The 68830-nt window shown below is 39.3% G+C and overlaps 7 protein-coding genes across 23 annotated transcripts in view; 2 read left to right on the top strand and 5 right to left on the bottom strand.

The window, feature by feature from the left end:
* Window positions 1-11164: 11164 nt before the first annotated feature.
* Window positions 11165-16454, bottom strand: mat2al (methionine adenosyltransferase II, alpha-like). Of its 2 annotated transcripts, XM_015058079.1 has the most exons (10): window positions 16285-16454; window positions 16047-16124; window positions 15042-15119; window positions 14469-14591; window positions 14261-14373; window positions 13302-13445; window positions 13004-13222; window positions 12743-12925; window positions 11961-12094; window positions 11165-11869 (listed from the first exon to the last, which is right to left on the bottom strand). In XM_015058079.1, the coding sequence occupies exons 2-10, from the start codon at window positions 16120-16122 to the stop codon at window positions 11767-11769; spliced, it is 1173 nt and encodes a 390-aa protein (XP_014913565.1). In that variant the 5' UTR covers window positions 16123-16124; window positions 16285-16454; the 3' UTR covers window positions 11165-11766. The 2 variants fall into 2 exon arrangements, with proteins under 2 accessions (XP_014913565.1, XP_014913564.1); XM_015058078.1 differs by having other exon boundaries at window positions 16047-16453.
* Window positions 15907-25496, top strand: LOC106963267 (vesicle-associated membrane protein 8). Its single transcript, XM_015058085.1, has 4 exons — window positions 15907-16033; window positions 18309-18495; window positions 19280-19450; window positions 24434-25496. The coding sequence occupies exons 2-4, from the start codon at window positions 18361-18363 to the stop codon at window positions 24569-24571; spliced, it is 444 nt and encodes a 147-aa protein (XP_014913571.1). The 5' UTR covers window positions 15907-16033; window positions 18309-18360; the 3' UTR covers window positions 24572-25496.
* Window positions 24858-29971, bottom strand: hnrnpd (heterogeneous nuclear ribonucleoprotein D). Of its 5 annotated transcripts, XR_001428160.1 has the most exons (9): window positions 29474-29971; window positions 28825-28993; window positions 28168-28329; window positions 27951-28082; window positions 27743-27842; window positions 26876-27031; window positions 26701-26795; window positions 26164-26265; window positions 24858-25306 (listed from the first exon to the last, which is right to left on the bottom strand). XR_001428160.1 is itself a non-coding variant. In XM_015058084.1 (8 exons), the coding sequence occupies exons 1-7, from the start codon at window positions 29638-29640 to the stop codon at window positions 26728-26730; spliced, it is 954 nt and encodes a 317-aa protein (XP_014913570.1). In that variant the 5' UTR covers window positions 29641-29971; the 3' UTR covers window positions 24858-25306; window positions 26705-26727. The 5 variants fall into 5 exon arrangements, 4 of the variants coding, with proteins under 4 accessions (XP_014913570.1, XP_014913567.1, XP_014913568.1 ...); XM_015058084.1 differs by lacking the exon at window positions 26164-26265 and having other exon boundaries at window positions 26705-26795; XM_015058081.1 differs by lacking the exon at window positions 26164-26265 and having other exon boundaries at window positions 24865-25306.
* Window positions 29972-30800: 829 nt separating this feature from the next.
* Window positions 30801-34405, top strand: enoph1 (enolase-phosphatase 1). Its single transcript, XM_015058099.1, has 6 exons — window positions 30801-31190; window positions 31635-31736; window positions 31870-32072; window positions 32219-32351; window positions 32453-32576; window positions 33366-34405. Exons 1-6 carry the CDS (start codon window positions 31107-31109, stop codon window positions 33503-33505), a joined length of 786 nt encoding a protein of 261 aa, XP_014913585.1. The 5' UTR covers window positions 30801-31106; the 3' UTR covers window positions 33506-34405.
* tmem150c (transmembrane protein 150C) lies at window positions 33928-42722 on the bottom strand. 3 transcript variants are annotated; one of them, XM_015058102.1, is made up of 9 exons: window positions 42551-42722; window positions 40471-40554; window positions 39407-39460; window positions 39279-39314; window positions 39123-39190; window positions 38380-38507; window positions 38124-38307; window positions 36381-36621; window positions 33928-36242 (listed from the first exon to the last, which is right to left on the bottom strand). In XM_015058102.1, exons 2-8 carry the CDS (start codon window positions 40542-40544, stop codon window positions 36419-36421), a joined length of 747 nt encoding a protein of 248 aa, XP_014913588.1. In that variant the 5' UTR covers window positions 40545-40554; window positions 42551-42722; the 3' UTR covers window positions 33928-36242; window positions 36381-36418. The 3 variants fall into 3 exon arrangements, with proteins under 3 accessions (XP_014913588.1, XP_014913586.1, XP_014913587.1); XM_015058100.1 differs by having other exon boundaries at window positions 33928-36621; window positions 42551-42721; XM_015058101.1 differs by lacking the exon at window positions 42551-42722 and adding an exon at window positions 41309-42492 and having other exon boundaries at window positions 33928-36621.
* A 1535-nt stretch (window positions 42723-44257) lies between these two features.
* On the bottom strand, window positions 44258-64388 carry sec31a (SEC31 homolog A, COPII coat complex component). 8 transcript variants are annotated; one of them, XM_015058090.1, is made up of 28 exons: window positions 64160-64387; window positions 62730-62809; window positions 62380-62503; window positions 62071-62269; window positions 61056-61151; window positions 60403-60543; window positions 59720-59862; window positions 58967-59066; window positions 58707-58868; window positions 58326-58478; window positions 58012-58236; window positions 57854-57928; window positions 57725-57766; window positions 56570-56842; window positions 55165-55276; window positions 54468-54646; window positions 54249-54375; window positions 54015-54160; window positions 52931-53104; window positions 52224-52448; window positions 51305-51403; window positions 50832-50934; window positions 49335-49742; window positions 47681-47736; window positions 47019-47264; window positions 46237-46356; window positions 46077-46148; window positions 44258-45069 (listed from the first exon to the last, which is right to left on the bottom strand). In XM_015058090.1, exons 2-28 carry the CDS (start codon window positions 62806-62808, stop codon window positions 44890-44892), a joined length of 4059 nt encoding a protein of 1352 aa, XP_014913576.1. In that variant the 5' UTR covers window position 62809; window positions 64160-64387; the 3' UTR covers window positions 44258-44889. The 8 variants fall into 8 exon arrangements, with proteins under 8 accessions (XP_014913576.1, XP_014913578.1, XP_014913581.1 ...); XM_015058092.1 differs by having other exon boundaries at window positions 49386-49742; XM_015058087.1 differs by having other exon boundaries at window positions 44890-45069; window positions 47019-47267.
* A 2887-nt stretch (window positions 64389-67275) lies between these two features.
* The window catches only part of lin54 (lin-54 DREAM MuvB core complex component), a 16751-nt gene continuing 15196 nt past the window's right edge, over window positions 67276-68830 (bottom strand). For all 3 annotated transcript variants that reach the window (XM_015058097.1, XM_015058096.1, XM_015058098.1), the window contains exon 14: window positions 67276-68830. This exon is cut by the window's right edge and continues 419 nt beyond it. The gene's annotated coding sequence lies outside the window, so the exon portion shown is untranslated.

Raw genomic sequence — 68830 nt, 5'->3', positions numbered from 1 at the left:
TTGAAGAAAAAAAAAAAAGACATTAACAATCAAACTCTTTTTTTTAAATCAAGCAACTGTAAAGGTTTAATATGTTCTGGACTCAAAACAGAAATCACAGAAGTTGTGGTTTCTCAGTTTTGTTTTCCCTCTTTCTGCAGGTTTAGAGACAGACTACAAGGATGTTCTCTTTATCCTTTGCTCATTTCAAACCTTTTCTCATCTCTGTATCCATTTTATTTGAAATAATCCCACAGAGACTTAATGTTTCTTTTACATATTTTTCTTGCTAAGTGTCGACTACGCTGCACACAGACGCGATGCCATAGCAACCGACTGACAACAGCTCCACTAGTGAATCGGGATTTAGCAACAAAATTAAAAACGCAAACATTTCCCACACAAACAATGCAACATTCAGTCCGTTACAGTTTTATTTTTCCAGCGTTTTGCAATTATTAATAAGTGATGGTCAGAATACTAGCTGTGGTTGATTAGCTAATTTAAACACCTGCTCTACTTATGATCCGTCAGAAAAGTTAGCGTGTGGATCCCCCTTCTTCCTTTTTTTTTTTTCTTAAACTGAACCGAGACACACCGAACTCTGCAGCACATCTACATGTTAAGATTGTCAGAGTCAAGCTAGCATAACTGACCTACTTCCCTCTCCCTCGTTATGCTTTCTAGCAATTCATTTAAAAAAAATAAATGGTAACACTTTATTTGAAGGGGGTTGAATAAGACTGACATGACACTGTCATAAACATGAATAAGCCTTCATGAATATTTATGACTGTTGTCATAAAGCGTCATTCGGTAAATTATGACTTTTAATACAAAGTTGACATTATTCAAAATGTCTTTGTTATGACAACTTGACATTAACCAAGAAATCATTACTGATATAAATTTGTTATAAAAGTATTACTGATTGCACTTTAAAAATGAGGTAACTATGTTATTAAAGGTAAAGTTTAAACAGTAATGATTTCTTGGTTAATGTCAAGTTGTCATAACAAAGACATTTTGAATGTCAACTTTGTATTAAAAGTGTCATAATTTACCGAATGACACTTTATGACAACAGTCATAAATATTCATGATGACTTATTCATGTTCATGACAGGTGTTTATGACATGTTTATGAAAGTGTCATGACAGTCTTATTCAGCCCCCTTCAAATAAAGTGTTACCAAATAAATAAATAAAACTGTTTCCTAACCTAGTTTTCTAGTTGTTGTACTGTTGACAATTAGTAGCAAACCACTGCATACTTTTCTCTTTTATATACCACGTGCAAATTTTAAATTTATATTGACATCTTGACATCTAAATCCAATGGTGGCCGTCATCGGCGAGCAGCTTTCTGCCCTCCAGCAGGAAGCTGGGCGGGTTTTGGCCATGTGACGTCATGCTACAACGTGTCTGTAGTAATTATCGTGACATTCTCAGCGTCTTCAATCCAGACTCGGCGCTGAACACACATTCCTCCAAATGTTCAGAGTCTCTTGCACACAGAAATGGCTTTGAAGGGCATTGATGACAGACTTCCTGGCTGCTCTATCAAGCCAAGATTGGCTTTATTGAGTCTTTTCCTGTCCATGTAGAAATCCAAAGGCCACACTGTTCTGCAAACATGAACCACAAATCAGGACAAGACTGATTTTTGACGCCCATTTTGTTGCCTGTCTCTGATATCATTTGTTCTATGAAACTTGACCTTCATATTGAAAATGGTTCTGAATGTCACTCAAAATAATGCAGAAGATTTTGCACAAACTTCAGGTTGCTGCAAATGTAGCTAAATTTGAGGAGTAAACTTCCTTTCTGACAAGGTAGCAGATTTTCCACTACAAAACATTTTAAAAACAAAGAAAGAAAAGAGTCCCAAACACAAATTTCCTTACTTTAGTTCACATCTTCAGCCACAAAAATTGTACATTGCAGAGATGGGAACTAAAATGTGAGATTTAGGCTTGACCTGCGTCAGCAGCCTCAGCCAACGTTTGTTATCAAAACAATGGATACTAAACATTGCAGCGTGACAGATTTATTATTATCAATAAAGAAGTAACAGCATGAAACAAATTTCCCCAAGGCAACAGATGTTAACTTTGAGAACTTGATTCTTTGGCACAAGCTTCGCAGTACAGCTCTGTGATTTTAATGCTGGTTCATATCCTCAGTTAAAAAATAAAAACAGTTTGTTTGTACATGAAATGGCTTAAAACCAGAAGCTAGCTGAAGTTGAAGACAGATTACTAATATGAAATGTATTTTCTGTAACTTTCTTTTTTCCAATTATATATGTACAGTACATTCGTATTTTTATACGAATGTATTCGTATTCGTATAAAAATACGTATTTTTATACGAATGTATTCGTATAAAAATACGAATGTACTGTACATACATGTATAAAGTGACCTTTAAATGAAGAGGTCGGTTAAAGGTCACTTTCTGAAGAGTATAACATGCCCACACACACATTAAATACATCTCTTTATCTCATGCCCCAGTCCATCCATTTTCTATACACTCTTGTCCCTTGGTGGGTTTCAGGAGGTGCTGATGCCTCTCCAGCTAACATTCTGGGCGAGAGGCGGGGTACACCGGGGGACAGACAGGTCGCCAGTCTGTCGCAGGGCAACACAGAGACAGACAGGACACACAACCATGCGCACACACTCTCACACCTAGGGAGAATTTAGAGAGACCAATTAACCTGACAGTCATGTTTTTGGACTGTGGGAGGAAGTCGGAGAACCCACCATGCACAGGGAGAACACGCAAACTCCATGCAGAAAGACTGGGGCCAGGAATCAAACCCAGAACCTTCTTGCTGCAAGGCAACAGCTCTACCAACTGCACCACTGTGCAGCCTGTCCCGGTCCTTAAACCGTATTTAAAATTGACCCGCCAAAAACCTGATAAAGCTGCGTTTACATTACAATTGTCCGCACAACTTTATCAATATTCTGCTAACGTCAAAAAAACACAATTTCGCAATTATGGCGTTTCCATTAAATGAGAAATGCACTTCAAATCATGCGATAAGTCATAAAAATAAAATGCCGTGATCCTCCATCAGCTTCCTGTTTTCTTCTTCTTCGTGGTTTGCGCCAGCAGCAACATCTGGCTGTTGATCATGAGACTTGTGTGATGTCCAAAAAAGCTTTTCCATTGCAGATTTGCGAAGTAAACCAATTTCGATACGGCCAAGAAAGACATCTTAGTGCCAAAACTGTTTAAAGAAAAAATTGCCGTGTTTCCATTGAGCAAATTTATTTTCAAAAATGTCAAATTGCGCAATTATATGGTCAGTGAAAACACAGCTACTGTGAGTTTCATAGGTTTTGAGTGCTGAGACACTATAAGTATACAGAAATCAAATGTAGACCCAGATTCTCTGAAGTCTGTCAGACGCTGCAGAGACAGATTTATGTCTTCAGATCATAACTAACACACACAGCCGGTGATCTCATCTACATTTCGGCTGCTGTGGAGTTGACACATTTCTTCCAGCGTTTGACCCTCCTTTGTCCTCACAGCTAAACAGAGGCGCACGTGTGTGCGTGTGTGTGTGTGTGTGTGTGTGTGTGTGTGTGTGTGCGTGTGTGTGTGTGTGTGTGTGTGTGTGTGTGTGTGTGTGTGTGTGTGTGTGTGTGTGAAGGGGTGTAATATAAACTCCATCTGCATTTTCATAAATCAGACAGGCAGGTTTGTTGTCACCCAGCTGAGGGCGCCTCAGAGGAAGGCCCCGGGGTCTGTGGGGATTATGTGAGTGTGTGTGTGTGCGTATGTGTGTGTCATAGCATAGCACATTCTCAGTAACAGCATCAACAGCTCATCATAGCTGCAGCGTTCTTAATGTTTAAAACACATTTCCTTGTTTTTCTCTCTCTGTGTCTCCATTCTTATTTCCGTCCTTTCCTTTAAGAATCTCGTTGTCCTTTCAGTACACAAGGTCACCATGCCCATTACTTTAAGCTAAAAGAAAACTGTTATCTGAGATATCAAAGCCCTAATATCCATTTTATTATTTATTGATTCCAGAATTAAATTTGTTTCCTGCTGTATAAAAGAAAATAATGTCTTGCTCTCCTTTAGTAAGACTCACTGGAAGAGTTCTTGAAGATACCAAGACGTTCATTAGTTCTTAATGAACATAGTTCTTGTTCTATTTTATGAAAGTGTTGTTTCAAATGTTCAAATAAAGTACAGCAGCGTACAAGGAAGAGAGTAACTAGGTAAAAAAAAAACAGAAAGAAAAAAAAGACTAAAGAGAGACTTTCATCTTGGGAAAGATGGTCCCACTACCTGCGTTTCCATTACAAATGTGCGCAAAACTTTGTCAGTATTCCACTAAAACAATTTAAAACACAATTTCATAATTGCGGTGTTTTCATTAAATAAGAAATGCAACTAAAATTAGATGTGAAAAAGTTTCTTCACACAATGTCATTGAAACATTAATTGTTCATTCTATTAAAAGGGTATTATTATGTGAAATTACAAACTTTTTGGAGCTTTAAATCATGTTATAATGTTATCCTGTCATCAAAAACATTCCTGGAGTGTTGCCTTGATTCTTTCATGCATGTTTGAGAAATCCTTTAATCTCCCATGGCAACCATTTGGCTATTCAAAATGCCTGGGTGGACCGAGCCCCGTCTTCGAAACAAAGCTCCTCCTCAGATCTACAATTTCCAAGCTTCCTAGCTCCCGCCTCACAGAGTGTGACTCCTCCACTCAGCTCCTTCAGACTAGCCTGCATCAATTAGCAAACACCTGGTGGAACTGCACATCTGCTACTTCTCAGTGAAATGCTGGTAAAAACGTTGTTAGAAATATTAATAAAGGAGTGCTGTGATGACTTCCTGAAGGCAGAGTTTCAGAAAGGGCAGGAGTTTCTTAAAGAGACAGAGGCCCAATTTCAAGGCAAATTGACAAATCAAATTTCTTCTAAATCATATTTGACATCTATAGCATTTTTATAACAACTGAAGGCAACATAAATATAAAATGGCACTATGTTTGTGGCTAGAAAAACACATAATGTTCTCCCTTTAAAATTTAAAGGTGGAGTGGAAGGTGGGGGAACTTTCTAGATTTATCTATAGCTCCTCTAACTTTTGTTTCATTTCTTTATTTATATTGTAGGTGAAACAGGGACAGAGGAGGAGAATGAATGAGGGAGGGGGAAAAAAACACACTGACCCAGAACCTCTGGGCATGTCACACAAGCAATTTAAATTAATTTGAGACTCTGAAACGTCTCCAAGCCCATCATTTAGCGCACGTCGTCGCGCTTTGTTCCTCCCCAATTACACAAAGGGAGTTTTAAACTGTTATTAATCCGCAACCTCTTCTCCTAAAAGTTTGGTTCCCAGTGCGAAGGGACCCCCCTCCTCCATTCCTCCCACTTCTTGCCAAAGATAGCGATGGCGTTTTAAGAGTACGAGTCCCATTTGATCTGATCCAGAGGATTTGCGGTGGTGAAACTGATCCCCGCGGTAGATGCGGCGACAGGCCCGGGGAGCCAGCAGCCGAATGAATTAGGCAGGGATGGGAGGGGAGAAGAAGATGACTTTCTGTTTGGTCTAGCCTCTAAATAATACAGCACGATGACAGCCAGCAAACAAAAGCGTTTGTGTTGTGGCTGAGCGATACCGTGTACAAGATCCACGGAGGAATGGTTGAATTACAGCTGGGGATGGAAACATCTTTTTTTATGCTTTGTTGGCTCTTAAAGATTGATGGGAAGGGGAAAGGAGAGAGCAGCGCCGTGTGTGTGTGCTTGTGACCGTCTCAAACGAAGCTAAGCTAAAGCTAAGGAAGCGCTCGAGCTGAGAAGACACTTGTCTCACTTCTTCTTCTCTTGTTTTTTCAGCGCAGCTTCAGGGCGTAAGACAACAAATGACTTTCAAGTAATAGTATCCATATTGCCCCCCGAATGTGATTAAACATAAATGTGGGAAGTCTCGGCTCTGAGATTTGGCCCTGAATTATTGACAAGGCTGTATTATTACGCTCGCGCGCAAAGTATTCCGTCTTAGAATGCTCATTTCACCCCGCGTGCGTTTTTTTTTTTTTTTAAAATTTTCGTCTCTTAAAAATAATTGAAACGCCTGTGAGCTGCTGAATATTTAATTCACCTCCACCACTTTTTTTGTGTAAATTTCACAGGCTGAATAATGACTTTATGCATCTCCTCCCCCCCCCAAAAAAAGAGATGAATTTTTTAGGCATTTTAAATAATTAAGCCCGAAGTGTTTGGAGGGCGACTGAGTCTTGATAAACTAATCTGAGATTGGTGGGGGCGGAAGGGAGCGAGGGAAAATGGGGTCTGAGAGGGACATTAGAAATGAATTATTTTATCAGGTTCTATTTATTATTAACACCGAGAGATTCCATTAGCATTCATAGACAAAGGGGCTCATGGGAGGGGGCCCTGTGGATTTCAAGGTGATACATTAAAACAGAAAAGTTAAAGAAGGGGCGCAGGAGGGTATCCATGGCGGTCCATGATCTGCATACGAGCAAATATCTTTTAGTCAGTGAAGTCAGCAGGGTTTCTTAAGGTGGATTTTCTTATAATAAGAAATAACGTCCTTTTCCAAACTTTCAAGGTTCTACTGTAAGAGTAGTTCACATCCGGTTCTCTTTTCAACTGTTAAGATCAGGCCAAAACATACAAACGCCACTTTGTCTGCATGTTTGAGGGAAATTTGCTTCTGAGAGATTAAAGCCATGTCACAAAAAAAAAATTTGATTTATAATTTTACAGACCGATATTCATAACTGGGTAACATTCATTGAACTGCTGCTAAGCTTAGAAGCAGATATTTAAACGTCTGAATCTGCTACTGTGTTTTTGTACATTTTTTCTTATTATATTCATCAACGTTATCCCTAATGATCCAAATTTTAGCAATAATATTCATTGCTATTTTGATTTCTGATTCATCTTATCCACTTAGACAAAAAGTGGGCTGTGGAGGTAGGCACCAAACATCCTGGTAGGTAGGAATTAGACGTGTGCATGTCGTCTCGATTCCTGTGACACCGGCGGATTTTTTTTTTTGACACCGGTGAAGAAACAATATCGCGATATCAAATAGTGACGTCACTGTGTGGTCCACAAAGGGCGCTGTGATTACTCTCAAATATTCCTGTAGAAAAAAAAAAAAAAAAGAAAGTTGCAGTTGCGGGACATATTTTGATGTTGAGTTTTTAGCACTTTTAAAAGCTATATTTCCTTTCATATTAAAACAAGATTCTAGGTTTGTATTTAATGTTTAAATTCTTTTTTTTTTTAAATCACCAGGAGGAAATACTTAAAATCTTGTAAAACTACTGTTCAACTGAACTACTGCAGTACTTATTCATGTATTAAAGTACTTTTATTTACACTTGGAGGCTGATTTCAGACTGCTTTTTGTTTGCCAATATTTGCTTACATTCATATTTAAATATTTGATATTTTCTTTGACTCACTACACATACAGTGTGATTATTTTTTTGGTCCATTTATGAAAATATATTTATTCTGGTGACTGTAAAAGGAAAGTACAAATTTGAACAAATTTTAAAATATATATATATATATAAATTGAACCATAATTAGTATGTAAAGCTACTGGACGTTCATTTTGTACCTGAAATATTTGAGTATGAAACAATAAAATCTGAAAAAAGTATAAAATGGCAAAGGGTTGGAATGACCAACAACTGACTCTCTGACTCTATCGTCTGTAGTTCAGTAAGTTAAGTATTTATAACTGTGGAGAAATCTTAGAGGAAAGAACAAAAAGGGGAAAAAAAGATCCAATCTCCGTCTGTTTGATGAGTGAGGGCCTGATATCCTGAGCTGAGGAGTCACATCCCTTTTTCCTTCAGATCTAATAAAAAACCTAAAAAAAAAAATACATATAGTTCCGATCTCATTTCCATCTCAGCCAACAGCAGCCTGCACACACACACACACACACGCACACACACACACACACACACACACACACACACGCTGGCCCTTTTATGAAAATATCCTAAAGTCAATCAGGTTCTGCAAATTTTATGAGCAGGCCGTCGCCCTCCTGAATTTCTTAACAGGTTGTCAAAGTAATCAAGGGGCTCTGAGCGCTGAATCAGAAAATCAGCTCCTCCAGCCTGTTATTAACAGACCGTTCCCTCGTCTCAGCCCTTCACCGCTGCTGTCCTCCTCCTCCTCCTGCAGCAGGCCTGTGTGGTCGCTCCAACAGCCTCATTACCAACAAAATTCACGGGTGAAATGCAAGAATGTTCCTTATTACACACACCGAGAGAACTTTAAAGGAGGAACAGAATAAGATCAAATCTTCCTGCTGCCGCAGCCCCATCTGCTCCGAGCAGAGCCGCATTCACAAAGATGTGCGTCACAGTTTTGGTGCCATAGAGAAAAATGATTTTACTTATGGAAATTTCAATATCGGCAAGTGTGAATTAGTGCGCTGTAGGTCTAATGTGTCCCCTGGCCAACGGCTCCATGTCGTTTCCAAAGAAACCTACTGCAACTTTGAAATTTTCAAATATTTAAATATTGTCTATATTCATTAAAATCCTGAGCTATTAACATGACTCGCCTGGGATCAGACTATGAGTTTTACAAAAATAACAGTAGAATAATGTTTGTAAAACAGCGTTTACCTAAAAAGAGAAACATTTTTGTGTCCACCCCCCCAAAAAATTGAGGCGCTGAGCTACTGCCCTTTTATTGTTGTCTGTCACCTCAAAACAGCCTGCTCATTTTCCTCTGACCTCAAAGGTGGTTGAAAAATCACCAGTATATTGGCAGCTTCTGAAATACTAAGATTACCACATCTATGTACCAAGTGAACCCTGTTCTGTGTGTGGTGTTTGTATTTTATTTATAAGAAAATATCATACTTTTAGTCTTTCATTTTCAAAGGAATGTCAAATTTGAAGTTGTAGAATCACGTGACGTCCTGTTCCAGATGCAAATCTTCCAACAGTCACCTTACTTTAATTTCCTTTGTTTTTGTAAAAAAAAAAAAAAAATTACGTTTGATCACATATGGAAATGAATATTTATGTCATTGTCATAACTATAGAAGGGCCCGAGCACATAGATCCAAAAATGATTAATGTAACGGAGAAGCAATAATCAGTTTTAATACTCCTCTAATCTAGAACAAACTTCCAGTAAACTGTAGAGCAGCTGAAACACTGACTTCCTTTAAATCAAGGCTAAAACTCCACCAGCTTAGAGCTGCCTTAACTGGAACTCTGATCGATATAGTTGATGGATATTTGCTTTTGATGACGTTTGACAAAATGTAAGGTTTGTTTCATAACAGGTTGCTTTATTATGTTTTTATATGATTCACTTTGAACCACATTGTTGCTGAAATGTGCTACACAAATAAACTTAATTGATTTATTTAATAAGAATATGACAAAAATAAAATTACAAATTGTTACAAAAAATAGAAATCTGGAGGCACAAGGAGCACTACATGGGACCACAAGTTGGGTAAAACTAAAATCCAGCAAGTAGTGACTGAAAATGAGGAGCTTAAATACTAAGTAGCTTGATTACTGGAATAGAGAACCGATGGCTGATGAGCTGCAGCTGTGAGATATGAGACCAGACATGTAGACGGAAGAAAGAGAGGAGCAGGAAGTAAACATGAAACAGGAAACAGAAAAAAGACATTTAACAGGGACAAAAATTAAGTAAATATAAAGAATAACGAGCTAAAGTGAGATCCAATCACAAGTAAATAAGCAGCAAAGAATAAGAAAAATCTAAATAAACGCAAAAGAAAAGAACTAATCACAGGATGAACAGAACACAAAAAATCCAGGAATAAAAAAACATCAAACAGAATTATGTCACTTTATTAGAATATCTCCAATAAAATTAATCCATTTTGCCTGCCAAGTGGAGCATCAGCATTCAATATGGCTGCCTGAAAAACATAAACTGGGGTTTTAGTCTAGTTTATGTATCTGGGGGAAATAAATAAAAACAAACCAAACCCATCTGAGAAATACTGAGGCTGAGTTGGGGTTTGCCAGCGAAATGTCACCATGACAACAAGGAGGGCTCTTCATTGGATGAAACACAGGCAAAATAAAAGGAGGCTGAATTTCTTGGAAATTTGCAATTGTAATTCCAGATACTTTGAAAAAACATTAACCGAGGATTTTCCTGAGCTCCTCTCTGGATTTCCTTAGAATCACTTTTTTTGTTGTTTTTCCAATCTCCAGGCTCCTTCTGTTCAGCCGTGGAGGTTGCCGGGTAATATCGGGGGATGTGTGAGTGCCTGGAGTGGTGCAGCTCCTCTGTGACCAAATATTCATCTCCTCTCTGCACCCAAAAGAACCCATTAATATTTCCAATTAATGCAAATAACCTTAAATGATGAATAATTGTCCCCGTATCAAGATTCAATTACCTTTAAACACCGTCGAATTGCTGATTGAAAATTAGTAATAATTTTTTTTGACAGAGGGATTCTAGAAAAAAAAGTGTCTCCAGTAATCAGGAGAGAGAGGTAAAAGATTTCACCGCAGCATCCTGTTGGCACCAGTACTCTGGCTCTACAACATCACGAGGTTATTATGGTTAACTAAAACTAAAATAACAAAAACGGAAGAAGAAAAAAAAAACATTTTTGTTCACCGAAACAATTAAAAATGAATATTTTTACCTTCACAGTTAAACCTTTCAGAGGAATAGCCTCAACATCCTCACCAGTGTTCACGATTGCTTCCATTTTATTTCAGTCTCACCACATATCACAGAGTTCAGTCCTCTGATAGCTTTACAGCATCCTCTTGTTACTCCTAACAGCCTGCTGGATAAATTACGCAATGCTCTCAGAGGTGTGGTTGGTTTTCTCCCACTCGGAAAAACAGATAATATTCGCTGTGTGCAAGGTGAACTCAGCATGACGTCACATTGCAAGTCACGGTTTCTTGGAAGCAGCTGATCTAACTGTTTGGTCAGTGTGCATCAGTGTCTTTAAACACAACAGCTACGAATGACTAACCGGTGACTGAAAAGAGCTTCGAGGCCAAAGGTTCAACGTATCCCGCATGTGTGAAGCAACAGCACCATCTACAGGCGGAGGATATACAGATCAGAACGTGCAAGAAATAAAAGTCTTCCCATGTGTGCAATTTACTCAGTAAAATGAAGGTTTATTAGAAAAAAAATACATGGAGCTCAAAGAGGAGGGCGGACGGGTCGGGGAGAAGTTTAAAACAAGAATTAGGTCACAATTGAATATATTCAAAGTTAAAAAAAAGAGAGAGAGAAAATCTCACGGAGAATCATTAAATCCATTTACAGGATGTGAAATGAGGTCATAGGTTCATTACCATTTCCTATTTTATTAGCAGGTAGTTAGCGTTAGCCTCAATCGCCTCCAGCCACAGAATGAAAGGACGTCTGCGTGCGATGCAAATGTTTGCCTGACAGAAAAGTCTCACGAGAAAATTACACTACATGGAATACAAAATTTCAGACCTGTGATTAACAAATTTAGGACCTACTTACATTTTCTAAAATGAATTGAAGACCTTTGTTTTAGATACATGAATTTAAGACTTTTTAAGAATATGCTAAACATACGGATCTTCATAGGGTGTCTACGACTGTATATTAAACGGCTTACATAAATCTTCATCTGTGATTTCATTAATGAACAAAGAAATAAATCAACAACACAAACATATTTTGCTAATGATCTTGGGCATATCTGCTAATATCTTGAGTTAAAGCACAAGTTTCTTGGGTTGTTCCCATGGAAACTCTTTTCTTCCAAAGTGACCGTAGCAGGCCGTCGCCTGGTAAATCGGCTGCTTTAGTCCCAGCTCTCTGTAAATGACAGGAAACAGCGTCACACGCACAGCTTTTATTTCAGGGCTCATACATGAGGGGGCGGGAGGGTGGGAGGGACTTCACGTACCTCACAATGACTCCAGGTCGGAGGTCAAAGTTCTTCTTCACTATCTGCAGCAGCTCGTCTTCGTCCCTGTCCGACGTGCCGTAGTGGAACACGGTGATGGAGAGCGGGTGACTCACGCCGATGGCGTACGAGATCTGAGAGGAATACCGCGGAAAGCATCACGAGCTGCGTTTCCACTGACCACAGAATTGCACTATTTGGCCTTTCCACAATAAATCTGCTTACTGGGAACATGGAAATTTCGAAATAAACTACTGCATGAACAAACTTATTCAGATGTGATTTTAATCGCGTTTCTTATGTAATGAAAACACTGCAATTGTGACATTGTGTTTTTCGTCATTAGCGGAATATCGACAAGGTTTTGTGCACATCTGTAACTGAAACACAGCTGCTGTTATTGCTTTCCATCCCAGGGTTTCCCCAAGTGTATTACAAGCCTGGCAGGGAAACAGGCTAAGTGTCATTTGTTTATGTTAAACGGGGTTTTTTTACACACCAGAACCACTGACAGTAAAGATGGGGTAAGTCAGGTTTCTCATTGACGCATCGGGGGAGTGCTCACCAACTGCACCTGCCTGGTGGTCTCGCACTATTATTTCCCAATTTATGATGCCTGCTTGTGCACCTCTGAATTTTTGTAACTTTTACCTTTTTTTTTTTACACAATAACATGGTGGACTGCACTAGGGCCCTTAATACCAAACTTGGCGTAGGTTTTCTGGGGGAAACCCTGCGTCCCGCTGCATTTACAGTTACCAGGAACACTGCCTGGGTCTCACCTGAACAAGGGCCCTCTTGCACAGCCCTGCTTTGACCAGAGACTTGGCGACCCAACGGGCCGCGTAGGCACCTGACCGATCCACTTTGGAGTAGTCCTTCCCAGAAAAAGCTCCACCTCCGTGGCCGCCCCACCCTCCGTAGGTGTCCACAATGATTTTACGTCCTGTGAGTCCTGCGTCACCCTGTAGATAACATAACCCCAACAAGTTGTGTTTTAAAAAGAAAAGATCTTTCACGCCTGTAGTTGCGTCGATGCCGACCTGTGGGCCTCCCATCAGAAACTTGCCACTCGGCAGCAGGTGGTAGATGGTTTTCTCGTCCAGATACTTGGCAGGAACGACAACTTTCACCACCTTCTCCATCAGGTTGTGTCTGATCTCCTGCAGGGTGATGTCGGGGCTGTGCTGCACGGAGATGACCACAGTGTGGACGCGCAGCGGCTCCAGGGCGCCCTCGCTGTCTCGGTACTCCACCGTAACCTGACAGACCGCGACAGAGACAACGGGGCTGACAAAAACAGAACAAAGACACAAAACGCTGAAGGGTAAGTTTCCATACCTGTGACTTGGAATCTGGTAGGATCCAAGGACACTCTCCATTAAGAGAAAGCTCCCTCATCCTGTGGTTGAGTTTGTGAGCCAGCAGGAGGGTTAGAGGCATGCACTCCTCCGTCTCATCAGTGGCGTAGCCAAACATCAAGCCCTGGAAATAAAAACCTCATGTGATTAAAGGTGTCCAATGTGTTTTGGTCTGGACTTTAACTAAAACTAACAGATGGATATGCTGTGATTTAAGCCTTCCATTATAGATCTGTTAACATTTCCTCATTTGCTCCTACCTGCTCCTTCCCCAGCTGCATCCACTCACCTGTAATTAGCTCTTCTGGTTCTATTGTCATTGTTTCCTCCATTAACCTCTGCTGTTCCTCACCTGCTCCTGTTTTCTTAACGTCTTTTGTTTGTTTGAATACACTTTCATCAAGTTCATTCGCGACTCCAGTCCACGAATGAACTTGATGGTCCTACCACTAATAAGCCTGCGATTAATTAAGCGATTAATCTCATAATAAAATCAGATGAGCTCAAAAATGTCCATTCTGATGATTAATACTTTTTGAAGGGGAAAATCTGTTTACAACGACTTCATAACCTGTTTTATTTACGGTTTTGGTTGTCATTTTTATTTGTTTGTGGTTGTCAAGTTTTGTTTGGCAATAAATTTGCATTTACCCATGACAAACGCAAAAAAGCTGGCTGGCTAGCTAGCATGCTAGTAAAGTTCGATTAGCAGCTGGTCAGCGATAGCTTCAACCGCCTTGAGGATACCAGAATGTACGAGATTAAACAGTCCTGCCACAACAAATTTAAGACTTTTAATTTAAGCCAGCTTATTTTTTTTTTTACTAACTGAAGACATTTGAAGGCTTTAATTTTAGATACATGAATGTAAGACTTTTTGAGGATCCTGGGACTCTCTGTATATCAGGTGCATTTACAGTACAAGGTCAGATAATGAACCTGGTCCCCAGCCCCGATGTCCTCCTGATCTCTTCCTTCAAACACACAGTCTGATATCTCCTCAGCCTGTGGCTCCAGGGCCACCAGCACGTTGCAGGTCTTGTAGTCGAAACCTGAGGACAAAAACAAGCAGCACGGTTTTGATCTATTGCCTGATTCTCTGGGGACATACCTGTAAACGTCCACGGACAAGTCAACCATGTGATACCTTTCGACGAGTCATCATAGCCGATCTTCTTGATGGTGTCTCGGACAACGGACTGGAGATCCACGATGGCTTTCGATGTCACTTCTCCAACCAGTAAAATCATGCCAGTCTTTGCCACACACTCTGGAATCAGGATTTCAACACATGATTGGGGGTTCCGCTAATGCTAGCCAGTCTTTTATGTTTCAGCTTTTGTTTAATGTGACAGAGTTTCCAAAGTTAACATTTTTTAATAAGCATATTTAATATCTCTACTGACAGCAGCATTCTACAGGGAATGCACGATATATCGGAATCCACATCATATCGATTTCATGAGTAAAACTGAGCCAATATTAGCAAACGATGTTTATTTCTGTCCCATTGCTGTTTGTGTTTGTGGAGGCAGTTGGTCATGTGGTGTGATAGTGATGCAGCAAAGGATTATGGGGTGTTTAACTGAAGCACAGAAATAAATTATAGCACAGCTGTGGTTATTTGTGTTAAAAGGGTGGAAAAGTAAATACAAGAGATGAACAGGAGGAGAGATGATTAGAGAACATAATTTATGAGCTCAGTGATGTTCAGACTCACCACAGGCCACCTTAGAGTCCGGGTCCTGACTCAGGTAAGCATCCAGGACGGCGTCGCTGATCTGATCGCACATTTTATCTGCAGAAACAAAAGACATCAAGTTTAAAAAAGAAAACAGGAACAGAAGCGTCTGTAAAACAATCAGACGGCCTCTTTATTAGGAACATTTAGTTCTGGTTGAAAAAACACCGACAGTTATGAATTACTGTAATAAATTAAGTAAATGTATATTATTGTAAGCAAATCATTTGTACTAGAAATTATGTTACTGTAAATGTACATTTTATAAATATTTGTTAAATCATATGTAGTTATGTCAATAATTATTATTTTAAGTATTTTTATCTGAATTATTGCACCATGACAACTTAAACTGCCTCTGTGGTTTGTCAAATAAATCTGATTGGTTAACCTTACACCAACCACTTTACACCATATATTTTGCATAAAGACATTATGAGTCTTTATAGACACTTTTTGCCCACTAGACACTTTTTAATAGGCAAAACTGACAATTAAAATAACTATATTTTTGAGAAATAAGTATGTTCTTCAGAGATAATAAATTATATATTTGTTTAATCATTGAGTCATTAAAGCAATAATTTAATTATTTTTTTTTTTACTTAAAGTTGCAGTATCTAACCGCAGTATGTAAGTTGTAAGTTTATAAAAAGATATGTACAAATAGATAACAGATAACAGATATGTACAAAAAAATTAATAAATAAATAATAGTTGGCACTTTTGGACCTCCATACAAATGTTCTGAACCATTTCCATCCACCTTTCTTTCAAGTCGTAGCGTAAACTAAATGTTTAGTCCGTTTTCGTCTTTAAGCGCCATTGAAATGACTTCAACTTACTAACTGCATGCTTTACCGTTTCAGAACAGCTCGACCGAATCCGCACATGTGCAGACAGTGTGTTCTGCAGCCTTCCTTCGCCATTGTGTGTGTGTATGTGCTCTGTGTCGGTCGGCGGAAGCTTGAGTGGGTACAGTACCGGAGTGTCCTTCCCCCACAGACTCGGACGTGAACAGGAAAGTCTTCCCGCTGCGCTTTCCGCTGCTGGGGTTCATCTCTGCTGAAGAGAAACGGAGGTTTAACGGAGTCCAAACGTGGCGACGCAGAGTAAAAGAAAAAAAGAGAGAGAGATGACTAGTGACTGTAAAAAGCAATGATTAACTAAGTGTGGAGGTTGAATCTCAGGTTGGTTTTGATAAAAATCAGCCTGATAAAACCTTTCTTCAGCGCTCCTGCGGAAATTAGCTGCTATAAATCATTTCGGTGAAAGTTTTCAGGGCCTTTCCGAACCCTGCAGGCTGATGGCTGAACACCTTCCAGGAATGTTTGTCAGGAAAGGAGCCGCTAGGTGTCGCTGTGGTGTTACATTTTACCAAACATTTAAGTGGAACCAGAGCACTTCTACGACAGTAAAATACGTGTAATATTACTCACTATGGTATAGACCAGGGGTGACTTTGTGCGGTTCTGGCCTCAAATCTGAAATTGAGGAAACATGACCTGCAAGCATAAACAGTTATGGAAAAAAATAATAATTTTTACTTTTTTCTCAAAATTAAACTAGTGTCTTTTGATTTTGGAAGATTAAAGTCAAAATTCTGAGACAAATGAATTCTGAAAGAAAAAAAAATTTGGAGATTGAAGTCAGAATTCAGTGGCCTTTATCCTCTAGCATAGGTTGATGTAGATCAGAGGCGCCCAAAGTGGCTTTGTTTTTAGTGCTCTGTTGGAAAACCCCAGATTTCAGAATCGAAACAAAAGTGAAAAATCCCAACTGTAGAAAGTCGGTGTTGCCTTTCAGATTACAGACAAACCCTAAACATTACAGTAAATGTTGCTAACAGTTTTATCTAAAGTCTTGAAGGTTTTATTACCCTGCAGTCATTTCAGTATTTTTTGCTGACATGCAGGATCCTCAATGTCTGTTAATGTGACTCATGTCCAGATCCGCTTTATCTGAGGAAAAGTTAAACTCACAGAGGAGCTTCTGCTTCTGGTCACTCAGACAGACATTTTTTCAGCTTCATTTATGTAATCTTTGCTTCCCTGTTCGTCTCTGATGAAATAATACACAAATTTCCCAGGTTGTTGTGTTGCAAAACGTGTGAGGAACAAATACAAGAAGAGAGGAAGAAAAACTGCATTCTGCTTAAGATTTTATTCACATTTCAGTTTGTCAATGACTGGAAAGGCTGCTGATTAGAAACGGTTCTTTGAATATGTTTACTGCTGTTGTTTTAAAGGTTTTTGCTAGACTTTAGACCTCTAAGGTATGAGAGAATGTCTTAGTTTAAAAAAAAATCAATAATATTGGGCCAGAAACTGATTAAAGCAGTAAGCTCAAGAGAAATGCAAATAAACATAAAACCTTAAAAAGAAAACAACAAAACTACAGAAGCCCATTTCTGCCATGAAAAAAGAAAGATAGAAAAATCGATCTTAAGGAAATCATAATTACAAGTTTTAAAGTCAGGATTTTTTAGTTTTGAGACTAAAAGTCATAATCTCGACTTTCAAAGTTATTATTCTCTTGATTATGACCGAATCTTATAATTATGACTTTGAAAGTTGAAGACAAGACTTCCAGGTGGGGTTTTCTGTTTCCGTTCATGGCAGAAATGGGCTTCCATACAAAACAGAGCAACAAGTAGAAAGAGACAGAAAATGGTTGAAAACCAGATCCAGAACTATGAAAGGAAATGGATAAATGATAATAATAAAAAAGCTCAGCAACTATAAAGAGGCACAAACTACAAAAAAGTTATGAATTTAACAGGTGTTTGAAATATGCTTTGAGGAAACGTGGTTAAATGACTCCATTAAATAACATTCAGGAGGTTATTGAGTTATTTTGATTTCATGCTTCATAGCACATTACAAAGATGATGACATACAGTTTCATTAAATTATATGCAAGACGCAAAAATGTTTGTGGCAATTTATCTCCACAAATTGTTAAAATAATTCTTAATCACAAAGGAAGTGGATAAAAACACGAGTACCTAATAGTTTGTTTCAAATAAACACATAAAACCACTCCTGAAAAAGAGAGAAAAAATTATTCATACATCTAAAAAAATGAGGTCAAAGATACAAACAACTCAGAAAGTAACTATCATATCATAACTTTACATTACGTGCAGCCGGGTCACAAAGATCAGACAATACATAACTGAGTGTGTAATTTAGTAAAACCTAAAAAGATAGAAACTACAGCTTCACTGTGCTCTGCATGAAGCAGATGGTGACTGTGTTTGCTGAAACGACGAGCTGCGGCAGCACAGGATGAGGAAATGAAGTGGAGCAAGAGCGTGACTTCACCTCACCCCCTTTATTGCCTTGCAAATCTGCCTGTGTCGAAAACACACAGCCCTTTGCCCGGACATATCAGCAGAGCGCCGGCCTGGATCTTCTCCAGACAGCTGATGGTATGTAAAAAACAAGAAAAAAAAACACGTAGAAATGCAACTAAGAGATGTGTTGAACAAACTAGTTTCCCCCCCTCCCCATTTAACCACTACAGAACTGTTTTGTTTTTTGGTCTTGTTAATGAATATGCAGCAGCTCGGTTTCTGCGAAGCAGGAAATGAAAGCGCAGCCTCAATGAGGTCAGAGTTGCTCTAATTCTTTGGTGTTGATGGTAAACGGCTCTAAAACCATTGATAGTTTGATTGAGGCAACTGCTGGTTAATGGATAACTGAGCGGAGGCTCAGCCTTTAGCAAGAATTTGTTGAGCACAGGCCGTGTGAGTCATATGAGAGAAAAAGAAGCACCCTGAAGATCCCCTGCTTTTGTTTACCACACAGGTGGGACTGCAGCTGGAGGGCTTTTGTTTGATTTCATCCATATGAAGCTAAGTTTGATCCGTTGGGATTGAGAAATACTATGGTAAGTGTAAGCTTTTTATTTTTTAAACAAAAGTTTACTTTAGGGTTTATTTGAATGGATATTCTTCATATTTTATGAGGGTCCCCGGTTTTCAGCTCGACCCAGTTTACCTTTTTCTTGTGATTTAGAGCTAGTTTTCGTCAAACAGGTCCAGTTGAAAATAGGTCAGTCATCAAAGCGCTTCCTGTGTAGAACAGTACCAGGAAGAGAAACTCACGACCGGAGCTCCTCTGTGTGTTTTTGCCTGTGAGACTTTCAGTTTCCGTTAAATGTTTGACCCCAACCAAAACTGAGAATGTCGCCACCATTTGTGTCCCGTGCAGGCAGAAGTGAACCCTCAGCCGGCCGCCACGGCCTCCTCTGGCACGTTTGACCAGGTGCAGAGTCAGGTCAATGAAGTTAAAGTTATACTGAAGGACAACATCAACAAGGTCCTGGAGAGGGGCGACAAAATAGACGACCTCATCGGGAAGACGGACGACCTCCAAGCATCTGTGAGTACGAGTAAAAAATGAGGTGGAAGCTTGAAGCACTTGCGGTATGCTACACGTACCTTTGAATCTATGCTAACACTAGCTACGTTTCCATTAAGTTACGTAACTTAAAGTTACAAAACTACATCTGCTTTATAGAAAGAAATAGATGTAAAACTGTAATGAGAACACATTTTTCGCATCATATGAGTCACATGATCAGCAACCAGATGTTACTACTGGAGAAAACAACAAAGAAAACAACAGGAAGTAGTAGCAGGAGGATGGATTGTCTTTGGTTCTTTCGTATGATGTGCAGCATCGTACAACTCATAAAAGGTTGTGTCATTCCAACGTGTTGAATCCATTCCTCTTCTGAAAAATAACCCACTACAATTTCCCCAAAACGCCGCATACGTAGCCTCTCCCAAGTAGGCAGAGCTTGTTTCTCCAACACCTGAATAACACGCCATCATCTCCTCTGATGTCTGTAGATGATGATTGTTGGTGCCACAACTAAATTATGAACATATCTCATTTAACTGTTTGCATTCATCACTTCCATGACTTTTAATGACTTGTCGCGTGAACAAGCTCATTCACATGTGATTTTGATTACATTTCTCATTTAATGGAAACACCACAATCACAAAATCATGGGGGTTTTTTTCACATTAGCAGAATATAGACAAAGATTTTTTTACACATTTGTTATGGAAATGTCTGTCACTGCCAGTCTTCCATAAAGTTTTGACAGGCGAAGAACCAAGGCAACAGTACAGTAGCACAATACAACACAGTCTTAAGACAAAATCAGTCTTCATGATGTAATGGTCACTATGGATACTGATTAACCAGCGAATGGACCTCGATCACTTGTGAGACAATCACTGCACTCAGGCGATCTCTAGTCCACTCACTGTGAGACGACCAGCACCATTTGACTGGACCTCTGTTGAATTGGGTCGGCCACTTTAAACATTCACTCAATCACTTATTTTATGGTGCATATTTTTATTTGTCATGATTTTATAGAAATCAGTTTTCACTTTGTTATTATCATGGTAAATATTATATAGAATATAGTTTAAAAATAAACTAAGTAATAAAACTTAGGATAGCAGAGGATAAGTGATGCAGTAAAAAACAGCATTATGCAGATTATCCTGTAGAAAAAAATTAATCTAATGCTCAATTATCAATCTGCACACGTTGCACTAAATTTATAAATGCATACATTATGTATTGTACTTTTTACCTGAATGTTTTTACTAGAGCGTTTTCTCTTGAAAAGATTGTATCCACTAACAGCTTAGCATCCGCAGATCAAGTTACATTTCTATACAAATGAGCCTGGGTGTACTAAGGAAGTTTTAAATCTGTTCCTACATTGTCACCCAAAAATCGCAGACATACAAGGACAGCTGTATTCAAATTGTTTAACTTCCCCTTAAAAAAACAGTAACATAATTGATGTGTTTTAATATTCTTTGACATAAAAATGAAAACTTTTGATTTTTTGTAGATTGGAACGCCGTCAATTTAATGTCATGTTCATCTGAGGGGTTTAATTATTTCTTTTTTCTTTTTTTTTTACCAAAATATTCTTATGCCAAAGAGGGACGATTATTGTATTAAACACATAAAAGCAATGTTTTACAACAAGAGGCCTTCCTGAACAAGAACACTGAGAAAAAAAAGAAAGAAAACATACAAGCATGGTGATGGCAGCATCATGTTGTGGAGTTGTTTCTATGTCAGTGGTTCTGACCTCAAATCCAAGGCTAAGTTTTTGACAGTTGGGTGTTTCCATAGGGACATAATGATTCCAAGGATAAATTATTATGATGAATTATTGGCTTGTAAAATAACACTGGAATTTGTTTCCAGTTTTGAATTGTAAATTTACCAAAACTAAAGATAACATGAATCTCGATCCAACGGGGACAGAATGGATTGCTGATTTTGCCAAAAGTTTCTTCATTTGGTCTGTTTTGATATAAAGTCAGTTACAAACATCGGCACTGTTCACATCTTCACATGGAACAAGTGTGTGTTGAACATGCACCCAAAGTAAAGTGAGCTTCGCTCCGTGATGAGATTCATGTTTGGTCGGGTTTTCGACTGAGAATCAAATTTAAAGGGACAACCTAAAAACCCTGTATGTTTACTTCACTCATTTTATCAGCAAAAAGCCCAGAGATGGAAAAAAAAAACCCTGAGTTCAGCTACAACCAATCAGCAAAGATAATATGTTTGTTCAGAAGTAACAAGTTATATATGTACTTCCTGTGATAAAAGGCGACTCATCAATGCATGCAGACACTTAAGTGTAGTCAATGCACAGTTCTGTACTGCTAGCAGATTTGCTTTAAGGGAAATCATACTTTACCTCACTTCTCTGCTCATGGCAATAAAGTTGCTACCAATGTAATCAGACGTCAGATATTCACCAAATCTTATCAGATTGAAGGTACAGCTTTGACTATCCTGTCAAATTTTAATGTGTAGATGTTTTTTACTAATACAAAGATCAGATTAATCTGTAATTTCTCTACGAGAGACAGAGACATAGCTCACACGTTATGGTGACCCGGAAGTGAGCCACAAAATTTATGCAAAGCATCGAGGATTGTAGGAGTAAGGTGGAAGTTCTTTTCATACACTTTTACATTATTATACCCTCTATTTTACAGGGTGTTCTAGAGGTAAAACATTGTAATCATAGTGATTATTTCGACCGTCGGAAAACAGACGTGTCACATGTTGGCTGCAGAAATATACATCGGCCCGATGTGAGCACTTTAAACTATCAAACAAAGATACATTTTAAGTTGTTTAACCAAAAGAGAGTCGATTCCAGCATCATAAATTGCCAATTTAGAATCCCACATAACAGTATTTTTTGAACAGTAATAGTATACCATACTTTCTCTACAACACCGTCATTAGGACCAATGCAGATAGAAAACAAAAAAATAAAAGGAGTAAGTCTCCACAAAAAAACTTAGAAATTTTGAGATTAATCTCAGAAATGAATTAGCTTTTTCTACAGAATTCTTGAAATTCTTTGCTGGAAATGTAATCCCTAATACGCCATCATACTTACCTGTATTTTAATGTAATAAAATACAGGCGATAATCTAACATTATCCCCAACAGTGACCGTACAACAGTGCTGTCTGTGTTATTTTCATAGAAACAGTCAGAATGTAAACAAAGCAGTTTATTATTGGCCCAATATGACGAGCGGTCATGTTTAAAATGGAGGCTGGTGAGAAAGCACCAAACTCTTACAGGAGGAATTCAAATTTCATTCAGTTCCACTTCCAAACTAAACATTCGAACTTCCTCCAATGCAGCAGAAACCATTGTGTCTTCTTGTGAATGTTATTGTTTCCTTTGGCATACAGTGGTAGCCTATCAGAAAGCTGCGTTTCCTTTATTCACTGAAAATAAATGCATGCCCAAATTATCATTTTTAGAAATTTAGAGTTGCTGTGGAAAATCACATCAAATTAACCAAGGAGAAAAAGCATTTTACTGATTCCAACCCAAATGAACCAGTTATCCAACAGAACTTAATCTTAGTAAAACAGAGGAGTTCAAATGTTTTGCAAGGTGGATCAAAAATGTCATATTAAATGTACAAAAGGGCCACAAAAATTGTATTTATTTATTTTTTACCTTAAATCAATGAAACAAGCAATACTTTTAGTAAAATGAACAAAATAGACTCAAAGAAATTGGATCTCTAAATTATATGGATCTATAAATGTGAAGTTTTCAGGTTGATGGTTTTCTGTCTTTCTTCAAAAAGTTTTGGTCCAGTCTGATGAATTGATGCACCAAGTAAAAGTTGCTAAATGTTTGTGGACTTGCTTCCTATTCAATTAAATCGAACCCAAAAAGTCCGCAAAGTACAAGAAAAAATACTTACGACCTACCTAAAATTCAGAAGATTTTAATATATCGGCATTGGGGCTAATTTGTATCATTCTTGTTGTCTGGGGCCACACAAAATCATTCCATGGTCCACAAATGGCCCTTGGCCTACACTTTGGACACCACTGCTACAAGCATTTGAGGAGCTAACGTGACAAACTCTTCAAACTATACAGACAGAAGCAAACTTGTCCTGTAGTATAAATCCATTAGCCTCCTTCATTCGTGTACACATGCAGTAAACTACCATGCAGTTATTTTGAAACATAAGTATTATGATGGTACTTACGTATTTCACAATAAGAAGCCTCAAAAACAGGTGGAGTATAGTTACCGGATGAAGCCGTCTTTAAGGCCAACAGCAAGTTTCAGCAAGTCGGAGCGAGGTAGCAAGGACATATTAGCAGCTGGCAAAAAGTAGCTAAAAAGTAAATATAAGAGATTAAATAATTAAATAGTTTGTCCTGCCACGACAAAATTCAAGACCCGCAGGACGGCGCAGTGGCGCGTGCGGCCCCTGTGGGACGGACGGGCCTGTTGACTTTCGCCGCATGTCTTATAACCCACTTTCCGACTATTTCACTGTCAAATGGAGGCCAATGGTGCCAAAAAAGTCCTGTGATTAACGAATTTAATGTCAACTTTTATTTATGAACATAGGACATTTTAAGACTCTAATTTCAGATAAAAAAGAAAGACTTTTTAAGGATATGCAGACACACTGCTAACACATTTCATCTGACTGGAAATGCTAAACATTTTTGAAGTTGTCCTACTTAAAACTTTGCAGGAACCTAAAGATTAGGGTGATTGCAAAAGAGGCTGTTTCAACCTCAAAAAAAAGGTAGAGGACATCCCCAAAATATCCGTAGAAAGATGAAAGAAAGAAAAAAACACCTTGTGTTGGTCTATCACAAAAAAAGATCTAAGAAAACATCTATAAGTTTGTGGTTGTAACATTAGAAAACACAAAAAAGTCCAAGTATATACTTTCTCAAACCCTGACAATGTCCTTCCTTCACAACAGCTTCGTTATAATTTTCTCTTTTGCTTTTTCAGGCCGACTCCTTCCAGAGAACGTCGACGCGGGTCGCCCGGAAGTACTGGTGGAAGAATATTAAAATGATGATCATAATCGGTGTGATTGTGCTGATCGTCGTGATACTCATAATTCTTGCTGCCACTGGTGTCATTTAACCTTTGACCCTGACCCCCCCCCCCCTGAAGCGGAGGAGATCACCACCACACAACTAATTTGCACACATAAAACGTTGTTTTATATCTCACAGATGCGTATGTAAATTTAAATTTAAACAGCGCATGACAATCCATTAAGGTCTCTATGATGATGTAAAGTTGGGGGAAAAAAAAAAAAGAGATTAAATATAATAATTAAGTTTTCTGGCATGAAACCATGACACTCCAGATGAACGCAAAACCAATTTGATTCATGTTCTTCAACAAACACAGACGAGAGCTTTTGTTTGGTTGTTGTTTTTTTTTCTTCTTTTTATTATTATTTTGATCATTTTAATGTCCCATACATCACGTGTATATAATGAACGTTTATGGATGTCAAACTCTGTAAGAATATTTGTATTATATGACTGATGAACACCATAAAGTAGGTAAAACTGTGATCTCGTCTCTTTGCTGCCGTCTCTACAAGCGTTGGTCGGGACGACGTGAAGCAGCGAGAACTTCAAACACAAACCAAGAAAGAACAAGGACGTGAGAAAACCCTGAAGCGATCTAAACGAACGCAAAAACAAAACAAAACAAAAAAAAAACAAAACAAAAAGGACACTGAAATACTTGGGTAAATACAGGAAAAATGTACGGTGGGTTCAAAGCAGTCTTCGTTTTGCTTTCATAAACTAGCCATGTCTTTAGCTGGATCGTCTCTGTGGCCGACACTTTCGCCGCCGAAGCCTGCGGGAAACAAACAGGAACAAGTCAGAGTGGATGAGCGACAAGTCTTCAGCTACTAAAGAAAGACAGGAATCCCCTGTTTTTAATCGGCCTACGTGATAAAAGCAATTATTTTTAACAGATTTACAGCTTTAAAATGTGTATAAATTAAACTAGGGATCCTGACGAAGAAGTCAAAATACTAAATGGGAAAAAAAATTAAATAAAAATACGTTCAGATCGGTCAAAAGATACACATTATGGTGAGAGCATTACATGCAAATTTCTGGAATTGTGACATTTTGATTGAGTTTATGTGTGTGTGTGTGTGTGTGTGTGTGTTTTATCAATGGATATAAGAAGAAAATATGTTACAGGAAAAATTAACAAAAAAGAGGAGTCTTTTCCATCGCTGTCAGTAAAACAAAAACAAGAACAATACATTTACACAAATTAAAAGCACTTTATCCCCCAACACAGTAGAGTCCAAACCAGGTTTAAGCTCATGGACTACTTTAGCTAAATAAAGAAACAAGCAATTTTAAGAGAATACATATGTTAACATTAGGAACTGGAAAATCCAGAGAATGACGAATGTATCCTTTAGGAAAGCAAATCGTTATTTATTCATACGTTATCAATCGTTACTTGTGGGGGAGTAAGGGCCTGTGAAAAAACCACAATTACATGTGTAGATTTTTAACTTCTTACATTACAAAAGACAGTCGCAGAAAAAATATATATAGATATATATTTATAAAAATAAATAAAGGAAACAAATGGAAAGAAAGATGACAAAGCTGGACGTGTCCCTTAATTTTTTTTTTTTTTTTTTTTTAAGATTAGAAATGCGGATACAGGATGTTGTAAGACCATACCAAACGGCAGCATTCGAGAGCGTATGCTTCTCATACCCGGTCCGCATTGAGCGGGCCCTGAGAGTATCTGGGAGTCAGCTCATGGCCTGCAAGGAAGCTCCGCTGGCAGGTACAAACAAGGTATGTCAGAGTTAGGACACAACACACTCTTTCTTTTTTTTTTTTTTTCCTTTTTCTGTTTTCCTTTTGCACATCCTTAACTTTGGCATCCATTTACTGTAGTAGCAGTAGTTTACCTGTTAACTTTACAGTTTAAAACGAAGAAAAATAAAATCAACAACAACAACAACAAAGAGAAGGTTGCAAAAAAAAAAAAAAAAAGAGGCAGCGGAAGATTCGGCTGCTCTTTAATAATCGTCACAAGAGCCTTTTACGTTACCACTACTGTAAAGCACTTAAGAAGAAAACCAGAAAGAACAAAAAAATTACACAAATATTATAAAAACACCAAAGTTTTTTTTTTAAAAAAAAAAAAAAAAAAACTAATTGAAGTTTTTTTTTTTTTACAGTGCTTAGTATGCAGTTGGGGGTACGTACCTACTTGGAGGGGGACGGTTTGTCCCTTTAATACGGTTTGTAACTGTTGGTGTGACCACCACGCCGTGGTGACTTCCCATATCCACCAGACTGATCTGCAACAGCCACAAACCGTGTCACACCGCGTTGCCTTGGCAACGGCAATACATGCGTCTGTATATCCTCAAATACTCACTGTTGTAGTCAGTATATCCATAATAATTGTTGCAACCAGAGTAATCATAGCCTCCATAGCCACCATATCCTTGATTACCATAACCATAATTTCCATAATTCCCATATCCCTGATTCCAGTAGTTACCATAACCCTGGTTCCAGTTTTGGTTGGGACCTGCAGACAAACAACACAGACTACAATGTATTAATATAAAATCATCTACATGTTTTTTTTGTTGTTTTTTTTGCCTGCCAAACTTCAAATATTAACTTTATTTTAGCAACAACTAAAACAGATAATAAAAGTTTTTATTTTTGCTGTGGCTCTGCTGAAATTCTGTTTCAACCACATCATTTGACAATTTAAGTGTAAAAAAAAGAAGATTTATATTACAAAGCATGACATTCAGAATAGTATAAATAGGAATAATAGGTGCTGTCACTGGTTCATTTAAGCAATTATTCCGTTCTCATGACAGCAAATTCTGCCGGACGATACATTTCCCCAGAAATTATCGTGATAATCAACAACATTGTTGCTTTGAGAACATGTTCAAGTAAAATGCCGTTAATGGCAAAAATTATGCAGGTTCGCCCTCTTAACAACTAATAAGCTTTAATTTTGCTCCGAACATTTAGCAATGGAACATCTTAAATTTCAAAAATAAGACAATAAATTAAAAAAAAAAGAAAAGAAAAACCACACGGAACCAAAACCATAAGATAAAACGGACTATGAAACCTCTGTAAAAAAAAGTTTATCTTCAAAAATGATTAACTATGAGATTAGTTCTCATAAATCTGTTTTGGGTCATGTGCTGCTTTTCTGCTCCATTCCCTGAACTGACCACCAGGTGGAGCTGGAGGTCTGCCGTGAGAAACTCACCCCCTCCTCTCCCTCTAGACCTGGACGAGTATCCTCCTCTGCCTCCCCAGTACTGCTGCTGCTGGTACTGCTCCTTGGACACGGCCACCTTCACCTCACACTGAGGGAACCAATCACACTCATTTATTGTACCTTTTAAAGACGCTGCTACACAGGTATTTATGGAGCTACAAGGAAAAAAGAAAAGAAAAAAAAAGACAGATGGAACCTTGCTGAGCCCGATATTGTGGTACTTTTTCTCCATGATCATCTTCACTGGTTCCTCCTCCTTGAAGGTGATGAAGCAGAAGCCCCGCCGCTTGTTCGTTTTGGTCTCCATGGGAAGCTCGATGGACTCCACCTGATTATTTTACAGCACGGACATGGCATTCAGTGGGCTTAAGAAAAATAACATGGGAACATTTGTAATTTAGGAAACCACAAACCTCTCCAAAGGCACCGAAATACTCTCTGACTTTCTCTTCGGGCGTGTCTGGGGACAGCCCCCCTACAAAGATCTTCTTCACAGGCTCCTTGCTCTTCATGGCCTTTGCTTTTTTGGGATCAATCACTTTCCCGTTGAGTTTGTGTTCCTTCTGTGAGGCGACCTTCATGGAAAGAAAGCAAATAGAGCAACAGAGAAGAAATAGAGCATTTAAAGGCGTGTTTAACATATGAACCACTTTAAGAAAACACCAAATACATTAGACTAATATTATAGCAGAACTGTGGCTGTATTATCAGAAAAAAATAAATACAAAGAAAATAAATGCAACAAAAAAAAGCGCTAAATGAAAAATGAGCTCCAGTAATGTGTCCTCCACTGCAAAGAAGGTATAAAAACATCTTAAGACATTTCCATTGTGAAATATTTCAAATACATGACTTTGCTGATTAGGTTTTTGTTCAGGTAAAAATTAATACTGGATGTGATGCGCTACACCCAAACATTAAATCTCATTAACACCAACAGTAAGTCCAAACTACGCCTCATAGAAGTGTAAAAAAAAAAAAAAAAAAGAAAAATTAATATTCAGCTTTACAAATTTAACATGTACAAAAGAATTTCTAGAAAAGCGCAGCCTCCGGCAGCAAATGGATACCTTTTCAACGCTTTCTGGATTTTTAAAGAGCACAAAGCCGAAGCCCCGTGAGCGCCCGGTCATAGGGTCCAGCTTTAACGTGCAGTCCACCACCTCCCCAAACTTTGTGAAGTAATCCTTCAGGTCCTTCTTGGTCGTGTCCCAGCTGAGCCCTCCAACAAACATCTTCCTGTTAACAGAACAGTTCACTTCCTTTAGTGCTGCACTGTTTACTGTACCTCAATTGTAATTACATTAATAATAATGTAATTGCGAAAGGCAAAGTGGATAGTAATGCAATAAATATGGTTGTAGCAATGTGACTTTGTAATGTCAGAAAATCCTAGTTTGTATATTGTAGAAATAATAATTTTCTTCTGGCAATTTTATGACTTTGACTGATTTTCCTATCATACATATTCTTAAGGAGCAAAACAAGTCCACCCATGCACCGTGAAGACAAACTGTTGTATGTAAAGCTGTACAAAACACTAGTTTTTGGATTTTATTACAAACACAGACACTTTGTTTTTTCTCCAGACATGCTTAGGTGCCAGCAGAAAAAAAGTTGGTCATTAGGAATCCGAATAGGTGACAAACTATGACATACTGCTCAACTAGATTAACATATTATAAACAGTAAATATGAGTCGAGTGACCGTAAACATACCCTTCATCCTCCTCATTTTTACTAGCATCAATTTTCGATCCGTCGGCCTCTCCTCCCATCAGGCCACAGTCCCCAGAGGCGGACATGGGATCGTCACAGTTGCCCTCCCCATCCTCCTCCATTCTCATCATGCTCGGGTCTTCGCTGAATTCATAATCTTCCGACATGTCTCGAGTTTATCAGCACCTGCTTCCAACGAAAGTGGCTCCAGAAAGGGACACAAAACAATACAATGCGAGAAGGAGCTAAGCTAACGGTAAAGCTGACAGCTAGAGGCTAGACAGGCAATTTATCATCAAGTGTGCTTACAGAAAAAAGCTGGTCCCTATCAGGCGTTCAAAATCGGCTTGAAAAAATCTATTGCAATCTAAAGTAAAATAAACGGATTGCGTTTCAGAAGGAAAGAGATAGAGTTTCTATAAATTTAAGGGTTAATTTCTGAGCGTCGTTTTGTTTTCATCGCAGTAACTCCTTCTTCTGCGCTTTCCAAACACGTCAGTAAACAAAGTGAAATGTTGAACAGCGCCATCTATCATTTTGGAGTGTTTAACGGAAACACTCCGTTGAACAGTTTAATTATTGAATACAATTAGTAACATATATATATATATATATATATATATATATATATATATATATATAAAACAATAATATCAGAAAGAAATCAGCTGTCTTTCTATAAACAAATACAGTAAATAAATGTCAGAATAAATAAAGAAGAGAGTTACAAACTCTGAGTCTTATGTTGATTAGCATATCTATTTGAAAGATTATCTAACAATAATAATAATAAATGATGTCAAATATAACTGTTTCATCATTACAATGATAATGTATAAGCATAGGGCGCACTTCTAGTCGGACTACAAACGAGACGTCATAGTGCCCGTCATATTGTGCGCTCCAGTTTGGTGAAGAGAAGCCCAAAGAAGTTTACTTTTAGTGTATTTCAGTGGATAATTTTGTATACAGTATTGCATGCTCATTTTAGTGTTAAAAACACCGTTAATTGACAAACACAACAAAACACTTGAGCTAGTTTTAACCTTAAATAATACAAACGCACATAAATATATTAGGGGTTACTACCAAGTTATTTAACTTTATTTTTTCTGTTAAAATATTGCTGAAAGTAACGTTTTATTATTTTACTAAAAATAAAAATAACATAGCTAAATGTCGCTTTCCGTCAGCTGTAAGCGGGAAATCATGATTATTAACAGGAATAAATACTTGAAAACATAACCCTGTGTATTTAATCTATATTATATTTCACTAGACAGACAGACAGACAGATAGATAGTTTACAAAATACCACTCACAATATGGCGTCTACTTTGACGTCAAAGGGCATAATATCGCCACCTGCTGGATTGGATGCTGAAGTGACAAGAGCAGAACATGTGAGCTGGTCACAGCTTTGTGCGGTAGCTAACTGCGGGGCAATGGCGTATTCAATCAGTTAGAGGTAAACCACTGGCGGTGTTTTGTTGCTAAACTCTACCGTGTCCCACCTGTCCGGCCCGGAGAAGCGGGAAGAGAGGGGCGCTGCTGGGCTGTAACATAGTACTGCTGCTGCTAGTTTAGCTAACATCAGCTAACCCACTACCAGCGGTTAACGCTCGGGTCAAAAATGGCCTCGGTTTCAATTCCTGCCTGCACCACTGCACTTTTACTGGACATCGAGGGAACCACTACTCCAATCACGTTTGTTAAGGCGAGTTGAGTTTTGTTTGTTTAAATCTACAGTCTTGTTCAAAGAAGATTGAGTTGTTGTGCTTACAGCTTTCTGGTATCGGCTATATCATAGTAAAACATTGTTTTTCGGTCAAAATAACCAACAAATGTCTTTATATTTCGTGTTTAGCTTTCCTGCTTTTATTGTTTGCTCAGAAATCATACAGATCCCTGATGCTAGCTTCACGTTCTACGACAAGTGACGTAAATAACGCTTTCCTCTTGTGGTGAAAGTCGACGTCATCAACCAAGCCCCTTTTAGATTGTTTTCCTTTTTTTGTTATTTTACCCAGTCACGTCAGTTGCCATGGAAATTGCCAATTGTCTTTGTACCATAATATTAGATCCATTATAGGTCTTAATTTTTCTAAAAGAAATGCAAACAATTAACTTTCTGTATTGGTGATTTTATTATTTTTTTCAGGACATACTGTTTCCTTATATCAGAGAGCACCTTGAGGATCATCTGTCCACACACTGGGAGGAAGATGAGTGCAAACAAGATGTCCACCTGCTCAAAAAGCAGGTGTGTTGTTATTACACTGAGAACCACTGGAGATCTGGAAAACACTCAGCGGCTGAACAGAGCAGGAAGTGCTGATGGCTCTCCTGTGCTTCGATCTAACTTGACCCTCTAAAAGCCCGGCGTGTCTTTTCAGATCGAAGAGGACATGAGGCAGAACCGGGCATGTCCCGTCCACACCGTGGACCAGACCGTCCACACGGACGAGGAGAAGGCCATCAGGGAGGTGGTGGAGAACGTGATGTGGCAGATGGCGGCGGACAGGAAGTCCACGGCGCTCAAGCAGCTGCAGGGCCACATGTGGAGGGCAGCCTACACATCCGGGAGAATCAAAGGCGAGTAAGTACGCCGATGTGTTCGCTCTCTTCCCAAGATTTAAAAATGAACTTTTTTATTTCTTTATTTTTTTTTTTTAAATAACTACATCTCTTGACGATGTCATGTGTGTGTGTGTGTGTGTGTGTGTGTGTGTCCATTTGGAACAGGATCTACCCCGACGTGGTGCCGTCCGTCAAAACGTGGCGGGAGCGCGGCCTGAAGGTTTACATCTACTCCTCTGGCAGCGTGGAGGCACAGAAGCTCCTGTTCGGATACTCAGTGGAAGGAGACGTTTTAGACGTGAGCCGCTCATCTAGATTTAACGGGGGTTTTGCTTCCACGAAGTTCGGACCGACATGTTGTCCCAACCGTTCCGATCCTGTGTGTGTGTGTGATTTCAGCTCTTTGACGGCCACTTCGACACCACGATAGGAGCCAAAGTGGACTCAAAGAGCTACGAGAGGATCGCCGAGCGGATCGGCTGTCAGCCGGAAGAAATCACCTTCCTCACCGACGTCAGCAGAGGTGAGTCGCGCTTCACCGCGTTGGACCGGAGGAGCCGGTTACGCTGGCTTCCTGTGTCTGCTCTGCTGCTCCAGAGTCACAACGGCTCTGAGAAACGTTGACTAAAAACGATTAAGAAACAATTGAAGTTTAAAAAAAAAAAAAAAAATTTATAGAACTGCAAATTCAGATTTGAGCTAATTTCCAGTTTTTCATGGAGTGATTCTATTTAATTTCATTAACAAAATGACACTAAAAGTACCAATCAATTTATTTACAACAATTTTTCTTAATATTCTGGAAACTTTTAGCAAATGTCAACATTTAATAAAAGAAAATGTAGCCGTCATTTTTTAAAAAAGGTTTTATTTACATTAAAACCTAAAAAGATAAATAAAATAGTTGCTATATAAAAATTACAGCAGATTTCCTGTAGAAGGTATTTACCAAAATTTTTTATTTTTTCATAGTGAGGTAAGTTGTTTTATTTATCTGGACTGACATGACAAAAGTGTCTCTTTGGATTGTAGTAATTTTTGTCAAGGTGAAAACCAAATATTTCTAATAATTTCTCTTCACTATGTGACTACGCTGCTCTCGTACCGATACCAGACTAGGAGTCAGATTAAGAGGCTTCAGGTGTTGTTATGTTTAGATCTACAGTGGGATCCGTCCAAGTTCACGTTGAAAAACTCTTGACTGTGTCGTAAACGTTCGGTCAGCTGTCGTCGTATTCAGGCTGGAGAGCGAACTGGCCTCGCGGCGAAAGCTCGTGTCAAAACGTCCTCACCCGTGGTTTTGTGGTTGCAGAGGCCAAAGCGGCGGAGGAAGCCGGGCTGAACGTCCTGCTGGTGGTTCGGCCCGGAAACATGGAGCTGACGGACGAGGAGAGCGCCCACTACAACCTCATTACCTCCTTTAGTCAACTTCAGCTGACGGGGCGAGCTTAACGCTGACGCAGTCCGCTTCTCCTCTACCACCCCTGACTTTCTTTTTTTTTTTTTTTTTTTCCTCTGGGGTTCTTGATTTTGACTGTTGGCAGGAACTGGGACTTTTTATTAATTTTTTTTTTTGTTCACTGTATGGCTAATTATGTAGCCTTGAATAAGTATTCCTCTTCCTCAGACGTTTCCACATTTTGTCATTTGCCACAACTACAAACTTCAGCTTATATATATATATATATATCTATCTATCTATATATATATATATATATATAGACCAACAAAAAGTCATGCATAGTTGTGATGAAAATGAGGTACATGATTAAAAACATTTTTATTGACCAAATCTTTGCTGTGGCTCTTGGGCTCAGTCAGGTGAACATGATGCTGCCACCTCCGTGGAGATGTTTTCAGAATGGTTTGCATTGTTGCTCTTTAAATTTTTTTTTTTTTTTTTTAAAGTGAAGGCCCAACAGACCTTTAAACATCTATAACATCTTTAAACATCCTGTTTGTTCTCTAACGAACCTGTGACACTTTCACAGAACGTCTGGATTTCTCCGTCTCTACAGGGAGATACTATGAATGCAAACTCAGTCGTCGTTCTTGCAATTTTCACCAATCGTTGCAACTTGTCTGCAAATCGAACCAATTGCTTCATTTTAAGTTTCATCTTTTTCTGACCGACCGCTGCAACTCTCCACCTTAAGCTAAGACGAGTTAACCCTTACAATTCTGTCATATTAAACTTGTTGCTCGTCAGTCATTCCTTTTTCGTTTCTCTACAGAAGTCGGTTTTTTCTGAGAAAGGAAAGATTACAACTTGAGAAAATCAGAGGAAAGGGAAGGTTATGTGCAACATTAACATTTTTTACAAGACCATGTAAAAAATTGAAAATAAAGCTTTAAAAAAATCACAAATTTATGTAAAAGGTGCTGCAAAATAATTCCACTTTACTATTATTTGCACCTTTTTTTTGTTGGTCTATTCCATACAATACATAGAAGTTTGACAAAATGTGGAAAAGCTGAAGACTGTTTGCTTGGCGTTTTGTATCCCTGAAATCACGGCAGGAATGCCGCCTTCATTTGTACAGAGTGATGTAACGACCTGAAGCGGGAGGTCGGTGTCATGGCAACCCGAATGGGACGGTGAGACTGTGGATAGGTGCTGTACAATCGCAGAAACTGTGAGGTTACTACTTGACGTTTGAACCGTGTGTCTGACTGCCACTTTCCAGCTGTTTGTGTACGAGCGTGATGTAACCGTTCCCATTTTGTAAAACGTCGTCTGCCTGTGCGACTACGAGACGCGCTTCAGTCGGGACCTGTAGTCGTGTTTTAGAGTGTAGAAGCGCTCCGCCGCGGCGGAGTGAAAGTCTTAACTCAACCCCGCCTCAGGCGGACAGTGTCTGTCTTAACGTGTGCCATGTGTGTGTCGTCTGTAACGGAGGAGCGAAACGATGCTGGAGTGACGATCAAATGTGTAAACGGAGTCGGTACTAATCCAGAAATAAACACCTTTTCTCTCACACAAGACGCCTGCGTCTCTTTAGTTTGAACAGTTTTAAAATGAAACTATGAAAACCATTTATTTTGTTTATTTGACAAGACTCTGGGTATGCTATGATTGAATATCTAAACTTTTACTAGCAGGAAACTGTCGGCATCTTCGTCGACAGTTTCGGCGAAGTTGCTAAGAGCAACTAATTAGCTGTTAGCGGAATGAGCTTTTAGCTAACAGCTACTCAGTGTCATTGTTATAAGTAGGGGATACATAAAATTTTGTATGAACCAGGTTTAAACAGAGACACAGATGTACAATAAAGAATAAAAGATTCCATCTTATTTCACTCGGACACTTTTTCCTTCCACTCAACTTTCTACCCTATCTAATATGCTTGGATACATCAATGGAACATCCAGCTTTAATAACTTTTTGTGGTTTTCTCCTCAACGTGGAAGGTGTCGGTTACTTATTTTTTTATTCGTCTTATGTATTTAACACTCAGAATTAGTAAAACAGATTTTTAGTTTTTCGTAGCTGTAAGCCAGAATGATTGAAATAAACATCTGAAATATTTCCCTGCTGAATTGAATGAACCTTTCACCAATATGACAAATGCAGAACAAAAGAGAATAGAAATAAAGTACAACACTGTAGTAGTAACATACATTCTTTTAATTGAAAATAAAGGTACACATTGTTTCTGTCATGAAAATCTCAACTTATTAACAGAACACTTTCCAGCTTTAAAAATTGAAAATAATCCTTTTGTTTGGCATCCCTTCCAGTTTGGTGGTGTGATATTTTTACCAAAGCTAATCCAGTCACATGTTGACTTCCTATAACAAGGAGGTCAACATTTTCAAAGGATTCAGTCCAGAACCTCATTGCCTAATGAGTTCTACTTTTCCTCTGTCTACTTGTCCACAGTTTCACACATTATAATCCAATAAAAAATTTTAGAGCTCACACATTGTTCTTTAACCCCGTGTCTCCCCGTTTCAATGATACCAAACCACCAAATGGTTTGGTATCTCTATTCTGTGATACATTTAATAAAATCCAGGCTCAGTTCCTGACTTATTTAATTTATTTTCCCACACTGTGATTCAGCTGTTGCATTGATTCAATCTGATTTATACAAGCCAGCCTGTCTGCCTTCCATCATTGCAGGATCGTGGTGTCACACACAGCTTAGCGGTGATCAGCACCAGTTAGAAAAAATAACCAAACTTTCTTCGATGTAGACATGAAGCTGTATCAAGTATCTTATTAAAACATCTCAATATATCATGTGTGTGTGTGAAACATTAAAACAAAGCATAACATTGTAACATGACATTGCAACCAACTTGAATAGTGAGATATGTTCACCATCTGCAGGTGTTCAAACACAAGACCTTGTGGCACTCCTATAGCTCTGGCTCCAGCTCTTTGCCATCGGGATAGCCATCAGGATCTTCACGGCAATCTTTACGCTCCACCGTGTCTCTGCACACCACCTCAAAGCGGCAGTGACGAAAGTCGATGGCAAAAGTGCTGATGTATATGAGGAAGAGCATGACCACGGCCCACTGGCAGCGAACCGTGTGCATGTGGGGGATAACAACCAGGACTGCATCGGGAGAGTCAAGGATGAAGACGGGAAGGCAATAACTGAACATTAAATCTCATAAATATAACATTAAGACCAAAGGCAAACAGTGGTGGGCACAACACTTCTGCTAATGCGCTAATAGCGGAGCTAATTTTTGGTTTAGTGCTTTAGCCCTTTTAATAATTTGGAAAACATTTACCCCACTTAGGTTCTCCTACATGAATTTTTCTAAATTTACTTGGCTGTTGTGAAAACTACTGTTTAGTTTAAGTGCTTCTGAGTTAGCCTGACTAACTTTTTAGTTAGCGACGCCCAACACTGGTAAACAAAAAAGAATCCTAGAACATTTTTGCTAATAATCAACAGGCTAATTAATGTCCTCCAAATAAACCATTCTCTGTCTCAGGTCAACAAATTGGAGCTAAGAAGTGTAATTTTTTTCTCACTATAGACACGTTGCATGTTATGGTTTACATCTGGCAACACAATGCTGGAGGGCAAAAAGACTTATTTTACTTGCCCCCCATAGCTGCACTGTCACGGTAGAACAACTCCATTAAAATAATAAAACCTGGAGATGTAGGTATTATTATTTAGAGTAGTCCACCAAACAAAGGGAAAATAACTCAAAAAATGTTGAAGAATAACTCAAAACCACCTCTTTTTTTCTTACTCTTTGTGTTGCCTGCACTACATGCAGATTTGTTGCCATTAGCTACCATAGCGTTAGCTAATCTGCCACAGCAGTAGATTAGCACAGTGGTGTTTGATTAGCTAATTTAAACACCTACTACACCAGATTTGGTGTGTAGGTCGCCTTTTTTTTTATTTTGTAACTGAACCGAAACACACAAAGCTTTGCACCATACCTTCATGGTAAGGTTGTCAAAGTCAAGCTAACATAACTGATATACTTCCTTTCCTTTGCTGCTTTAAAAGTCCAATTTTTAAAACAGAGTCGGTACTCTGTTTTAAAAGTACCGTCAACTAGAGAACAACTTGTTCTCTAGTTTTAATGTTGACAATTAGTAGCAAAGCACTGCGTCCCTTTTTCTGTCATGTGTCACACATACATTTAGGATTTAGCGCATTATGTTGACAACTTGATAGCTAAAACCAATGGTTGTCATCGTCGGCTAGCAGGATTTTGCCCTCCAGCAGTGAGTTGGGGGGCAGGATCTTTGTGATGTCACGGTGCAACGTGTCTATAGGCAAGAAGGCAAATATGGAAGAAGGTACTCTGGACAGATTAGATCTATAATGAACCTTTTGGAATTTGCTTCTAAAACACTACGTGTAAAGGAAAAGAAACTAAACCCTGAACACACCATTCCTACAGTGAAAGATGGTGGTAGCAGAACCACACTTTTCCTCAGCAGAGACATAGGTGACAGGAAGATGGATGTAACTGAACACAAGACAATCCTAGAAGAAAACCTGCTAGAGGTTGGAGAAGACCTGAGACTGGGTCGAAAGTTTTCCTTTACCTGGTACTTCCTGTTGTCAGAGTGAAAGGATACCACGCTGCAGTATAATGCAGAAGGTGATGGCTGCAGACAGCACCACACGGCCGATAGCAAAGACCTTCCCCTGGTTGTTCAGGTTAACTTTCCAGGTGATGTAAGACTGAAGCCAGCAGTACAAGTTGCCCAGTCCAAACGCCAGCAACGTGCCCCCGTTATGAATCACCCACATCTCAAGGAGCTACAAAAACAGACGCGAGTCAGTCTGTCACAGTCCGGATTTGAAGTTCATTTCTTAATGATCAGCGGTTACCTGGAAGTTTCCCACAATCGTCATCCCAAAACAGGCGACGGAGAAACACACCAGACTGAAAATGTTCAGCCACCGCTTGTCTAGTTTGGTCTTCACCTGAAAGTACCTGAGGATGCCCACGACAAATGCTGAAACAGAGGATTGGTAAAAGCCAATCATGATCAGAAAATTCACTCGAAATAGAACAACTAGGATTTTCAAAGTATTCAAACTTTTATATATTTTGCCAAACAACAACCAAAAACATTAATATATTTAATTGGGATTTAATGTGAAAGAGTGACACAAAGTCTTGTACAATCAGGAAGCAGAAAGAAAATGATACATGATGCTACACATTTTGTTTTGCAAATAAAAAACTGAAAAGTGTGGCTTCCTCCCACAGTCTAAAAACATGACTGTCAGATTAATTGGTCTCCCTAGGTGTGTGTGTGTGTGTGTGTGTGTGTGTGTGTGTGTGTGTGTGTGTGTGTGTGTGTGTGTGTGCGCGCGCATGGTTGTTTGTCCTGTCTCTGTGTTGCCCTGCGACAGACTGGAAACCGTTCAGGGTGAATGCCCGAAATAGGCACCAGCACCCCTCCTGACCCCACCAGGGACAAGGGTGTAAAAAAATGGATGGATGCAGTGTGCAAAAGCATTCAGCCTCTTTTGTTCTCTGAGTGCAACCAATTGCCTTCAGACTTTGCCTGGTGACGCCTGACGCCATCGGCCTGGACTTTGTAATGTGAACGGCGTTTCTTTACCTGCGAACGCTGTCAGGTTCAAGATCTCACTGAAGTAGCAGCTGGCTGGGGGGAAATTCCCTGTGAAGCTGATAAAACACAAAGTATGATAAAATAACACCAAGCAGCTCCGGCTTCACTGTTAAAAGGAGAATGTAGGACAAGTGCAGTGAGTACCTTATGTAGGGAGGATATGCAGATCCATTTCCCTTTCTAGAAAGAAAAAAAACAAAAACAAAAGAAGATCTTGTTCCAGGGCTGCGCTGAGTAAATGTTGGTTGTCCCTCAGAGAGGGTAAGTGGTACCTGTATGCTGAGGTCAGAGGCAGCACTTTCCCGTTGTGGCGAGCTATGAAGTACCTGTTTGAGGGCACAAGGTGGACGAACAGAAGCACAGAGGCGTGTTAAGAACAGGATGCGCTGCAGAGGAGGAGAATCCACCATTCAAAAAACGTTACATTTTACTCGGCTTTTACCAGCAAAAAAACCAAAACAAAACAAAGTCAATAAAAACAACCGATCTGCATTTTAACTAATGCTGCGTTCACACCAAACGCGTTTGGAGCATTTACGTTCAAAGTCTATGTGGAGCGTCGGACGCGTTCAAGGCGTCAAAACGCTCCAAACGGCTCAAATGGCGCCGGCCCTCAACACGCCTCCACATAGGCTTTGAATGTAAACCAGACGCGCCTGAAGCTTCGAACACGTTTGGTGTGAAGGCACCATTAAATTCACAATGAAGAATGGTATGTTGGAAATGATTTGTAGCGTTTTCAGTCATCAACATAATATTTTCCTTTCTTGGTATTATGATAATCAAACCCTCCTTCTAATTGTTAAACAGGCTTTTGGTGTGGATGTTGGTATTTATGATGATCTATGTTTGGTGATGAGCTCTGTGAGGATGGAAACACTCCTTGCCATCACCCTAATCTGTCCACAGATTCTCCATCAGAATAACATCAAGACGTTGATTTTTACCCCGATCACACAAAGCATGTCAGTAAAAGTAAAATATTTCTTTAAAATTAAATCTAGGAATATGAACACTGTTGGACTTAAAATGTTTCCCCATTTCTTAATAAATATAAAATTGATATTAAGGAAATGAAGAGTGCATTTATTAATGGTAGTTCACGGTTGTATATTTCTGTTTTATGAATTCATTAAAGGTACAGATTTTTTTTTACACATCCTGCTTACAGTTTTGATTGTCCAACTCAAAAGCACATTAATAAACTATTGATGAGTCGTGTTGATTCTTGAGTTGTTGTTTTTTTGTCCAATCTCTATTTAATGTTTAGGCATTAACTCTTTAATTTTTTATTTATTTTTTTTCTGAATAAAAGTCAGAAAGAGGTTGAACTTACACAACCCAAAGTCCAGCAGCAGTAAACGTGGAGAGGATGGGAGGCAAGAGGACCAGCGGTCGGCACCACCACATGTTCTCCAATCTGATGTCACACACACAAAAACACACACACAGCATTACTTCACAGGAAGACAATGAGCTCTTTGTTAGCTTTAAAGCACAGAAAGCACATAAGCAAATAAGGGTTTATATCATCTTCAGTTTTTCCATTTCTAGTTGTCTGTTTTATTTTCATGCACAAATACACATTCATATATATATATATATATATATATATATATATAATCTTTCTCAACTGTACATTTCTTTAATGCCATTTTTAAATTGCTGCACAGTCTTGTTTTTGTCTTATGGTGTAAATTTGCTGTTTTTCTATTCATTTTGTACTTTTAATGACACACGATTAGTTAGAGGTAGAAGGATTACGTCAAGCAAAAACAAACTAAAAACAAAACACAAAAAGTGTGCTACTTTTTAATTTATAATGGAATTTCCCAAATTAAAGCAGGATAAAAATAAAAAAAATATATGGTACAAATATAGACATACACACCAAATAAAAACCGTCCTTAGCATCAAGGGTCTGTTTTTACAGGTAAAAGCAACATGTAAAAACCTCTCTAACCCTTTCATGCATGAATTATGATGCTTTATGTCAAGATTTATTTTCCAAAGTGTTTTTGATTTTCCTTGAAAGCATAACAAAAGGCAGGAATATTTTTTTATATAGGTGATCAGTTCTAATTTTCTCCAAATACAAAGTTGTTATTTGGAAAATACATCAGTAGTATTAGTCCTTAGGGGAAACTTTATTTTATTTATTCATTCATTTTTACCTGCAAGAGTCCTCTGCAGTAAAAACGGGATATTCCTGTGTTGCTTTTTCGTCTGTCTGCCATATTGGATTTAACAAAAATTTTCTTGCACTTGCACTGGATGCCCAGTAGTAGCAGTGTGTTGTATGACGCACTCATGTCCACTTCAGTGGTCTGTGTGCATTTATAACATAAAAATCCACAAGAAACACAAGAAAATGGCTTTTAGGTAGCTGACCACTGCAGTGACATCGAAGAACATCAGACCGACACATTAGCTGAATGTTCACAACTTCTCAAACATGCTACACGCTTTTTTAATGCTCAGTAACAGCTCAATCCAGCAGCAGCAATCAAAGGAAATCAAACTTGAATCTAACACACCTTTCCCTAACTCCTGAAACTGAGAACACTAGAAAGAGACTTTGAACCTCAGTACCGGCCTGATGATGGATGATGAAGGCCTGCGTCCCTGCAGGTCTGATGAGCCTTTAGCTCGGCTCCGGGGTTCTGGTGCTGGAAGAGTTCCAAGTTAGAGCTGCAGTCTTTGGAGATCTTTGGGGTGATTTCCTCAAACACACAGCAGCTCTGTGGATCCTCTTCACCTCGGCTCAAGGCCTTTTTATTCTGTTCAGATGTAAGTGAACTGACTGCTCAGACGGAAAGAACACGTTGCTCTTCTCTGCAGGAGACGGTAAGGGTTCTTCGCTTGAGAATGCTGTCCACCTTCTCTTTTTCTGTCTGCTACCAGAGATCCTTTCCTTTAATTTCACTTTAAATAACGGCAGTTTTGAAATGAGTTGAATTAAATACTTCAGTTCCTTTAATTTCCCTTCAAGTATTTTTTTAAATTGAGCTGAATTGAATGCATCTCTTCTTAGAAATGTTACATCTTCCTCTTTTTTTTTGCAATGAAATTAATTCTTAAAATAAATTTTAGGGAAGATAAAAGCAGGATAACATTAAGCTGATTATGTTTGAACCTGAGCTGCTGCTATTCAACCATTAAACTTGGTGAAAGGAAGTGCGTTTCCTTGCAGCTAATGAAGGTTCTCCTCATATCTGGAGTGACAGTTTCGCTGTGACCATATTTTAACACTTAAATTGTCGAAAAATACTGAGAGAAATGTATTCTACCGCTAAATAACACATTGAGGAAGTCAGACATAACAACGTCACAAACGCGTCCCGACACGAAACGGCGCGTTCCTCCGTCCTAAAGCAGGACGGTGAAAGCTGGTGTTTTACTGTGTGAGGCCTTACCTGTCCGTGGGTTCGGTGGGTTCAGTTTAATAGGAAATGACCTCTAAAATGACCTCTCTCCTGCTGATATTTGCTGATGCTTCAGCTGCATTCAAACCGGACGGTTTGAATGGACGGAAACAGAACCAGGCTGCTCTCGGGCTCCACACCCCTCTGCCTAAATATGTTGTTTTTATACAAAAAGAAGAAAGTCTGCATAGTGATGGCACAGAATCGTTTCTGATTGGCTCATTTGTTTTTTTATAGCAGGAGCCTCTTGAAGTGAAAATGAAGGACGGAAAACACTGAACCATGTTTGCCTCATGATGCCTTGTGGTGTTATAGAGTAAAACCATGATTTTTTTATGATTTAAAATAAATTTACTTTTTTTATTGACGTACATTGAAGCAATAAATGATTTTCCCATTACAATCCAATGACTGTATATCAAATGCTAACATATACATTTTACATAAAAAGTATAACTATAGAGTTTATTAGACTCAATAGTGATTTTACATGTGCTTCTTCATAATTTTGAATAAACCAGACAGAACACAGTGGCCATGGCTCCAAATCTATCGCTGATTACTGGAACTCCAGACTGCACTAAGTTATTCATATTCCTGCGCTGACATAGATTTAAGATTATTTATTGTATCGTTACCATGTATTTTTTTTTACTGTGATGTAAAATAATTTTAATTTAAAAAAAATCACACAAGCAATTCTATTAAACTATAATCTCACTAAACATTAAGATTATTTTTTTTAAATTAAACTAATAAGTTTGCTTCTCCTCTTTATCGAGACAGGCTTCTCACAAAAGATAATGTAAAATAAGAATCATTCCTGAAAGACAAGTTTATTCATATTTCATTAATAAAGTGATTTTTTTTATTTTTAGCTAATAGGAAAACCTTTTTTGATTTTTCCTTTTACATGATCCCACTGGTGGTTTTAAGGTTTATTTACTTACTTTTGCCATCAACCTAATTTTTAGCCGAGACTCATTATTCTGGTGGCAACTTCAAAACATTATTTCCAGTTGCTCAAACAAAAAAAAAAAAACAAAAAAAATAGAGCAGTTAAAACAGAAACAAAGGCATAAGGTAATTTGTAAATAAATACTATTTATTGAAAATATTGCCTGGAGTCGGTCAGAAACAAAAAGACTTGTTTTCTCCTAGAACAGGAAGTGAGGTCGACCAATCAGGCAGCAGCCCTCATCGGTGCTGGAATGAATTATCAAGTACAGCCTCCTGCCAGGTTCCCTCTGAGGTCCGATGAATCAGCACAGAATTTCTTCCTTACGCTTTAAAGACAGCCGAGCCGAGTGTGTGTGTGTGTGTGAGAGAGAGAGAGCATGCATACGCTGAAATACGATAAAAGCTTGTTTCCGTAAAGTTCATTGCACGCTGTTGAGCCTCGTGACTACACTACTAAAAAACATGAAAGTAAGACGAAAATAAAAAAAACAAATCGGATAAAAACATAGATATTTTCGACACGAGGGACTTCACTGCTGCTGCTGCTGCGTTGGACAACCTGTCGGTCCAACGCGCCGACCGCAGCGCCACCAGTGGTGAAATTAAGAACACGACACGAACATGGATTTATAAAAAAAAGAAACTGGCACCGATTACATAATGCCCAGTTTGTTTTTAAGTTTATCAACATGATTTTATGGAGGTTCATTGCAAATTTTATGGACCTAAATTAAAAAAAAAAAAGAATGAATTTGTGGATTGGAAGGCATCGAAGCGTTGATGTAGTGCACAGATTAGAGATTATAAAGACGAACAAGCGAAAGTTTCCTAAATCTAAAACTTGTCGCATTGTTGAATGACGTGTGAGCGAAAAGCATGCAGCAGAAATCTGCTATTAATACATAATTAATATTAGCTGTAATTTGTGACATTATAACACTGAGTAGGAACACAGACATGTCCTTAAACGTCCCGTTTTTTTTTAACCATCATCACTCCTGACTGTTTTTTAAAATGATTTTACACAGTTTTACCTTAAAAAGAGGTTTTGCATATTAATTGAAGTGTCTGATTTAAAGCCGTGGTTCAGAACCGGCCAGCCCACGTAAAGGTTGGTGTGGTATTTCTCTGAATAGCCCTTGATTAGACTCAATATCTACTTTCACCACTGCGCATGACCGACCGCATGGCTTGTTTGAGTTGCGTCGTAAAACAAGAACAACAAAAGAAAACAAAAAAGAAAACGCGAATGGCACGAAGAAGAGCCGACCGTTGCAGTTGAGAAGTCTCAGGAGTCGTTCGCGTCGCCGACCGAACGGAGCTCCCCGCAAAACGGGCGGCCGGCGGGGCCGCGGCGACGGACTCGGGCCTCAAACGCCGAGCTTGTTGGCTTGGGTCAGCACCACCTTCAGCACGGGCATGAAGGCCGACGTCTCGCTGAAGTTGCTGCTGCCGACGATGTGGGTGTGGATGTTCAGGCCCTCGGTGTAGGAGCGAGACTCGATGGTCCTCACTATGCTGTGGAGTCCTCCGATGATGGCAGGAGAGAGCTGAGCGGAGGAGGAACAGCAGAGTTAGAAATGAATTAGACCCAAAGCTACCGACTGCCTTCAGAAGTCTACGGAGGGATATTAGGAGCAAAAATGTTTTCTCATTTAGAGAAGAAAGTCAGAATTTTATGAGAAAATCCTGTGACGAGAATAAAGTCGTAGAACAAAGTTGTAATGATATGACAATAGAGTAATAAAATACAAGAATGGATTCATAATCCTACCACAATAAACCGGAAGTAGTACAAGAAAGTTGCAAAATACGAGAATTAAATCATAAAAATGAGAAAAAAAAGTCATAATAATACAAAAACAATGTCGCAAAATATGAGAACAAAGTTATAATGGGAGAAGAAGATCGTAGTAATACAAGAATAAAGTTATATTACCATAAAAAAGTCGTAAAATAAAGGAATAAAATCATAAAATATCAGAAAAAAAGTTGTGGTTATACAATAACAATGTCATGATATGAGAAGAATGTCATAATAAAGTCATGTTATTACCAAAATAATAAGACTTTTGCTATGACTTTATTAATTTTATTGTTCCAAAATAAAAGTATAATTTCTGAATTTGAAACATTAAAATGTGCTAGAAAAAAAATTCATCAGTTGAAAATTTACTAGAAAAAACCTCAAAATGTTATTTATCTCAGAAATTTTCCAGAAAAAGAAAAAAAACTTTTATTTTTGGTGTTTTATTATTCCAAAATAAAAGCATATTTATTTTGGTGTAATAAAAATAAATATTTTTTTATTTATTTATTTTATAAACTTTATATACAACAATATAAAGTTGTTAAAAAGTTGCATATTTTACAGCCTTAAAAGTTGTAAAACATGCAAACAAAATTCTCACATAGCAGTTCAGATGAATTCCTGTATTAAAGTGGCCTAGTCAAAGTCAAAGACGTGCACACACACTCGTCATCCAATCTGACCGTCTCCTGGTTGTTTTGCGGAGAAACATTTGCACCAACGTGGCCACAGCAGTGAGACACTCACCGTCTGCTCTCTGAGTTTGTCGTAGAGCGCCTCCAAGCGTTTGTTGGCGTCGTCGAGCTTCCTCTTGGTTTGCTGTGAGGAGAAGTCGGATAAACACAGGCTCATGCGTGTTGAACAGAGACGGAGGACAGACGGAGCAGCTTGTCCATGACAGACTCACAGGGTCGGTGGCTACGGCCAAGCACTTCTGGATCAAACCCTCGAATGTCGTCTTCAGCACCAGGTGTTCGTCAGGGATCGGCTTCTTCATGATCTTCTCAGCAGGGATCGACTGCAGAGGCTGACAGGAGCCAACGGCGGCCGCGATTAAAGGCATTGTACATTTAAAAAAACAGAAGGGAGTACATTTGTGCAAAAATATTTTTAGACTGGTCTCAGAAATTTTCTAGAAAAAAAAAACTTGGAAATTTCTGAGCTTCAAAGATTGAAAATGTGCTAGAAAAAGAAATCAGAAATTTTGAGATTAATCTCAAAACAAGGAAATTTCAGAATTTGAAACATTAAAATGTGCTTGAAAAAAAAAACTCCAGAAGAAATAGTTTCAAAAGTTGAAGACTTCCTAGAAAAAACACTAAATTTTGAGATTTATCTCAGAAATTTTCCAGAAAAAATAAGGAAATTTCTGAATTTGAAATGTTAAAATGTGCTAGAAAAAAAAATTCATAAGCTGAAAATTTACTAGAAAAAACCCTCAAAATTTTCCAGAAAAACAAACCTAGAAAATGTCCAAAAGTCAAAAATTTTACACTTTTGAAACTCAGAAATTTCCAAGGTTTTTCTAGAAATTATTTTAGATTAATCTTAAAGTTTCTGAGCTTATTGGTGGAAATGTATTCATTTATCTTTTCCTATCTACAGCAGCTCTCATGTGGAGACAACATGGACAGGTCCGGTGAAACTTCCCCCTCAGGTCGTGGTTAGATTGACCCGAGACATCCGTACCTGGATGGCGTCTCCTGTCGGTGCTCCAGGTGCGCCCTCCATGTTGGAGTTGGGCATTGAGGCGTTCATGCTTTGACTGGGGAGCTGTGTCTGGTGCATGCCTGAGTAAGGGACCTGGGAGCCCTGCAGACCCTGCAGCATATCCTGGGGGCCTCCAGACGACATGGGCTGAGCCTGGGGGTCAGCGCCCAGCGGGGCCAGAATGGGAGCCGTGATCGGGGCGGGTGGGGTGTAGTTCTGAGGAACCTGCTGTGGAAAAAAAAAATTAGAAAAATAAAATAATTTGCTCTGTTTCAGCATCTAGAAACTCCTGAACTGGTCAAATAAGGAAAGGTGCGTTCCACACTACGTTTAGGTCCAGTTGTGGTTTTGGAGCCTTTGTGCTGTTTGAAGATTTAGTGTTTTGTTTGGCCTTTTAAACCAAACAGGTAGGAACTGTGTGTTTTTCTCCAATCTGTCTTGAGTCTTAATGAACAGAATCTGTCCGACAACTGGGTAAAAAAAACCCTATCTATTAGTGCATAATTTCTGCAACATTAATGTTAGCATGCTAGCTAAGTGAAACAAACTAATGGTCCGTGGATGGAAACATTTATATACTAGTAGTACCCAGTTTTTTTGTGTGTTTTTAAAAAAAAAATAAATAATGAACGTAGACTTACCTTCTTCTTTGGGGCTCGGGTCAGAGCTGGAGGGTCATTCCAGCCATTCTGGGGTCCTACACGCACACGCACACACACACACACACACAACTCAGCTGATTGTTTTAGCTTTTGCTAACACACAATGTTCCAAATTTGGCATTTCTGACTCCTTTAATAGAGCTAGATAAACTCAGACACAGCTAGAAAACTATTCATCATTCAATATTACACTGTGCATGTATATTTATACACAAACACTTCATATAAAGACAATTCTGTATGAAATTCAATATCTTTAAAACTGGTAACCAAGTATAACAATTATTTAAATTTCACATAAACGTACATCAGTGTTTTACTAATGAATTAAAGTGAAAGTAAAGTTTGATTTCTCTGCCGGATTGTTTGGCAACCAAAACAAATCAAGTACAGACTCCTTGTTGATTAATCATTCTGAGATTAGAGACCAATGCTGTCTTTATTGCATCATTAATTTAATGTCATTACCAACAGAAAGCCATGCAAATTAAATTCACATCATTTCTCCATTTTCCCAGTAGAGATTTGTCTGCCTCCTTTGTTCTCAGCCAATCAGTGAGCTAGCAGCGACCATGGCCACGGCGAGACGTTTCTGACCCAACCTGCAGCTTGGCTTCACTTTGTATTCAGTTTAATCAACATGACTAAATCATGTTATGTGCTGAATATTTTAATTTCTATAGAAATTTAGAAAACAAAAATCTCTCAGATAATTATTCTTCTAATGCAGCCCTCATTAGTCATATTACAGAAATCCAACAATATTTTACCATTTAAATCTTTTTTAGTTGAGCTTCAGAGAATTTTTTTAACTAATCTGTGACTCTACAAATAAACACTTCTGCCAGCAAGGACAACATATTTTTTAAAATTCATTATTATTTTTTCATATTATTAATATTTTAATATTTTTATTACAACTATCAATTGTTTTTAAAAAAAATTTTAAATAATGTTCGTATTTTTATATTATTTTTTAACAGCCATAGCAACACAATGAGGTTAACATTAGCATTTTAGCTCATTTTGACATCTAAGCTAAAGATAGCCTGAGTGGAGTAAGTCACTGCTAGCCAACATGCTACTGAAAGCAAAGATGCTATCAATAGCATTCTAGCTAACCTTAGCATCTTAGCTAATTTTACCTTGAACACTAATGTTTGCTCTGTAAATGGCGTAAGTCAATGATTGCCCGAATGCTACTGATAGCATCTTAGCTAACGGTAGCATTCGAGCTAATTCTGGACATTCTAATGAGATGCAACAAAAACTATGTGATGTTTTAAACTGCTTAAGCTTTGACACTTAAACTTGAGGCCTGCAAAACATTCGGGTAAGTTTTTGTTCTTCAGACGTTTTCTAATTATTACGATTATTATTATCATCAATACCACTACCTTTTTACATTTTTTTTACTTTGAATTTTTACTTTATCTTAGTGATATCACTACCTATTTTTTACTATTCTTAAAATATTTATTATGCTTATTTTTACTACTACTACTATTATTTCTACCTACTACAACTACGATCATAACTAATCTGAATCTCTCTAGTTCAGCTCCCTGTGAGGATGAGTGAGCTGGTTAGCAGGACAGACAGACAGAGAGAGGATGATCAGAGCCATGCAGACCTGTTCTCTTAGAGGCGGGGATCAGCCCGGGGTCGGGGTCTAGCTGTGTACCTGAGACTCCGCTCGGTGGAGGATGGAGTGGAGGCGGCATGTACGACACGGGAGATCCTGGCCCGCCATGCTGGAAAGACGCTCCGGAGGACGGCGGAGCGGAGAAGGAAGACGAGGAGGGAAAGAAAGGAGGGCGAAAGGGAGGAGAGGAGGACAGGCTGTGGCCGGCAGGAGGTTGTCCCGGATAGAGAGGAGGCGGGACAGGCTGAGTATACTGAGCGAGGAAGCCGGGGGGGTGAGGAGGGGAGGAGGGCTCAGCAGGAGGACTATGAGGAGGAGCAGTAGAAGAGTACTGAAGAGGCTGATAGACGGAAACCCCCCCAGCTCCAGGCGGGTACTGGTTGACCTGGGGGTAGGCTGGGAGGCACACGGGAAGTTCTGTTAGTGGAAAAACCTGCTGCAGGTCAACAAAACAGCTGCGACATGCAACAGGACGGCTTCACCACATGCTCTACGTGTAGCTAGAGAGGAGTCAACGAGCAGAAAGCTGAGAGCTCACACGGACGAGTCAAAGATATTCCAGAGTCAGACGTTAGAATCTAACATTTCCACAGACAAATGTTGTTCTAGAGAGCAGAACTGAAGGCGTTCACTGAAAATGACATGTCAGAGAAAGTTGCTAGTTGGACTGGAGGCCAGAAGGATGCTACCTTCTCCCCTCAACCCCCTTTTTCTTACAAAAAAAAGACAAATCCCACTTTTTGGGAATATTTCTGTTGATGCTCTGGATTAAAAACGCTGCCAACTGTCACTTTCATGAAAGAAAGCTGTTTTAGAAACCCATGGCAGGATACAGTCAGGAAGTCAGTTCAGTAGGTGACAGCTGAGCAGATAACCTGAATATTAGCTTGTATACATGTAAGAATCCATGGCAAAGAAAAGCATAATATTTTACACAAACACCTGAAATCTAGTGGTGGGCACATTGCCGCTAATAGCGGAGCTAAATTTTAGCTTAGCGCTTTTGCTAACATTGAAAAAAAAAATAAGTTTAATTAGAGCTTCTGCTAGATGTCGTGTTTTTTTTTTTACCACTTTAGCATTAGCTTCTGCTAAATATCATGTTGGTTTAGCATTACAGGAACTCTAATATCAGATAGCGTTAGCGGGACTAATGTCATTCCTTGTAAGTGTTAGTGCAGCTAACGTTTTAGCTAGCGGTGCCCACCACTGCCTGGCTCTGATAGCGAGCTGTGAGAATACCCAGTGTCTCATAGTGTAAGGAGCTACATCGGTTCAAGACCTCAGAAGGGACGATTTGGTCATATTAAGCCTGATTAGTGTATCTGGGCGTCACAGGAGCTTCGTTTATAAGTTCTGCAACTTTGACTGGATAATACACATCATCTATCTGGTTTCTAAAACAATAAGACAAAGAAACTCATGTTCACATTAACAGCTTCATTACACCTGAAGACCAATAACAAACTTGAAGTCCCAACTTACGCTGGTACTGATGAGAGTACATGTAGCCAGGAGTGGAGGAGGCCGAAGGGGCGGCTGGTGTACTTGAGGCTGGCAGGCCGTACATCGGGTTTGGAGGCTCCGCCTGAAAGATTGAAGCAAATGCAACGAAACTAATAGCAACAGAAAGAGAGTCGAGCTAATTATCTGCTGAAGTGGCTTCCACAAAAAGCCATTCAGCTACAGGTTTCGGTTCATTACTAAAGGATGGCAAGTATTTACATGTATGAAGAAAAATGCAAGTCATGCAGTGAAATAATCCAAACAAAGACACGAAATGCATCAGAGCATCAGGAAAAAAAGGAAACGGTTGACAGGAAGTGGCTACAGAAGAGGGCATCACCGTAACAAAGCAACAATTTGGACATGGAGCATGGGTCCAACAAATAAAAGCCAGATTTATTTTATTTTTTTAAACAAGATGCATGTGAAGTCAGGGATGGAGGATTGTGTACCTGCTGGTCTGGGGTGCTGCCTACATGAGGAAGAGGAGGAGGAGGGAAGGCTGTGGGAGTTTGGTTACTCCAGGAGGTGACGGTGGAGGCAGCCCTCACCTGAAGCAAACAGAGACACAGGGTGACGCCACAGAGGAGGGATGACCACAGCATGGGACAGAGGGAGAGGAGCACCACCATGAGAACACCACTATGAAGATGAGTTAAAGGGAAAGCTCCGCTTTTTGAAAAAGGGATGGAGAATCGATGAGCAGTCGGAGTGAGCTGGGTAATTCTTCTTATTTAAAACGGCAGTAATGTGTGATTTTCAGGCACATGGTGTCATTTTATAGCACAATCATGTCACCTTCAGACGCTATAAAAATGATATATGCTAATATGATTTCAAAGAAATTTGACTTTGTAACTTAACACCTAGAAATTGAGTCTCTGTCTCTTTAAAAACTCCTGCTCTTTCTGAAACTCCTCCTTCAGGAAGTCATCACAACATGGCTCCTCTATTAACCCTTCAGCAACATTTTTTTACCAGCGTTGCACTAAGAAGCAGCTTGTGCAGTTAGTTCAGCAGGTGCTCAGTTCCACCAGGTGTTTGCTAATTGCTGCTGGCTAGTCTGAAGGAGCCGAGTGGAGGAGTCAAGGAGGAAGGCAACTTGGAGGAAGCTCGGAAACTGCAGGTCTGAGGAGGCGCTAGGTCCACCCAAGTGTTTTGCACAGCTGAATGGTTGTCATGGAGATTAAAGGATTTCTCAAACATCATAAAAGAATCAAAGCCACTCCAATCAGGTTTTTGATGTGGGAATAACATCATAACATGATGAACAGCTAAAGCAAAAAGTTGATTTTACACAATACTGCCCCTCTAAACCATGGCTTGTAAGAAAACTCTTCACCCTTTGACGGGTTCGTCAGGAGAACATACCGGCTGGTAATACTGAGGCTGAGATGGGGCAGAAGCAGGTGTAGGGCCTGGTGCTGGAACTCCTGCAGCAGGTTGAGGGACCAACGCCGGCTGGACCTGGGGGAACGGATGCTGGGGGAGAGGCGGGCGGCCGGGCAGCTGAGATGCAGCTCTGTGGGTTTGTGCTGGTGCTGCTTGCTGTCCTAAAGCCCGGATGAGACGGTCCCGAAGCTGCTGCACCGCAACCTGAATGGACGGAGATCGAACTGAGACCCAACACTCACACAGCCAGGCTTACGTCCTGCTCGAACCCTTATGTAGACTTTGACTGAGTACACACTTCATAGAAGAGTGTATGGTGTAATTGTTTTAATTAATTCACCAATTACTGCATACAAAACAAACATTACAGACTAACAAACAAACTCTAGTGAATTTAAGTTTAACTAAATGAAATGGTAAAAGGATTGAACTTATATAGCGCTTTTCCAGTCATTTTGACCACTCAAAGCACTTTACACTGGAGTCACGTTCACCCATTCACACTCACACATTTATACAACAATACGCAGATCGGTAGGCAATTTGGGGTTAAGTGCCTTGCCCAAGGACACATCAACATGTGGCAGGAGGAAGCTGGAATTGAACCTACAACCTTCTGATCACAAGACGACGACTCTACCCACACAGCCACAGTCACCCCATGAACTATCAGCGGTGCTGCAGACCTGGTTGGTGTTGTCGGGCAGGTATGTGATGGCCGTGGACAGACCGCCCTGAGAGGCCAGCAGGCTGGCGTACTGGCTCATCTTCTCAGCCAGCAGGATGCCGATCGCTGCAGGTCCGGACTGCTGGGTCAGCTCCACCGCCCGACGCAGCACCACCACCTTCTCCACCAGGTCCTGAGGCAAACAAAGGTGGAAAAGGATGGAATAATCTGGATAAAACATGCTCAGAGTCCATCTGTATTTTGGTTTTTATGTTTTTCTAAAGCTTTCTAAACACGAAAACCACAGATTATGTTATCAAAGTTTAAAATGTTTTTATTATCTTAATGTTTCACACAGGCCAGTGATGCCGTTGTTTTGTTAAGGCATATTGAAACCGAAGGATGTCTCGTGTCGTTGAGTTTTTTTGGAGTCTCAACAAACTAAAAACCTCATGCTTTGTATAAAATCAATTTTTTATATTTCAATTGAATTAAAAATGGGCAACACCAAAAAGCTCAACAGCGCCCCCAAAGATTCATTCAGGCCAGTCAGTGTATGACAGACATTGGAAATCAGTAACAAAGAGAAAACGTCTCTTCAGGTCAGGGACTAAAACCAACAGGAAGTTTATCGTTTATCATTTATTATGAAAAACTCAAGAAATTTGATAAATTTCTGATGTTGATGTTAAATTTAAAAACAAAAATAAAATAACAGTTTGGTTGTTGTTATTTTTTGCTACTTTCTCCACATTTTGTTTCATGAAAGAATCAATAAATATCAGTAAGCTCAAATATGATTAAATACAATTACTGTCTGCAGTCTGGTGATATAAACCAGTTTTGTACTCAAGTGGTCTCCTGAAGAAGCAAATCTAAGAACAATAAGTGTGTTTGTGGTGCTATAAATACTGTGCCATGCAGTCACTGTACTGCAAAACTATTTATTACCTATAGAATAAGTCATTTTCTTTTACCTTAAATAGTACCTCAAAATACTGCGATAAAATTCACAGTCCATACCGCCCACCCCTACAGGAAGTCAGCCATTTTGAAGCCTCCTCATTCAGGCTGCAGCGTGCGTTAAGAAGAAACCCACAAACCTGCAGGGAGAGAGGGCAGTGTCCGTCCTGAGCTCTGCTCCAGCAGGACACCAGCTTCTCCACGTTACCCGCACAGATGTAGCACAGACAGGCCTGAGACTGGAGCTGCAGGTCCTCTGCTGCCTCCAGTCTGCTGCCGAGAAGGTCTGACAAGCGGAGGCGTAAAAGACGGTAAAGGTAAAGGTGGTGAAACTGGGATAAGTTCAGAACAGGAACAGGCGCGCGACGCCTCACCGCAGAGGGAAGAGAACTCCTCGGGCCGAGCGTAGGTCATGACGGCAGCCATGGCCTCCCTCCAGTTCTGCAGATCGCACGTCTTCAGGATGTCGTGCCAGTCTTTCATGACCACGGCGCTGATCAGCTGCGGGACAGACGCACACTTCCATCATAAATAACAGACTCTCTTTAATAAGCAAACTCTCACAGCAGCGTTTTTTTTCCCCCAGGAGTCACCTTGGTGATCTTGCTGTTTGCTTTGGTGAAATACTTCCTCTGGGTTTTCTCCAAGAGGTCGGCTCCTCCGGCAATTGCTAGGATGATGCTGTCTGCCATTCGGTTGTCGTGGAGACAGAGCTCCACGGCGCCCTGAAAGTCTCCGGTCAGCAGAGCCTGAGTGATCAGCCCGTCCACATCTAATGAAAAGAAAGAAGAAAAAAAGTGACATTTTTATATTAATAGTAATATATAAAAAAAATTATCTGCTATGGAAAATCTGCATAAAAAATTGAAGTCCTGGTCTGATCAATCTTTAAAAATGGACCAAACGTTATTTTCCCAACAATTAAAGTCAAATTCGTTCTAATAAAAAAAAAAAAGTTTAATTTGAGTTTCTGCTAAATACTATGTTGGTTTAGCATTTCAATTAGCGGCACTATTGAAATTAATTGTATGTAAAATAGTTGGCCAGTAAATTTGATTCGGATTAGTGCTTCAGGGTTAGCACAGCTAACTTTTTAGCTAGCAGTGCCCACCGCTGACAGAGTTGTCAGAAGTGTATTGTGTAAGGAGCTACATCGGTTCAGAACCTCAGAAACACTGATTCTAAATATGTTGTCATGAAAAAGAAAAGAAGCTTCATTTGACAAAAATATTTGAACACAGTTTTATGGAATCTCCCTCTCTCGCTCTCCCTGAGCCGGCGTGACGGTACCTTTACTGACGCTGAGATGGACTCCTCCTGAAGGAGTGGGAACCGGAGGGGGGATCTCTGCTGGCGTTTCCACAGGACTGCTCTCCTCCACTTCCACCTGGGCTGTCAGGTCCTGAAGCATAAAACGAAATGTTTTCTACACAAAACCAAAAGCTGCAGAATAACTTCAAATCATTAAAAAAAGACAGAGAGAGGACATGGTTTGATGCCAGGAGTACGGCCAAATGTGTTGGTGGTCCAACACATTTGAATCCAAAACGATGCCACCAGAGAGGCTGATAGACGCACTTTTCACACCGTGAATGGAAAATAATTTACTTCAGGACCTAACTGGAATTTTAGTTATTGGTAAAGACAATTAAGAGGGATCTAATGCCACAACTTCCACAAACAGCAAATCAAAATTCTCAAGAGTGAGAAATTCAAGTTTCACAAATCACTTGGAAAAAGTAAAGAACGCAGTTAGTGACCACTGCTCAGGGTGGACCAGTCATCTTTCACTTCAGAGGAGAAACTTCCACATCCTAAAATTATCTTCCTTCTCATATTTCTTAAAAAACAAACAAACAAAAAACACAGCATCACAACACAGATGTCTTATATTTCAGATTTTTGTGTGTTTATAGTCATATTCTTGTTTTCTTACTTCCCATCAGTTTGTCTTTCTCTATTACCATCTGACTGTTTCCTTTTTGTGAGTTTTATCTTTACTTGTAATGTGTTTTATGTCCATCGGCCCATTTTAAACCTGCAACACATTTTGCATCACAATTTTTTACATAAAAATGGTTCTACAACAGATTTAATTGGAAATAACAGGCGTTAGGAATCACAACACGCCAACAGAGACGTCTTCTGTGACATTTTCAGAACTCAGAAAGTCTAACATGACGTCATGTTGGATGTGCAGTTCTGCACAAAACCCCCCTCAGGTTTCATGGTTTTCAATGGGAACACTGCTTTGTTTGGCTACAAAGACCAACACACTTACGTCTACAATCCTTTTTTTTTTTTTTAGACTTACTTACAAGCCAAGAACATTTAGGGAGGTTCTTATAACTTAAAAAAATGCAACCGAGTTCAACTGGAATTTTTTTGTGTTGCCGTTTCAACTGGAGTTATTCAACATGAACGCCTTCACTTGAATGAACCCACATTAATTTGACTGACAGATATTCTCATTGTTTAAGCTCCTCTCAGTGGCTCCTAATAGAGAATCACCAGCGGTATGCAGCAACCTGAACCACTGGCACCGAGGACGGGCAGCGAGACTCAACCTGCATGAACTTGGAGACAATAAACCTTTTCTCCCAGAGCAATTGCATTAAAATCACCTGGATGAGCCTGTGTTTAGTTGTGCAGTGATATTAAATGCAGCTTAAGAGTAATTCTCATCAAACTCTACCTCATTCAGAGGGATCTCCTCCTCTTCCTCCTGTTTCTCCTCATCATCCTCTTCCTCCTCCACCATGTTGGTGTCCAGTTCGCTGTCAGGACCATCTTCCGGTTCTGCCGGCTCCTCGCTGTCCAGGTCAGGAGTGGAGTTCAGATGGAGCGCGGCTGCAGGCTGGAGGTTTGAGGCGGCGATCAGGTCGAACGCTGCCTCTGGAGTGTCAGCAGGGGGCGCCAGGCTGAGGTCTGCTGAAGGCAGCGGTGAGGTGGAGGCCGACAAGTCTGGCTGCAGAGCCAAAAGACAAGTTCAGGACGAGATGGAGGATTTAAAAATATATATATATGATGGATGAAACGATGGACAGACAGACAAAAGGGTTGGATGACAGGTGCAAAAAAATGGACATCCAACTAGTTGGATCCATCCAAACAGTTGGATGGATCCAAATATTTCCACATAAATGGAATGAAGCCTGGAAATAAAACAAAACTCCCCATATTTATTCATTATCAAAATTTTCTTGCTACTTGAAAGTGACTTTAAAACAAACAAACAAACAAACAAATCTCTTAGCTGTCTTAGCTGCCACAGAGTCTGAATGGATGTTGTGGATCACTCTGCTTAAGAAAGAAACATTTTCTCTGGTCTTCATGGCCACTTCAAAACTAACTGTTGATTTATATATTAATCATTTGGTGCAAATGTGATTTTAATTCGCTTTCCGACTGGAGAGGATTTTAAATGAATAGGATTTTATTTCAGTTCATATGAGTTGAACTTCTCCTTCGCTCTTTTTTTCACTCCAACTGAGTGAAAGTCCTGAAACTACAAAAACAGGAGAGGAAATCTTGCAACACTTCCTGATTGCATAACATGACAAACCCACAGCCTCAAGCCTGAAGACACATATCTGTCATAATAATAATAATAATGACAGTTATTATCTTTGGCAGAAAATAAATGTTAATAAAAAGATTAAATTAGCGCGTTAGCTTAGCAACAATCTGCTAACTCGGTATTGTGGCCATAAGATGCAGCATTAGTCCAAATCCAGGCTGCTTTTGTTGTGAGAAAAAGTTGAGTAATGAGCACTTTTTTTTCTGAACGCATCTCCTAAAAATCCTTAAAAATTCCTTTAACATATACAAGTTAAGCGTCTCAACTTACCTGAGGGACGTTAGCAGGTTTCTCCTCTAAAGCTGCTGAAATCTGTAAACATCACAAACACATTTATCACAAGACACCAAGGTGAAAAGAAAAGTTTGAGCTAAAGTCAGGCTATGTGAATGCAGTCACCTTGGAGGCGACGTCCTCTTTGTTGTAGCCCAGGAGCTCCAGGTACTTGCTGCGAACATCGCTCTCGAAATTCACCTAGCAACCAAAAATCATTTAAAAAAAAAAAAACGGGTGTGTTTTACTGGAAACTCTTCTTTGAAACAGAGAGATGATCCTACCTTCAGGAAGGACCAGACTGTTCTGTCAAACTCGTTCTCAGCCGAGCTGATCTTCTCCTGGCAGAAGTCCACGAAGCCACCCGAGCTCAGGGTGGCCTGCAGCCGGTCGGAGCGCTCCAAAAAGGCCGTTTCCGTGACAACCTGACTGATGTGAACGACATGGGATGTGGGCTGCTGGGGCTGCGGAGGCTTCGCGTTCTCCAACGACACCAGCTTCCCTCCAAACTACGAGACAAAACAAAACAAAAAAAAGAAAGAGCGTAAACGATGACGGTTTCCACTAAGAAAATTGGAGCATAGCTTCACTGACTCACAGCGAAGGAGGCTCCCACTGGTCTGCGGATCCACTTGGGGGGCTTCTTCAGGGGGTTGACTGTAGCTGGAGCGGCGGGGGTCTGCGGCAGCTGCAGCGGAGGCAGCGGCTGCCCCGTCCCAAACGGGTCCAGGTTCCCAAAGGAGTTGCTGATCTGAAATGGAGCCAAAAGTAAGACGCACTGAAAACCTCACTAAATCTCACAGCACAAAGCAGAAATGATAACAGATGCAGAAGCAGTCACATTTTTCGCAGTTAGAGGCCCAAGCGTCTAACATTTTACTGTGATTTAATGTGTCAATTTGAAAATGATTAAGTTTCTTTTAATTTATCATGCGATTCATTGTTTAAATTGCAACAGGCTTAATAGTGAAGCCCTCACCTGATCGGCGTGCCTCTGGCTCTGCGCCTGGCTGCTGCCTCCCATGATGGAGTAGATGTCGATGTGGCCGTCGAAGCCCGCGGCCGACAGCACCGCCGGGTTCCTGGGGCACCACTGGATGTCGAAGCACCACTGGCTGCTGGTGGGCAGCTCGTACAGAACCTGGAGGTTTGAGCCAATTGTTCCCTCGTGAAGCAAATGCCGAGAAGGTGCAGAACATTCAGACGAACCGGCGAGACAGAGGGTGGGGGAAGCGTTACCTCTCCTGTGTTGGGGTTCCAGCACAGGATGCGGCTGTCCTTCCCGCAGCTCAGGAGCAGCTCTGGATCGGCCAAGCTCCAGGCGATAGCCAGGACCCCTCTGCACAAAACGGAGCAGCACCATTAGATCAACTGGGTCGGGAGTACACTCTAAGAGACTGAAGGGTTTTCACAGCCACTCAGCTCCTTCAGACTAGCCAGCAGCAATTAGCAAACACCTGGTGGAACTGCTTCAGAGTAAATGCTGGTAAAAACGTCGTCAAGGAGTTAATGGAGCCATGCTGCGATGACTTTCTGAAGGCGGAGTTTCAGAAAGAGCAGGAGCTTCTTAAAGAGACAGAGGCCCAATTTCAAGGCGTTAAATTTCAAAGTCAAATTTCTTTTAAGTGATATTCGATAAAAATAGTATTTTTATAACAACTGAAGGTAACATAGTTACTTCACTGTGCTATAAAATCCCTGGAAAATACATAACACTGCCCCTTTAAGCATAGCGGGTGATATGTTTCTGTATAATGAGGCAGAAACATATCATAGAAATGTTAACACCCTGCATCAAGGTGAGCATAATTATTATATTTTCTTTAGACCCAAACAGGAGATTTAACCGACTCTGAAACGCCAAAAATGACCAAAAGTCTCTCAGCGACACACAGCACTCATTATAAATTTGATTTACCTTTACGTCATAAAACCCTAAATATAAAGACTCGTGAATAAAGCCTGTCAGAGGAAGGGAACAGAAGTTTTTACCGCGTGTGTTGCTCTAAAATCTTGAGAGGAGAGGAAGCGAATCGCAAGTCCCACATCTGGATGACCGGCAGCCGGTCGTCTTCTGAGGCCAGGACCAGCTGAGTGGCCACTTCGGGGTTCCAGGCCAGCCCAGAACAATGCATCTGGAGGCAGACACATGGAGCACAGCGGCAGGGTGAGACACGCTCCACCACACGGCTGAAACTAACGGTTATTTTAGTAATCGATTCTTCTCACCATTAAGCAATTAATCATTTAAAAAATGAAAATTTCTACAGATTTTTCATTTATCCCCCTTATACAATATTAGAAGTATATTAATGCATATAAACAAATTATTCCATTCCTTTTTAAATAAGATTTTATTTTCTAAAACGCAATAGCATATAGTTCTTTTAGCAAATTTAAAATGGAAACTAAACCACTTGAGGAGTTTTGGCTAAAACTTATTTACACACAAAGGTTTTTTTAAATTATTTTAAATTCAATATATTTTGTGCAGTTTCAGCTCTGGATGTGTTGGTTTTGTTTAAATAAATGGCCTCTACTGGGTCTCTGTACTCCAGGTGACAATTAATCGATTACTACATTAGTTGTCGATTTATTTCAATAATCGATTAATCACAATTAATCATTTCAGCCCCACTCTGTGATGTTCTGTGCGCGCTCGGCGGAGGACCTACTCTGTTGCTGTGGTCGCTGACTTTGATAATGAGGTCGTTCTTCCGCAGGTCCCACACCGAGGCCCTGCCGCTCGGGCAGGCCGAGGCCAGGATGTGCTGGACCTGTTTGTTCCACGCCACGCAACTGATGTCCTCCTGCGGCTTTAAGAGAAAGAAGGAAAGAGAGAGAGAGAAAACCCCGATATACTTTAATACATCCCAGAAAAAATGATCTCATTCAAGCATTCCATAGAATGAGTGTCAGCAGACTCAACATAGACAATATGGAGAGTGAAGTGAGCCAAATTACCAAAAATAAAATAACTTTTGAAATAGCTTAAATTTATTAATTTATGATGTGCTTCAGCACAGAAACATGAAATAATATATATCGAGTTTTTAAAATGAATACATTTATCTGAGGAACAAATAAACAAATCTATATTTAATAAGTTATTTCTTTTTTTACTTTTCCAGTTTTATAAAATTAAAGACAATTTGACAAATTATTTATTTATTTATTTTAATTTGGCGTTCAATAATGTTTGAAGGTAATCTCAATTGCAAGGTTAAGCCTGGAATTTTTTCAACTTGTGTTAAAACAATTTTTAACTTGGTAGTCACATTTTAGGTATTAATAAAAACTAAAAATGCTGTCAGCAGCGTAAACGTACCTGTGCTTTAGGTCCTGGCGTCATGGGAGAGCCAAAATTATTCATGTCCCAAATGTAAATTTCTGATTCATTCCCACCAGACGCAACCAAGTTTGACTGGGAAAAAAAAGAGAAAATAGTCAGTATAAAAATCACCTTGAAAAATATTCATACCCCTTAAATTTCCTCAATGGTTTTCAGGTCAAAATCTTGGGTGTGTTTCAGTGAGATTTTTATGTGACACAAAGCAGCGTCCAACTAGGAAGGTAGTTTTCAAAAAGAGCTCAAAACTAAAACTAAAAAATGTGGTGTGCATTTTATTATTTAGAGACCATTATCAAGTAAAACATTGATATGGATTGAATAATGCAAGTTCAGCCTCTCAAAGTCTAGTAAACTTTAATATTGTTCAGAACACTCCACATTGAAACTAGAAGATGTTTTAAAATATCCTAAATCAAACATGACAACCAAAAACAATAAATAATAAGGAAATAAAAGAACAACTGAAACTGTAAATAAAATGTATTATGAATGATTAATCATCAAAATGGAAACTAATGAGCTCATTTTAATTCATCATGTGATTAAGTGATCAACAGTTTATTGCGACAGTTTTAGCAAGTTCTCACTTAAAATGTCAAAAAATAATAATAATAATAATAATTCTGAGCAATAAGGTTTATGTCCTCTCATTCTTACTACTTTACAATTCAAAAAATACTTTATTGATCCCAAAGGGAAATGAAATGTTGCTGAAATTAATTCAAAATTCTTCAAAGACTTATTGTAGATTTACGGCTGTGGGAAGGAAAGATGTCCTGTAGCAGTCTATACTACAGCGAACTTGAAGAAGCCTCTGACTAAAGACACTGTTTTTCTAAGACAGACTGTCTACTGAAGAGAATGACCAGGGCTGTCTAATCATTTTTTTGATTTTATATTAAAAAAAAGTAAAGCATGAATATTTTTTTCATTGGAGCTAAAAGGCAAATAATTTAGAAAAAACAATTCTCGGGGCCGGACGGCTACATACTTGGAAATGGTTGACGTCGAGGGCCCTCACTGGCCCCGTGTGCCTGACGCTCTCAGCTACGATGACGTCGCTCTCTCCGGCCACGATCTTGGCGGCGTCGTACAGGATGACGTTGCCGTTCTCCCCGCCGGCGATCAGCACCCCCGACGGGTGGCCCTGGGCGTCCATGCCGTAGGGGCCCCACACCAGTTTATGATATCTGTGGGAAGCAAAAAAAAAAGGTGAACGTATGAGAAGAGAAAGGGCTAAACACACACATAAACAGGAGAATTCAGCTAACAGTGGCGGTGCAGAGAAACTCTTCTCCACCTGTGAGCGGAGGAGAGGCTGCCACACGACTTCATATCCAGAGACGGATCAGCCAGGTCCAACTCGAAGAGCTCCAGGGAGGCATTGGTGCTGAAGGAGGCGTCCAGCTGCTGGGCGGACGTTCCTGCACAGACAGAACCGGAAAAATACAGCATTTAAGTGGATGGGTCTTCCTTTCCTTATAGCGATAAAACCACAGAAGCAAGTCATTTACACAAACCATGGCAACTGAGATGCCAAGATTCATTTATATTCAAGAACAACTTTAATTAGCTAGATTGCTTGAGAAATCAGATGGTGTTAAAAGGTGATGATAACAAAGTTAAATCCCTTTATTGTTTGGCTCAAACCTGTTGCTAGGTAGATCGGGTGGTGCTGAGCAGGACTCCAGCTCTGGATGGCTGTGCGGTTGATCTCTTTGAGTTTCATCCTGGATGAAAAAACAAAATAAAACAAAACAAAACAAAACAAAAAACAGAATGTGACATATTCAAATTATGACAGAACTGGTGAAAGCTGTGATGGTTTGTTGGGGGGGGGGGGAGAGCCATCATGAAGCTTTTCTCCCAACATCTTTTTTAGAAAAAATTTTACTTTTTCGACACTACAATTATTCTTACTCGAGTAAAACCTTCTGCACACTCTACCCTCTGTTAGTAACTTTTATTTTTAAAATATCAGAATATGTATACAATATAATATTTTTGTCATTTTAACATATTAAATACAATGTTACTCAGTACTTGAGTAGATATTTTTTATGATATACTGTTTTTTCTTTACTCTTACTTGAGTCATTTCTTGGACGAATACTTGTTACTTTAACTTCAGTAGAAATATGTTCATTTCAAATATGCTACATGAGTGCACATTTTTGGCTAATATACCACTTCATTTAATCACAACATACATTGTTTTCACGGAAATCTGTGTAAAATCTACAGAATATTTTAACGTCAATGTGAATAACTATTGTAGATTAACAGAGTAACGCTGCTGTTCAAAGTTAATCATTCTAGAAGCAGAACAGATGCAACAGGCTGAACATGGGATCATTTTTAGCTCTTCCCAATCCCAATGAAGTACACAGATGGAACAAAAAGAGAGTGGCAGTGTGAATATTTTCAGAAACAATAATAAACACTGAAAAGTTTTAAATGGACCAGTTTTAATGGTTCATGCCTGCACTCAACGCATTTCATGCTGCACGACATTGTTTATATTTATCTGCTTCACCGACTTCACAGAATCTGATCAGAGTCGCCTGGTCTTAGAGATTAACCTGGCAGGGCTTCAATGACACTTTAGAAATATATGGCATGGTTTTTACAGTTCAGTCTGATTCTAGGACAGCTTAGTTACAGAATAACAGACCCAGGCCTCGTTTTCACCTGGCTTCTGTGATTCATATTAAGTGATAGCAGGGGAATTTCACAGAAAAGCGGATTTCTCTCAAGAAATGAAGAATCTGGCTTGATTTTGCAAGGGAAAAACACTCGAGCTAGCATGAAGCTAACAGCTGATGCAGGATAACAAAAAGCCTAAAAGAGTGGGAACATTGCTGCTGAAACACAGTCCGTGTGTTACTGTCAACTCCACAAGCTATCCGGGAGAGTGTTACCTGTTCTGGTAAAGGACGTGTTGTTTTCAGTTAGTACCGTACTAGATACATATGCAATGAAAGACAGTAGCAGACCTACACACACACACACACACACACACACACACACACACACACACACACACACACAGATCTTATTACTTCTCTAAAGCGGCTTACCTTCTCTTCTGAACCGCTCCTCACATGAACGCAATAACAAAACAAACACACACAACCTCCGGCCTGAAGAAGTTCCCGTTTCGATTCTGCTCCTATGAATAACTGGTGTGTAGGCAGAGGAACGGGCTACCGGGTCCCGGCTGCGGACTCTCAGGACAGATTTCCACGTCCCCACTGGTCTCCATCAACGTGGCACTAAGCAACAACCTCCTCCCACGAAGAAGAACTTCAGCTTCCGGGTAGACGAACCGCACCATAGATCGCACCGTCTTTCCCTTGCTAGCAAGCTAAGAAGCTAGGGTAACTCATGCTCATTGACAGCAGTTGCTGTTAATAAAATTCATCTTAATAAAGGATTTTATTTTTCCATACATTTATAGTATTTAATTAATAAATGTAAACACCCATACAGTTGTGGAAATAGAAATATGTTTAAATAAAATTATATTAAAAACTAGCAATACTACCTTATAAACTATCCAAAACTGACGTAGAAATAAAAAACTACACACGAAGCTGGACGTTTCAGTGCCTCCAGACGTCTTATATTTAATAAATTAAGCACATACATTTAAATGTAAAACGCATCTTGCAGTTTTCTTAGAAGCCGAGATTTTGTAAAAAAAAAATTTTAAACCCTACACATTTCGTTTGATCTGAGCATCCTATTTTTAACACAGTATTATTTTGTTTCTGTTTTGGTGTTTAATTTTCTAACAATAGTTTACTCAATTTTGTTTAAATGTCATAACATTTTTAAAGAAACTGCTCAAACTAAATGAAGTACTCTACTTCTATTTTTGTAACTACACACTATTAACTTTACTTGTAATCTTAGTTTTAACAACAAAATGTATGAGTCAAGGTTTGTCAGAATTTAACTAGTTTCTCAACATTAAGACAGTCGTGTTTCCTCAGTCCATCACACCATCACCTGACCACATACATAAGCTTCATTAAAAGCCACCATTTTTGGGGGGGAAAAAAATAAACATTTTTTTATCCACTTCTGTTGAAACCAATATAATCATCCAACTACTCAATGTTTGATTATTCTAACAAAAGAAGAATTGTTATTTTAAGACATTTTCATGTTACATATTGTCTTTAAGTATAATACAACTATATTATGTGACAAACGTTTCTGTAACTATTCCATGTGTACTTGTGGCTTATTAGCCTTTAATAGACACCCTTTAGAAAAAGGCACAAACGTTTTGAGGGAAAAGAAAAACTCTCACACCATATCTACTTCAAAATTTATTTGTTAATTTAAGAAGAAAAACAAAAGACAACTGGTCAATCTTTGTAAGGGGTAGCATTGTCAATACCATCCAGATGACGAATAACTCATCTCCAACTCTGTATTGTGCAAACCAGGTGAACTCTGAAAGAACAACAATGAGGAAATGTTAACTCGTGTAGAAAAGGCAAAAATTCAACATGACCTTAAGAAAAACACCCTCATTTTGGTCGTTATCCATAATCTCTCCCATACATGCATATGTATGGGTCAGATGGGTAGTGATTGATATAATCATTGGGACAGCAATGCACATGGCAGAAACATAACCGGATTACAATACGTACCTGTAAGAATAAAGATCAGCTCCTCTTGATTAACATATTCTGGAAAACAAAATTAGGACATATATTTTAACAAGTAATGTTTTAATCAATACCATGTTGTTACGGCAGATACACTTTTATTTAGTGAACTCTTAGTAAACTAAAGCAAATTGTGAGTGATAGCACGTGGCTTCTCCATCACCAAGAGCGCGCGTCGTGTGAAAAGACAACAAATAAATCTGGACAAATTAATGTTAATTTAAATTCACAAATTAATTATGCAGTTAAAGATACATTTTTATACTGCAGAATCTATTTTTAGCTAACTCGCCTCTTGAAATAGCGTGAAAACCGAGGAATACTTCGAGTCTCGTACACAAACTTGCTTAAAATGCACATAATAAGCGAAAAAAATACAACTAAAAGTTTTTGTACCCAGGTAGAAAGAAAAACTTTTGAACTCCTCCAACACGCTGCAGCTGCACGTTGGCCATTACATCGTTTTCCGCCTTCCTCTTCTTCTACTGTGGATTAATGGTTGTTAGCAGCGAACCAACCAAGAAGGTGTCGCCACCCACTGCAACTCCAACTTACTCACTTTTTGCCGCTACGGCCACCTAGCGGTTGGAATGTACCGAGACGCGTTATACCCATGTTCCGTTTCTTTTTCATTGTAGCAAAGTATTTTCATGAATTATGATAATTTATCGTAAAAAGGCTCATATCCTAAGTGTAATTCAATTGATATCAATGTATCATTTTGAGCTGCACAGTGACGTAGTTGGTCGTACTACTGTTCAGCAGGCACCACTATTGGAAGAACACTGCCATTGACATTAGAAAATTAAATCTTCAGGAAACTTTAGCTTCTTGCTTTTCACTTTGACACACACTTTGGGCTAGACAGTAAACATTCTTACCTGGTGGTGAAGAGTGTGTTGAACCCTGTTAACCAACTTCAAAGGTTTAAATTCACAAATTTAAACCTCTGACTTAGAGGACTTATTTGTAAAATAGAGTAATATTGGTTGTAATGAATTTAAGTGTTTCAAATAAATCAAACGCAGACAAAATTCAACAATATACCCATTGGCGGTTTCTGATATGGGCGACGTGGGCAACCACCCAGGGCGACATGAGACCTCTGCATGTGTCATTTTAAAATCGCAATATTTCTGTACATACAACAGCAAAAATAATAAATTGATAATATTGAAGTGGGAAGAGAATTTGAAATTAAGTGTCTCCATGTGATACTATCCCATAAAATCTGCTGGAACTCCAAAATGAAATAAGTTATCAAAACTAGCACAGAGAATTTAAATTTTGGGCAAAACACGTTACATACTTAAATCACAAGGCTCTATTGTTTTCATCATTACCATATCTGAGTTATAGTGTGGAAGTTTGGGGTAACGCATATAAAAAACAACTTACAACCATTATAATATACTCAATCAGAATAGCTTAATCTGCATTTTAGGGAACACAAGCTCTTTTTGAAAGCAAACAAAAATTATGGGATGTGGTTAAATATAAAACAGTTCTTGCGTTAAAAACAAGAATCGGTTTACTTCCTGGAAACATTCAGCAAATGCTTATTGAAGGGGATGTACAATTTGAGGTCAACTTCATTAACAAAGAAAACAACACTGTTCGTGCTAGAAGGTTGTATCAATGTGTATCAATTTGTGTAGTGTATATGGAATGGTATGAGAGAGGAGTTGAAGCAAAGCACAAACAAGCAATTTTGCAAAGCAATACAAAAATATTTGAGAACTACAAATTGAGGAGAGGTTGTACTGATGATAGAAATTGAAGAAATCAACTTTTTCTCTGGGACTGAGTTATGAAGTGTTATAAGTTGATATAATAATCTGAACTGTATCAAATATGTAAATAATACTTAGAAATTATCATGACATATACTGTAAAAGAAGAGTAATGGCAATAAGTTATTTCACTTCTACTCATGTCCTCTTTTTGTATTTCATTATTTTTTACTTGAAATAAAAATCATGATGCAAAGCAGGATTGAGGGCTGCACAGCTGAAGTAGAGAAGCAATGTCAACGGTAAATATTGGTTAATCAACCATAACAGCAAAGTTAATATTGATATTGGCCAAAATTTTCATAATGGTGCGTCCCTAAAATAGCTTGTTTATGGGGAGGACAACAGAAGGTGGCATGGGTTTATTAATTTTTTTTCTTTAACAAATGCAGTAAGTAAACCTGGGAAGCTACTTCCAAAACCAGAACAAAAGTTATCTTGAATGTGCACATCCAGTATGACCTACTGAGATTAGTTTTTATTTTGGGTATAATTCTGAAAAAGTTCTGTTTAAATTCTGGGTGTCTGAGCAGTAAGACCCTGTTACTTTAAAATCTCCCGCGTTCGTCTCGCTTTTTAAAGTTAGCGTTAGCGCGCTAGCAAAGCCAGCGGTATGTCGTTTACAGTTGACGCCATAGTCGTGTCTCCGAGTTGATGTAAGGAGATCATCAGTTCCCGAAACCCCGCGCGGGCGCACACACACACACACCGCACGCGGTATTAATGCGACCCCACCGGACCGCGCGCATGGTGTTAATTTACTGTTTTACGACCGCGGGAGGGTTAAAACAAAATTTTAAGTCAGACGAAAACAGCTGGTGTAAATCCTGGTAATTCTTCGTTATGACACGCAGGAACGTCAGTCATATGGATCTAATGTTTTCTCAAGTCATTGCTGCGAGCTCATGTACAGTTTGCGTTTAATAAAGCATAGAAGAGCACCTGGGGAAAATGTGGAACTCCATCAATCTGAGTGTGTTCAGCTGCTACGAGGGGGACTCCATCTCTCTCTGTACACCTGTAGAAAATCTCCACTTACTGCTGCTGGAATAGTTTAGCCTAGCCTCAGTTAATAATTGACAGACTGCAGAGCTCTAAACCTTGCATATTAACACTCACACTTGATTACAAAGATTTGTTAAAATAAATATCAAAAAGATAGTTCCTCTACTGATAAACACAGATAAACTGCTGACGTTAAAATACAGGGGTTCTTGGAAAACGTCAGGATGGCAAAAGAATAGAGTGTACAAAATAAAAACAGAGGAGA

This window comes from Poecilia latipinna, unplaced genomic scaffold (genome assembly GCF_001443285.1).
Source record: "Poecilia latipinna isolate Pla-1442-1.1 unplaced genomic scaffold, P_latipinna-1.0 Scaffold1515, whole genome shotgun sequence".
Taxonomy (NCBI): domain Eukaryota; kingdom Metazoa; phylum Chordata; class Actinopteri; order Cyprinodontiformes; family Poeciliidae; genus Poecilia; species Poecilia latipinna.
The sequence above is the reverse complement of the archived record's forward strand: the minus strand, read 5'-3'. Positions and strand labels throughout refer to the sequence as shown.

What these genes read in the sequence shown, in the direction of transcription:
- mat2al (XM_015058079.1), bottom strand. Translation starts at nt 16,122, where the DNA reads ATGAACCCCAGCAGCGGAAAGCGCAGCGGGAAGACTTTCCTGTTCACG. An exon ending in GGACTCTAAGGTGGCCTGTG is followed by an intron (nt 14,592 to 15,041) that starts GTGAGTCTGAAC and finishes TCCTGATTCCAG; the next exon opens with AGTGTGTGGCAAAGACTGGC. An exon ending in TTCTGATGGGAGGCCCACAG is followed by an intron (nt 12,926 to 13,003) that starts GTCGGCATCGAC and finishes TGTTATCTACAG; the next exon opens with GGTGACGCAGGACTCACAGG.
- LOC106963267 (XM_015058085.1), top strand. Translation starts at nt 18,361, where the DNA reads ATGAAGTGGAGCAAGAGCGTGACTTCACCTCACCCCCTTTATTGCCTT. An exon ending in TCTTCTCCAGACAGCTGATG is followed by an intron (nt 18,496 to 19,279) that starts GTATGTAAAAAA and finishes TGTCCCGTGCAG; the next exon opens with GCAGAAGTGAACCCTCAGCC. An exon ending in CGGACGACCTCCAAGCATCT is followed by an intron (nt 19,451 to 24,433) that starts GTGAGTACGAGT and finishes TTGCTTTTTCAG; the next exon opens with GCCGACTCCTTCCAGAGAAC.
- hnrnpd (XM_015058084.1), bottom strand. Translation starts at nt 29,640, where the DNA reads ATGTCGGAAGATTATGAATTCAGCGAAGACCCGAGCATGATGAGAATG. An exon ending in ACAATATCGGGCTCAGCAAG is followed by an intron (nt 27,843 to 27,950) that starts GTTCCATCTGTC and finishes TGGTTCCCTCAG; the next exon opens with TGTGAGGTGAAGGTGGCCGT. An exon ending in GTCTAGAGGGAGAGGAGGGG is followed by an intron (nt 27,032 to 27,742) that starts GTGAGTTTCTCA and finishes GTTTGTCTGCAG; the next exon opens with GTCCCAACCAAAACTGGAAC.
- enoph1 (XM_015058099.1), top strand. Translation starts at nt 31,107, where the DNA reads ATGGCCTCGGTTTCAATTCCTGCCTGCACCACTGCACTTTTACTGGAC. An exon ending in TGGAAGGAGACGTTTTAGAC is followed by an intron (nt 32,352 to 32,452) that starts GTGAGCCGCTCA and finishes GTGTGATTTCAG; the next exon opens with CTCTTTGACGGCCACTTCGA. An exon ending in CCTCACCGACGTCAGCAGAG is followed by an intron (nt 32,577 to 33,365) that starts GTGAGTCGCGCT and finishes TTGTGGTTGCAG; the next exon opens with AGGCCAAAGCGGCGGAGGAA.
- tmem150c (XM_015058102.1), bottom strand. Translation starts at nt 40,544, where the DNA reads ATGTGGTGGTGCCGACCGCTGGTCCTCTTGCCTCCCATCCTCTCCACG. An exon ending in GCATATCCTCCCTACATAAG is followed by an intron (nt 39,191 to 39,278) that starts GTACTCACTGCA and finishes GTGTTTTATCAG; the next exon opens with CTTCACAGGGAATTTCCCCC. An exon ending in CTGCATTATACTGCAGCGTG is followed by an intron (nt 36,622 to 38,123) that starts GTATCCTTTCAC and finishes CTCCCGATGCAG; the next exon opens with TCCTGGTTGTTATCCCCCAC.
- sec31a (XM_015058087.1), bottom strand. Translation starts at nt 62,808, where the DNA reads ATGAAACTCAAAGAGATCAACCGCACAGCCATCCAGAGCTGGAGTCCT. An exon ending in CAGTGGGAGCCTCCTTCGCT is followed by an intron (nt 58,237 to 58,325) that starts GTGAGTCAGTGA and finishes TTTGTCTCGTAG; the next exon opens with TTTGGAGGGAAGCTGGTGTC. An exon ending in CGACAGGAGACGCCATCCAG is followed by an intron (nt 46,357 to 47,018) that starts GTACGGATGTCT and finishes GGCTCCTGTCAG; the next exon opens with CCTCTGCAGTCGATCCCTGC.